A 72089-nucleotide genomic window follows, 5' to 3' on the forward strand; every position below is an offset into this window, starting at 1 on the left:
CCTACACAGTTTGTTCATAAATGTGCCTTAAATCTTTGAAACTTTGCTATGTCGGTGTCGGAATGTGTGGAGATACTTGCAGGCTGCCCGCAGCACAGCACTAGGATGTGTTGGTTGTTAATGCAAATGCCACATTTCACTGCATGCTTTGATGTACATCTGATAAATAAATCTGAATCTAAATTTTAAAAATTAACATTCAAATCTTTCACAATAAGCTCTATTTGCCACACCTTTGCATGCCTTCTGATACTTTCTTCATAACTTTCTATCCGGCCTCTCTTTGTCATTTACCTCAACTTCATGGCACTTGACAAAGATATAATGTCTCAATAAATTCAATTTTACTATTTATTCTTACCCATTTCTCTCAAGCAAAAGCTTGCACATTTTTACTTGATTTCTCTTCAACAAGGACATAAGATAAATAAAAGAAATAAAGAAGGTTCTCAGCCCGAAATGTTGACCGTTAGTTCATTTCCAAGGACATAACATTTCTTATCAAGATACATTACAATTGATTTATTTACACACTATTTTTCTGGTGGTTTGCAAAGATGCAAAGCAGGTATGAAAATGAAATAAAAGTTGTTTAGTAATACAATTCACCTGTTCGGTCACATTTACGAAGAAGGGCAAATTGATTTGTACAAAAGCAACACCGTCTGCAGTACTTTTTGTTCTTCACTTATTAGAAGTTTCATCTGACTCTTAACGAAAACTACCTTTGTGTCTGATTTGAAACCAAATTTACATGGCCACTTCAGGTAATTGGCTGGAGTCATATTTCCAAAACTTTAGATTTGCATGATTACACAGTCCAGCCAAACTGAAAAAGTGATAAATCAAATTGTTGTTAAGAAAAGAAACACTGTGGCATCCATAGCATTATAGTTCATTTCATCATAATGATTAAAATGATACAAATGCATTCATTTCACCTCTGCAAAGCCTCATAAAATTGAAACTTGCTCCACAGCAAACTGACCTGTGTTGGAGCAGTCGGCAAGGAAAAATGTGGAAGAGAGGTAAATATTTAAGACTTTTGCACCCAATCACGACAAGCTGGAATTGCAGTTAAAATGACCAAAGATAACTTTTGAGAAGTGCTAGGAACATTCACATGCTGTGTTAGAACTTTCACACAGCCATAAATGATTACTGCCAGTGACGAGAAAACAATTTAGCCATTTATTGGCAGCAGATGCATCTATGCTCGATGCATTAAGAAACTTTCTGAATCAGTAGCAGCTTGAGCTCGCCAACAAGGACTATTACTGGAGGAGCTGCTTGGATCAGGGGTGTACAAATTTTTATTTGTTTATCTAAATACTCATCTTAAAAACAACGCTATTGACAAATTGCCAAAGAGATCTATCAAGAGGAAATCTATTGGACAAGTTTAGGTACAATCCTGAAATGTCAATGATTTTGTTTGAAGCAACAATCGAAGGTTGCCCATAAGACGGTAAGACATAGGAGCAGGGTTAGGCAACTCGGCCCTTCGAGTCTGTTCTTTTTCTTCATCACAGCTTATTTATTTTCCCTCTCAACCCCATCTCTTGCCATCCCCCTGCAACCTTTGACACCCTTACTAATCAAGGACATATCAATCTCCACTTTAAATATAACCAATGGTATGGCCTCCACAACTGTCTGTTGCAATGAATGCCATAGATTCACCACACTGACTAAAGAAATGTTTCCTCATCTTTGTTCTATAGAGATGCCCTGCTACTCTGAGGCTGTGCCCTCTGGTCCTAGACTCTCCAACTATTAGAAGCATCCTCTCTCTAGCTCTCTCTCTCTAGATAAAGGCCTAGGTAGACCTAGACTTCTTTCTAGGTCTGTCAATATTTAGTAAGTTTCAATTAGATCCTTCCCCCACTCATTCTTCTAAACTCCAGTGCGTATAGGCCCAGAGCCATCAAACACTCCTCATACATTAATAATGCTTTTATTCCCAGGACCATTCTCATGAACCTCCTCTGACCCTTTTCAATGCTAGCACATTCTTTCTTCGATATGGAGCCCACAACTGCTCTCAATACTCCAAAAGCACACTGACCAATGCGTTATAAAGCCCTAGCATTACATCCTTGCTTTTTTTTATTCTAGTCCTCTCAAGATAAACATTGTTTTATCATACCTCACTTAGCATATCCTCCAGTACTTCTCCCTGGCATTATTATCTTATTCTTGGGCATTCCCTGTTCCACTCCAGTCCTAAAAAGGGAAAGTAATAGTGCATGGACTTTTTTAAAAAGGGATAGCCATTGCTCACCAGTGTCCACATAGTCTTGACAGAAGGGAGTCTTGGCCCAGTGCAGGGAGATCTAAGTAATTCAGAGACTAGAAAAGGCTTCTTAAAGGACGTGACTAAAATTAGGTAAATGACCCTAGGAAATCTCTGAGTGATTCTGATTAATGATACCTTTTCAAAACAGAAATAAGCATTAATTTTGCATTGGAATACAATGTAGCACACTGTGTTCACTCAGATACGCTGCTAACGTTTTTTGGCTTCCATCAGTCCTTCACTTGGCAATTGAATAGCACCCTCCCTGTGGTTGTTTTGCTTATTCTTGCATTGTTTTCTGACATTATGACCAATCGTTTTGCTCTTGTAAATATAGCTGACTCTGTCCTACCTCTTCTCGTGTCTCCGACTCTTACTGAATCCAAATACATTCCAGGGATTGTGAACATTCTGACTGCAGCCTGATATAAACAGGCATTGCCCACTTGAGTTTTCCCATCTCCACTGGAGCTGCTACCATTCAGAAGTGTTTACAGTCAAGAGTCGGATTTCTGGCATGTTCAACCCGTAATAGAATTATCCCTTGTGATTAAATGGTCAGACTTACTGTTAGCAATAAGCAAAGTAAATGCACTACGTTAATCAGTGTCAATCAGTTCTCCGGCATAGAGGAACACCAGGAAAATGTCTGAAATAACAGCGTACAAAACAAGTGGAAAACCTGGCTCACGATGTTTGAGTGTGAAAAATTACAGTCAGTTTATCCATTTCCCATTCATGTAATATGTGGTGTGTTAAATCATGCAAATACTACCATTAGAAGCTTTATATGTTAAAAGAGAGTAATAGTTTATTATCAACTTGAATGATGTTGGAAACTAAAATACAATTGTGATGTTAATACTGAAGGAAACCTTAAATGAGAATTGCTATAGAAAGGAGAAATATGGGAACTGATAGGAAAGAGCATTGAGACTTTCCAAAAGTCAATGTGAGTAACGGGACTTTGCAAAAGTCGATGTGCCATATAGCCTCCTTCTATATTATGTTATGGAGTTCTGCTGATAAGAAAAATTAGTAAATACAAACCTGGTATCTTTCAGTCAAGCTAACAAATTGCAGTGTGGTAAATCTCTGCAAAGCATACTGTAGGGTAGTCTGGCCCTTGATGCTGGGGGATTCAGATTCCAAGGTAAAATCCAATCAGAAAGGTAACCTGGTGTCTACACCCATTTCTGCTGGTTCACAAGCATTGTGGAAAATACATTCCCTTCTCCCTGAAGCTACGCTTACCTTAATTTATTTGCTAGGTTTCCAGAAGCTGGAAGAAACTCAGGTGATTAGATTAAACCCATAGGTTCAATTTATGGTTGCTGGGATTAGGTTTTACACACTGTGTTCCCTTCATAGACTGTAAGTTATACAACCTTTTTCCCATCTCTGTTATATCCAGAAGTGGGCAGGTTTTGTGCAACCTGAAGAAGGAATAGAATTGCCAGAACTCAGAATGAAGCAGTATCAGACAATGGAAGTGATCAGGGTAAGAATGAAGACAAAGAAAATGAAAAATGTTAACATCTCATCTAATCCCTGTTGCATTTTAGATATTAAAATTCATTCCTCTTCATTTGCCCTGTGCGGCTGGATCATGGACTTGCTGTCAGATCCCCAGCAGGTTGTAAGAGTGGGCTCCCTCACCTCCAACCTCCAACCCACTGACTCTCAATACAGGAGCCCTTCAGGGCTGCCTGCAGAGTCCCCTCCTTTACTCCTTGTATAACCATGACTTTCTACAGGGGCACATTTGAGAGCATCCTGACTGGCTGCATCACTTCCTGTTATGGGAACTGTACCTCCCTTAATCACAGGACTCTGCAGAGAGTGGTGAGGACAGCCCAGCACATCTGTAGTTGTAAACTTCCCATGATTCAGGACATTTACAAGGACAGGTGTGTAAAAAGGGCCCGTAGGATCACTGGGGACCCAAGTCATCCCAATCACAGTCTATTCCAGCTGCTACCATCTGGGAAACGGTACCGCAGCATAAAAACCAGGACCAACAGGCTCCGGGACAGTTTCTTCCACCAGGCCATCAGACTGATGAGTTCACACTGATTTGAGTGTACTCTTTATTATGTTGACTGTTCTGTTTATTATAAATTATTATAAATTACTATGATTGCACATGGCACATTTAGATGGAAACGTAACCTAAAGATCTTTACTTCTCATGTATGTGAAGGATGTAGGAAATAAATTCAATTCAATTCAACTCATTCTGGCCCCAACCTTCATGATCATACAATCTTGTTTCATTCTGAGTGTTGCAACACAAGAACAAAGGAGCAAGAGTGGGCCATCTGATTCCTCGGGCTTCTCACTACTCAATATGTTCATGGTGTCAGGTCCCCTTTTGTGTCTGTTCCCCATTGGCCTAGATTCTCCCTCCTTTCACTAATTTATCTATATTTTCTTTAAAGCCCTCAGTAACCCAGCCTCCATAAATCTCTCAGCTAACGATTTCCAGAGATTCACATCTCTTTGCACAAAGAAATACTTATGCACTTCAGTCTTAAATAACCTTTCTCTTTTCTTGCATCTGTGTCCCCTGATTTGACACTTTCCCGCTTGTGAAAATGTCTCCACATCAACCCTATCAGGCACTCTTAAGAATTTCAGTATGATCAATCCTTATTTTACAAAATGGTAAATGATACAGATATAACTTCATTTGTTATTATGGTATCTAAAGTTGTCCCCTTTTCATCCTGGAAATTAGCATTGTGAATCTCTTTTTGACTGTGTTCAACATCTGGGAAGATCACCTGATGACCTGATATGTAAGTCATGAGATCTGTCTGGGTGTCATTGTTTCTGCCATGTCATGACAGTGAATAAATACCAGAATAAAACAATATAATTATTGGAAATAATCAGCAAATTCATAATTACTGCCTATTAAGCGGAGACATTGTGAAATATGTGAATTATGTGTGAAGTCATGCAATTAAACCATGTGTTAGGACTAAAGTATTTGGGAAGCTGGATTGGTAATTATTATTTGTGCAGGTATAATTTATCTTGGGTTCATATTATTATAATATTTTATTTGCAGCTGAAACTTTGAAACTTATTTTGTATGAAGGAGCTAAGAAAGTTGAGAGGAGATTTTATAGAGATGTACAGACCTTGACTGGCTTTGACAGGACAAACTGAAAGAAGCTGTCCTCATCAGCAAGTGGTTCCTGGAACAGGAAGAACAATTTCAAGATTTTGGCCATGAGAAGCAAGATGGTCGTAGGAGAAACATTTATAAGCAGCAAACAGATACGATCTGGAATTCATTCTCAATACATTAGTGGAAACAGAATCAATCAGAGCTTTCAAGAAAGATCTGAAACAATGCAAAGGCAATGAATGGAGGAATGAGACAAAGCAGAATGTTCTGCCAGGAGCTGGCAAAAAACTTGATGGGCCAGCTGGCCTCTTTCTCTGTTGTAACAGTTCCGTAATCCTTCGAATCTATATTTATAAACATATTTTCTTTAAATTTATGTCTTTGTTCCTGACACATGCTCTATATCTCATTACTTCTATCTGAAGCTTACCCATATGGTGCCCATGTATACTTATGTACCACTGGTGTTGAGAATAGATTTAAATTTTCACTCCCAATTTGTTCCTCTGTTATTTTCCATACCTACATTATTTTATTCTGTCCCCAATAATCAATAAATCCCTGTTGTTGAGTGTATGCAGCCTTGGGGCAACAACATGTATTAATAACAATCTAACATCACCAGACAGTGTACAAGGCAGCATTCTGTAACACTAACCACTACAGCATCAGGATATCAGCTGCAAGTAACCAACTACAGTATATCCATCTATTCATGATCAGAAGGCACTAATAGCTTTATTGTTCATTATAAATTGATGCTTAAAAATTAATACACTTCCTACAAAACTTAAATTGTCAATTATTACTAAGTATTTAAATGTAAGGCTCCTTACGATAACCCGATACTTAAAATGAAGTTCTAAATGATGTACTTTCTGAACAAGACCATTTCTTTCCGTAAATTATCCACTTTCTGTTGAATTCCATTCTCTCTGCATGATTTACTCATCTCATTTGTTTGTGACTAATTGCATCTAGCATGTCCCAATTAATTTCCTTATATAAGAATTTGCAGCTTTACTTCTTCCCTGGGCAATTTGCTAATGCCATGAGAGTGCTGCTGCTCCTGATGAGGGCACCCTTTCTCCTGGGTTTATTGTGAAGGGAAGTGTCGAGTTGGTTTTCGGAATTGCCACCCTACCACACACTTACCATGTGTGATCATGCAAACACTAATGCCTTTTGTACAGAACAAAGGAAAGAATACTACTTTTGCATTGCTTAACTGATTTACTAAAAATAAAACTTGCTTCACTACCAAATTTGTCTTCACACAATAAAGGTTTATCGAGTTATTTTTGTATGAGGGACCGGACAGTGCTAAGGAGCCAGGAGTCAAGGTTTCACACTTCTCTCATATAAAGACACAGATTAACATTTCGGATCATTTCAGCGAGCTTGGAACACACTCGAAATCAACTTCAGAACTTTAAGGTGTGTTTGATTAGCACAATTGTCAATATCCCTGATCCAGCAATTATAAAAAATGAACAATTACCTGAGGGCTTAAGTTTGGAGAATTCTGTTGCATATTTTATTGTGGTCTTTAGAAAATTGTTAAGCTTTCTTTTCAAATATGAAGCCAATGTGTTCGTTCTGAAATTGTACTTAAGTGGTGATTCCATTCAGGAATTGGGTAAGCCTTTGAGTTCGTGCTGGCATTTTTGCCTTTGTGCCAGAATGTGTAGGTTCAGAGACCCTTCCATATATTTGAGGGGAGTGTTGAAAGAAGAATTGGCTCCAAATTCTGGATTGAGAGCTATGAAGGTAGAATATATTTTATGGATAGAGGCATCCATGAGTTATGGGAACCAGAAAACCTTCCTGCCAAATCAAACAGTATCCCCCGCAAACCAGAAGAAAGATGTTTTGTACATGGGAGGCATAATCATGCAGTGAACATTCAATTTTCCAAAGAAAGAACGGGAAATTAGTAAAACAAAATTTCAGGAACTACATTGTGTGGGATGCTTTATTCCCGCTACTTTTCTTTTACCTTTTAATCTATCTTTTTTTCATCTCATTGTTTCTGATTTCAGATTGCTCTGGATATTTGGTCATATGTTATACAAGGATGCATCATTCTCAAATTCTTGTAGACATATTGCGCACTTCAAAAAAGGACTTAGGTAACACCACTATATAAAAAAACAGCAATTATGCATAGTGATTTTTCAATCCATCAATCCACCCGAGCATGAAGGATTAGAAGTGGAGTTGATGTAAGTAAGGTATGGTACGTCAACTGGCAGGTTCGGGACAGAGTGAGCGGTGATGGAAAGGTTATGGTGATGTCTCTGGCAGAAACCTATGTGTGAACTTGTTTAATGAGGTGAAGTAACAAGCTCACAAGCCTGAAGGGAAAGAGCACAGATCGTGAGGCAAGGAAGTTCAGAACATCAAAGGCATTCATTCTGTTGTAGGTCTTATTCACCTTTGTAAAAGCAGAGAACTGTCATATACACAAGAGATTCTGAAGATGTTGGAAATCTAGAGTAACAGACAAACCTAGAAGGAACCCAGCAGGTTAGGCAGCATCTGTGGAAAGGAATAAAGAGTCGACGTTTCAGGACAAGACCCTTTATCAAGCTTATTTGAAATTGTACAAGGCATTGGTAAGGCCAAATTTGGAGCATTGTGTACAGTTCTGGTCACCAAATTATAGGAAAGAAGTCAACAAAATAGAGAGAGTACAGAGAAGACTTACTAGAATGTTACCTGGGTTTCATCACCTAAGTTACAGAGAAAGGTTAAAAAAGTTGAGTCTTTATTCTTTGGAGCGTAGAAGGTTGAGGGGGGACTTGATAGAGGTATTTAAAATTATGAGGGGAATAGATAGAGTTGATGTGGATAGGCTTTTTCCATTGAGAGTGGGGGAGATTCAAACAAGAGGACATGAGTTGAGAGTTAAAGGGCAAAAGTTTAGGGGTAACATGAGGGGGAACTTCTTTACTCAGAGAGTGGTAGCTGTGTGGAACAAGCTTCCAGCAGAAGTGGTTGAGGCAGGTTCGATGTTGTCATTTAAAGTTAAATTCGATAGCTATATGGACAGGAAAGGAATGGAGAGTTATGGGCTGAGTGCAGGTCGGTGGGACTAGGTGAGAGTAAGAGTTTGGCACGGCCTGGAAAGGTCGAGATGGCCTGTTTCCGTGCTGTAATTGTTATATGGTTGTATGATATGGCTCCCCAGAAACTGCAGAGTATTTTGTGCATACAATTTAAGACACGTTTAAATACCAAAGTAGCATAGGTCAATTGCGAGATTGAAGTAATGCTCAACCAATCTGAAAACCAAGGTCAAATTTGGCTGCAATCAAGCATAACCAAAACCATTCAGACTTCAACCAATGCAGAGATGATGTCACCTTGGGAAAAAATCCCAAAGTAAACAACAACAATGGGGATAAATAGAGATTATCATACGTCGATTATTTTATCCTAGTATTATTTATCACTGCACAATAAAAGATCATACTTTACCTCAAAAACCTCACTGTATGTATTATGATCACTGCATAAAACTTTTTTGGGATAACTTTCCTAGAAATTGGATGGAGCAGAAACAGCAAGAATATGTCTAATGCAAACAATAGCATATCATTCTGTTGTATTGATTCTAAGCAGTTTAAATAAACTTTTTGTTTGGAGTACAGTGCCTGTTTACACAGAAAGGAAATACAGAAGGAAAATCATCACAATGACTTAAAAAAAAGATAGTCTTTGCAATTGGATATGAATTGTATTTGATTGTATTTGACTTATATGATATCTTTGAGGTTGATTTAAGGATTTTGTAGGCTTAGGTTGATCTGAACAATGAATGTAATACCCTCAGTCCTTTATACAGAATGAATGTTCTGCAAATCTCTGTAAATATATAAAAGGTTTAATTTTCAAACTGTTTAAATATTTCAATGAAAAGTTGGTTTAATTGTTGAAGTTAACAGTCAACTGTTTCTGATGCTGGAGACAAAATTGCTGTCTGAATATTAGATGATTATCCTCAGCCTATTTAAAAGGATTAGAGATACTAAATAAATGTTGATGTTTTTTATCTGGCCAGTGGAGTGAAAGAAGCTGTCAAAATGACACAATCCTTTTTTGTAACGGTGACATTGCATATAAATATTGCAGATATATACAGTATTCTCAAACTATTTATATTGCTTTGATGTGTGCTCTGAAAAATGAATTCTTATTTGCAAAACATTTTTTCTTTTAAATCTCTTTAAAGCCTCATTAAACATACACAATTTTGACTGGTGGACATGATAAAATTCTATTCACTTCATAGAGAATGATTTGCCAAATCTCCTCCTGTCTGTTTATTTGACATAGTCCCTGTAGGGTCTGTGCTTTGAATCTAATTGAAGTCAATATTGTTATTAAAATGCAAAATGCTCCATTTCATCAGGATTATCCTCCTGGCAACTATATGTAAGCAATGCAGTAATTTAATTCATTGATTGAATTTTCACTTAAGGATCAGATTGAGATATATTCTGAATCAGAATCAGAATCAGATTTATTATTATCACCGGCATGTGACGTGAAACTTGTTAACTTAACAGCAGCAGTTCAATGTAATACATAATGTAGAAGGGAGAAAAAAATAAATAAAATAAAACAATCATAATAAATAAATAAATAAATCAGCGTACATATATCGAATAGATTAAAAATGTGCAAAAAACATAAATACTGTATATTAAAAAAAGTGAGGTAGTGTTGAAGGGTTGAATGTCCATTTAGGAATCAGATGGCAGAGGGGGAGAAGCTATTCCTGAATCGCTGAGTGTGTGCCTTCAGGCTTCTATACCTCCTACCTGATGGTAACAGTGAGAAAAGGGCATGCCCTGTGTGCTGGAGGTCTTTAATAATGGACGCTGCCTTTCTGAGACACCGCTCCCTGAAGATGTCCTTGGTACCTTGTAGGCTAGTACCCAAGATGGAGCTGACTAGATTTACAACCTTCTGCAGCTTCTTTTGGTCGCGTGCAGTAGCCCCTCCATTCCAGACAGTGATGCAACCTGTCAGAATGCTCTCCACGGTACATAGAAACATAGAAAATCTACAGCAGAATACAGGCCCTTCAGCCCACAATGCTGTGCTGAACATGTACTTACTTTTGAAAATACCTAAGGTTACCCATAGCCCTCTACTTTTCTAAGCTCCATGTATCTATCCAGGATCTGTTAAAAGACCCTATCGTATCCGCCTCCACCACCGTTGCCGACAGCCCATTCCATGCACTCATCACTCTCTGCGTAAAATCTTACCCCTGACATCTCGTCTGCACCTACTTCCAAGCACCTTAAAACTGTGCCCTCTCACATTAGCCTTTTCAGCCCTGGGAAAAAGCCTCTGACTATCCACATGATCAATGCCTCTCATCATCTTATACACCTCCATCAGGTCACCGTTCATCCTCCGCTGCTCCAAGGAGAAAAGGCTACGTTCACTCAACCTATTCTCATAAGGCATGCTCCCCAATCCAGGCAACATCCTTGTAAATCTCCTCAGCTCCCTTTCTATAGTTTCCACATCCTTCCTGTAGTGAGGCGACCAGAACTGAGCACAGTACTCCAAGTGGGGTCTGACCAGGGGCCTATATGGCTGCAACATTATCTCTCGGCTCCTAAATTCAATTCCACGATTGATGAAGGCCAAAACACCGTATGCCTTCTGAACCACAGAGTCAACCTGCGCAGCTGCTTTGAGCATCCTATGGACTCGGACCCCAAGATCCCTCTGATCCTCCACACTGTCAAGAGTCTTACCATTAATACTATATTCTGCCATCATATTTGTTTTATAGAAGTTCTTGAATGTATTTGTTGACATGCCAAATATCTTCAAACTCCTAATGAAGCATAGCTGCTGTCCTGCCTTTTTTATAACTGCATCGATACGTTGGGACCAGGTTAGATCCTCAGAGATGTTGACACCCAGGAACTTGAAACTGCTGACTGTCTCCACTTCTGATCCCTGTATGAGGATTGGTGTGTGTTTCTTCATCTTACCCTTCCTGAAGTCCACAATCAGCTCTTTTGTCTTACTGATGTTGAATGCAGGGTTGTTGCTGCGGCATTGCTCCACTAGTTGGCATATCTCACTCCTGTACGCCCTCTCATCACCACCTGAGATTCTATCAACAATGGTTGTATTGTCAGCAAATTTATAGATGGTAGAAATGTCCAGTTGGAAACCAGCAGGTGCAAATTAAAAAATACAAGATTCTTACTCACTTGGAGTTCAACTCCCCAACTATTTCCAAGACCAGTGTTTTGAGGGTGAAAGAAATAGCTACCTAATTAAATAGGCATGTAGAAACTACCAAATTTTATTCAAATAGGGACATTTTCACAAGCAATATTTAAATAATGGTCTTCCATATTAGTTTATCAGCATGATTCATTTTCAATCAGAGAAGTTATCTCTTAATACAATTGTAGCAGTTGTCTTTTGATGTTCCCATTCCCTGTGGAACTATTTTACTAAAAGTGTTTGCTAAAATGCCTTGAAACAATGCAACAAAGTGATCGCAACACCCATAAAAGTTGCTGGTGAACGCAGCAGGCCAGGCAGCATCTCTAGGAAGAGGTACAGTCGACGTTTTGGGCCAAAACCCTTCATCAGGATTAACTGAAAGAAGAGCTAGTAAGAGATTTGAAAGTGGGAGAGGAAGGGGGAGATCCAAAATGATAGGAGAAGGCAGGAGGGGGAGGGATGGAGCCAAGAGCTGGACAGTTGATTGGCAAAAGGGATATGAAAGGATCAAGGGAAAGGAGACCTAGGGAGAAAGAAAAGGGGGATGGGGGGGGGAACCTACCACTCCACCAGCCTCCGGGTCCAACATATAATTCTCCATAACTTCCGCCACCTCCAACGGGATCCCACCACTAAGCTTTGTACATCCCCACCCCCCCCATCCCTCCCCACCGATCTCCCTCCTGGCACTTATCCTTGTAAGCGGAACAAGTGCTACACCTGCCCTTACACTTCCTCCCTCACTATCATTCAGGGCCCCAGACAGTCCTTCCAGGTGAGGCGACACTTCACTTGTGAGTTGGCTGGGGTGATATACTGCATCCTGTTCTCCCAATGTGGCCTTCTATATATTGGTGAGACCCGACACAGACTGGGAAATCATCTCGCTGAACACCTATACTCTGTCCTCCAGAGAAAGCAGGATCTCCCGGTGGCCACACATTTTAATTCCATATCCCATTCCCATCCTGATATGTCTATCTACGGCCTCCTCTACTGTAGAGATGAAGCCACACTCAGGTTGGAGGAACAACACCTTATATTCCGTCTGGGTAGCCTCCAACCTGATGGCATGAACATTGACTTCTCAAACTTCCGCTAACGCCCCACCTCCCCCTCGTACCCCATCCGTTATTTGTTTATACACACACATTCTTTTTCTCTCTCTCCTTTTTCTTCCTCTGTCCCTCTCACTATACCCCTTGCCTATCCTCTGGGCTTTTCCCCTCCTCCCCCTTTTCTTTCTCCCTAGGCCTCCTGTCCCATGATCCTCTCATATCCCTTTTGCCAATCACCTGTCCAGCTCTTGGCTCCATCCCTCCCCCTCCTGTCTTCTCCTATCATTTTGGATCTCCCCCTCCCCCTCTCACTTTCAAATCTCTTACTAACTCTTCCTTCAGTTAGTCCTGACGAAGGGTCTCGGCCTGAACCGTCGACTGTATCTCTTCCTAGAGATGCTGCCTGGCCTGCTGCGTTCACCAGCAACTTTGATGTGTGTTGCTTGAAATTCCAGCATCTGCAGAATTCCTCGTGTTTGCAACAAAGTGATAAACTGTTGCACGGGTTATATATTACAACTCTGGCTAAAGATAAACTGAAGGTTGAGTCAGACTGAAAATGTTTTACGAAGCAAAGATAAATTCTAAATTTTAGTGTTCCTTTGAGAAGCTCAGAAGCGACCATCTCCTATGGAGATGCAATAAGAAAGCTATGGTCTCCGCTGCCTTAAATCACCTTTTTCCCCTTCTCAGAATCAGATTAGAAACAGACTCATTATTACTGACATGTGACGTGATTTTTATCTTTGTTTTGTGGCAACAGTACAGTGCAAAGACATTAATATCGATAAATGATAAAAAATAAATAGTGCAAAGGAAATTAATAATAAAATAGTGTTCATGGTCTGTTTAGAAGTTTAATGCTGTTCCTAAATTGTTGAGTGTAGATCTCCAGGCCCCTGAACCTCCTCCTCAGTGCTAGTAATGAGAAGAGGGCATCTCCCAGATGATGAGGGTCCTTAATGATGAATGCCACCTTTGTGAGGAACTGTTTCTTGAAGATGTCCTCAGTGGTGTGGATGGTTGTTCCTACGATAGAGCTGGCCAAGTCTATTGCCATCCGCAGCTTCTTGCAATCCTGTGCCTTGGAAGCTCCATATCAGGTTACGATGCATCCAGTCAGAAAGTTGGTCATCAGCAAACTGTAGCCCAGTGAGCGTAAAAGGACCAGTTTATGGATTCTTACCAGCAACCTTTCTGGTCTATCTCCCTGTACATTCAAAGTTCAAAGTCCAAATAAATGTTATTATTAATGTACAAATATGTCACCATTTCAACCCGGAGATTTGTTTTCCTGCGGGAATACTCAGCAAACCTAGAGAATAGTAACAGTTACATGATCAATGAAAGATCAACCAGAGTGCGGAATACAACAATCTGTGTAAATGCAAATATAAATAAATAGCAATAAATAATGAAAACATGAGCTAATGAGATAAAGAGTTCTTAAAGTGAGATCATTGGTTGTGGGACCATCTCAGTGGGTGGCAAGTGAGTGCATCTAGGCACCACACTGTTAAATCAGAGCTAAATTGAAAGGCCCTGGTCACTGATTGCAATGCACTCACTAATTTTCATCCATCTGAAACCCAATCAGAGGTAACATTGGTGTCAAGATCAATAAAAATCTCTTTATATTATCCACAGAACGAACTGCTCAGAACTAACACTAATTCCTGCGCAATTCTCATGTTTATAACTGCTGAGGAAGTTTTTTAATGGTTTCTCAATGGAAAGCAATCTATAAATTAGGTAATCTAATGTATTCTGTATACATACAGCATGTCACTTCAGAATTGATTAAGTATGCAATATGGATAGTACGATGTTTACATGCTACTGAATAATATCAGGGTAAGTGCTGGAAATAGCTCTTTATCAGAAGTTTTTTGTTATAGGAAAGATCATTAATCTACCTAAATCTATACCATGTGTTTCTTTTTGAACATTATTTCACTTGCACATGATGAACAGAAATGTGACTGACATTAGTTTTAATATGACTCAGAAATGTAAATAACATATTCCAATATCCATTCAATTAACATTTACAATGAGGTCTTTGAGATAATATACTAAATTAATATTTTCTTCCTTCTATTCAAAGGTTCAAAGCTTTAGTTATTCTCAAGCCATACACAACTCTGAAATTTGTCTTCTCCAGATAGCCGCGAAACAAAGAAAGAATATTCGGAGAGAAACATCATATCCAGACCCCCGCACAAAAAAGAATGACCTCCTGATCATCAACCCCCAAGGCTTCCCTCCCCCTGCACAACATGAAACAGGAGCACAGACCCACAGAAAACACAGAATAGGAAAAACCATTATTCTGCAAAAGTCCACAGTGCATAAATGCAATAGTCCAATCCATAAACACAGAACCACGATACCATCCTACAATATCACCAGCATTCATCGAAATAGAGGGACACCACATGAGGCAGAGAGGCCTACTGCCTCAGGATCTCCCCCGGGATCAATAAAGTATGACTATGACTATGACTATGACTACCTGCCACAGTGAGCCACACAGCGCTAATTCACTTGCAAATTCCTTCTCCGGCAGCGATCAAAAGGAAAGCTGTCGGCACTGAACTCTCCCTCACCATTCACATTCGCCTTGATATCTCAATCTTCATCAACACTTTAATCGCTGATTAATGGACGCTTTAGCTGGCAAAATGGAGTCAAACATTGACTCATGCCCCACCTCAAAGTTTCTTCGAATTGAGGCTGTCCAAGTACGTGCTGGCTTCCCAGAAGCTACTTGGAGACAGCAGAGCGCTGGGCCACTCAAACAATCTCCAAACTGTAAATCACAGGTTCTAACTGCCCCAGAAACACATGTAAGGTGAAAAACAGCCGCAAGAGAAGTAAAGAAGACATTTTCATGAGCTATCTGGAGGATGTCGACGGAGGGAGCATTGCACACTGGCGCCATCTTGACCAGATTCTGTTCGCTAGTTTCTTCTGACAACAGTGAAGTATTTAGTGATGAGTGTCATACAAGCCAGCATCTGCAGTTCTATAATTCAATTTAATTTTCATCTCGCTGATGACAGTCTCAATATAGAGGTCAGATACAAAATAGGTACATTGGCATCCATCTTCCAGTGCAGAAAATCTGATCTGATATTTGGTAAAAGAGAAAGGAAAGACTGAGCACAAGAGATGCTGGAAATCCAGAGTGGCAAACACAACATGCTGGAGGAACTCAGCAGGTTAGGTAGCACATGAAAGTGAGTGGACATTTTGGGCCGAGACCCTTCATCGCGAATGGAACCAAAGGGGGAAAAGGCTAAAAAAGGAAGGAAAAGCTGAATCTCGCAGAAATGCCCTCAAAACGTTTCAATTGTAGTGAATGGCTGGAATGTCCAGTGATAGTTACGGCTTATCTTCAGTACTACATGGATGCTAACTTCGTCTCTTCATTGACATTTGTTGGAGTTATTTTCAGCTTCTATCCCCTGCCTTAGATTTATTACACCAAACAATTCCAGAGACACTTTCAGTTAAGTTTTTTTTCTTCAAATGATACGGACACCACTTCCAATGCCATCAGTTACTGAAAATCTCTCATTGCTCTGATCTGAGGAAAAAGTTAAGAGTTAACCACATCACTGAGTTGAAGTCGCATGTGAGCCCATCCAGGTAAGGATCAGAATCAGAATCAAGTTTATCATTGCAGATATATGTCATGAAATTTGCTGTTTTTGCATCAGTAGCAGAGTGTATTACATTAAAATTGTTATAAATTACAATAAGAAATATTAAAAAACTATAAGTAGTGCAAAAAGGGAGCAAAATAGTGAGGTAAATGTTCATGGATCATTCAAAAATCTGAAGGCGGAGGGGAAGATGTTGTTCCTTAAGCACTCAGTGTGTGTCTTCAGGCTCCTGTACTTCCTCTCTGATGGTACTAGTGAGAGGAGAAGGATGGCAGATTTCCTTCTGAAGAACATCAGGGAACCAGATGTATTTTTCAACCAGTGCCAATCATATGTTACCCTTTTTCCACAACCTATGTCTTATGTCATTGATAATTAAAGGTTAAATTCGTCTTGGTATTTTTTTCATGGCAACATGAAACTTCTTCCGAACTTTTGATAGTAATTGTGCTGATAACGGCCTGAAGAGTTAATTGCTTACATTTGCATTGGGAGTATGTATCAAAATTGTTCATATTTTTTTTACTAGTAACTTATTCTCAATCAAGTTCATCACTGCTCTAACAATGTAGGGCTTCCTGATTAAGTCCTCATTTGAGGACTGAGTTTTCTGCTCTATAATAGCTGGTTGTCAGGTGGCTCGTTCCTTACTTGTTAAACTGTGAGAATTTTCCCTATATTACATTTGGTAAAGAACTATTCTATATCTTTTCAGTACTGCACTGATTAATGTGGAGGGATTGCCTTCATGCTTGGTGCTTGAGTGCTGAACAGGCAGAAATTTAGAGATTATTTCATTTAAAATTAATTAGTAATAACTTTAATATCACAATACCTCCCAAAATTAAACTATGATTAATTCCCAATTCCATAGTCATAAGCATTAATATTTGTCTTGATTTTAAGCTAGACGTCAGGAGACTTGGGTGGGTTTCAGAAGTATGTAAATATTGTAGTCCATTAATGCAGTTAAGTTTCTGACACAAAAAAAACAAATGGAGATCCAGACACGAGGAAATCTGCCGATGCTGGAATTTCAAGCAACACACATAAAAATTGCCGGTGAACGCAGCATCTATAGGAAGAGGTATAGTCGATGTTTTGGGCCGAGACCCTTCGTCAGGACTAACTGAAAGAAGAGATATTAAGAGATTTGAAAGTGGGGGGATCTATCCTGGGCTCAACATATCAATACAGTTACAAAGAAGGCACGACCGTGGCTATATTTCATTAGGAGTTTGAGGGATTTGATATGTCACCAAAGACACTCCAAATTTCTACAGATGTACTGTGGAGAGCATTCTAACTGACTGCATCACCATCTGGTATGGGGGGGGGGATGGGCTCGGCACTGGATCGGAATAAGCTGCAGAAAGTTGTGAACTCAGTCAGCTCCGTCATAGGCACTAGCCTCCATAGTATCCAGGACATCTTCAAGGAGTGATGCCTCAAACAGGTAGTATCCATCATTAAGGACCTCCAGCACCCAGGAATGCACTGTTCTCATTGTTTGCAGCAGGGTGGAGGTACAGGAGCCTGAAGACACACACTCAACGATTCAGGGACAGCTTCTTCCCCTCTGCCATCAGATTTCTGAATGGACACTGTCCATGAACACTATCTCACTATATATACTTTTTAAATGTAATTCACAATTTTTATTATTATGTATTGCAAATTTACCTTTCTACCACAAAACAACAAATTTTACCACATATTCCAGAGATATTAAACATAATTATGTAATATAAGAGTGAGAGCAGGCTCTCATTTAACTTTCTTCATAGGCCAAGACTTGCTGGAAAGCTTCACCAGCCCCAGAAGATTTGGGTACCCTATTCTCTAGGCATTTCCTCTCTCTGATATCAGATTTCCTCTGGGCTTTCTGTGAAGCGCTTAAGAAGCCTAAAATATAATCATGCTGAAGAGGGCTTTTCACGCAGAATTTTGAGTTGAGAATGGGTTAAGGTTTATGAGAACTTAGGATCTCAGCTGCTTGATGTCCGGTCAGGAATGATGAAGTAAGTGAACCAGGCATTGAATAAGAGGTCAAAAGTCCTGGCAGTTGCAGAGATAAATAGGGATGAGATTGCTGAGGGATCTGAGTGCAGGGAAGAGAAGATGAGACTGAGAAAATAAGCTAACAAAAACAGTACAGGTATGTAGCTTATTATAAGAGAAGCAGCCACAACTTTACCATGCCATGGTTCAAATCCTAAACATTAACTTTCACTCTACACAGAAAATCTGTAGAACTATTTGTTTCAAAGATAATGCAAATTATCAAAGTGAATGATAAATTATATTGGAGGAAATAGTTGGGGAAAAAATAAAAAGAAAATCAGGCTGTAAGAACATTGCCTACATTAACAGAACTGAATGGAGGAATTAGCTTTGCACAGAAAATGCTGGAAGAACTCAGATGGAAAGGAATAAAGAGTGGATGTTTCATAGAACATAAAATAGTACAGCACAGTACAGGCCCTTTGGCCCACAATGTTGTGCCGACCCTCAAACCCTGCCTCCCATATCACCCTCCACCTTAAATTCCTCCATATGCCTGTCTAGTAGTCTCTTAAATTTCACTAGTGTATCTGCCTCCACCACTGACTCAGGCAGTGCATTCCACGCACCAACCACTCTCTGAGTAAAAAACCTTCCTCTAATATCCCCCTTGAAATTCCCACCCCTTACCTTAAAGCCATGTCCTCTTGTATTGAGCAGTGGTACCCTGGGGAAGAGGCACTGGCTATCCACTCTATCTATTCCTCTTATTATCTTGTACACCTCTATCATGTCTCCTCTCATCCTCCTTCTCTCCAAAGAGTAAAACCCTAGCTCCCTTAATCTCTGATCATATTCCATACTCTAAACCAGGCAGCATCCTGGTAAGTCTCCTCTGTACCCTTTCCAATGCTTCCACATCCTTCCTATAGTGAGGCAACCAGAACTGGACACAGTACTCCAAGTGTGGCCTAACCAGAGTTTTATAGAGCTGTATCATTACCTCGCGACTCTTAAACTCTAACCCTCGACTTATGAAAGCTAACACCCCATAAACTTTCTTAACTACCCTATCCGCCTGTGAGGCAACTTTCGAGCCGAGACCCTCCCTCAGGACTGAAAAGAAAGGAGCAAAGAAGCCAGAATAAGAAGGTGGAGGGAAGGAAAGGAGTATAGGCTAGAAAGTGATAGATGAAGCATGTGAGGAGAAAGGTAGATGGGGTAGGTGGTGAAATGAGAAGTTGGGAGATGATAGGTGGAAAAGGTAAAGGGCTGAAGAAGAAGGAATCTGAAAGGACAGGAGAGAAAGGGAAGGAGGAAGGGCACCAGAGGGAAGTGTTAGGTTGATAAGGTGAAGAGAAGAGGAGAGAGGGAAGCCTAGTTTTGTATGTCAGAAATTTGCCTATTATTTGTATATGGACACATTTTCAATATCTTCCGATCGTAAATCTGGAAACAAACACTTGCAGCTGTAGCAGCCTGATTTGCATAGGTATCAATTTAAATAGAGATGAAATGTAAATGTCGACAGCTTCTGGTGCAAAGGTCTATTTCACACAGAAAGACTTTTACCTTTGCAAGAGTTGCAACTCCATTCAATTTTCCAATTCCGGATATTATGGAAACTGCTGCAGAGGTAAATAAGCCTGTTATAGAATTTAGGAAAGTGACAAAAAATGTAACTGTGATAGTAGAAGTGTGTTAAGAAGGTACTTTTTAAACATTCTTCAATATTTAAGTACACTTAGAGAACAGATCTGCTCCCTCTGAGCATTTCACTACAGTAGCCAATTCAGCTTACGTTGAGGACTTCATCTCTCTCAAAACTATGACTTTTAATTTCTATCGTATTTTACATTTCCAAATATACAATTTATGCTGAATATCTTACTCCACTTTTGTGAGGTCGCCGTTGGTTGAGGTCGACCATGAATGTTTCGGCCTAGCTCTCTATGTGATATGCAAGCCAGGGCAGTATGATATGGAGAGCAAGCTGTTGCCCATGCAGCAGGCTGCCCATCTCCATGCAGCTGTTTGGCATTAATGGTGTCGTTAAGAGTCGCCAGTCAGTGTTGAAATCAATGTAGGACTGCCTTAGGGAATCCAGCTCCAAAGCTTTTCCTCAGTGTTCATTCCCAAAGCCTTCCTGATGAGTGGGTATAGCCGCAAGGCAGCGGAGGTTTGAGATCAGAGTTCTTCTTCTCCTAGATAAGCTGACCAACCATGGCTAATGAGAACCATCTACCCGAAGCGACTGGTTTTATGATGCCTTTGCCATTCTCCTGTCAGTAGAAATGGTTGCGCCAGACTTCATAGCAAGACCACGGGTGAAGGTCAGGAGCTGGACTTGGTTGTCAGAGTCTATATGAGATCCACATCATTGGGAGCTTTTAGTAGGTAGTGGGAGTTTATCCCAACTACTCTCCCATGCCTGGCTATGATAATCTTAGGAACCCTCCACCACTGGAAGTCCAAATATTATCACGACCTTTAAGAGTTAAGTAATTTGCATCTTTTCCTCACTATTTCCCTACCTGAAATGATTTTCCTAAGACTGACTACACTTTGACTGCTGAGATAAATGAAACTATTTAAAAATGGAAAAAATACTTAATTTCCCAGAAGTTGTAGTAAATTACAGGCATGCAATAAAGTTTCAAACCATATTTATGGTATTAGCTGTATAACCCTGATTTTGAAAGTTCATTTTTTGGATAGAATGGAATAAAATAAAATTAAATCTCCCCTGTACTAAGTCTACCCTTATTTACATATTCATTTTGATGGAAATTAAACATGAACCATTGATGACATTCTGCTCCCTTTCCAATCTTTAGGATATTTTCTTTATTTCTCTTGGTGTAAAAATACTAATGTAATAGCAGTTTGCTTTCATATTTTTACATTTTAAACAAGCCATATACTATTCATTCAGTCCTCACCGGTTTTACTGCATGAAGAAGACACTTGCACAGTCTCCACCTCTAAATTGACCTTGAAGTGTAAACTTTAAATGCAATTATGCAAATACTTCCTTGTTTTCCCTCTAATTCCTTTCAACTGTGCCATGCTTTGAAATTCTCCTTGAAATTCCCGGCCTCCTACGCTTCTCATCTCCTTTAGTAAAGCTTCTCTCATTGATTGAGCGTTTGGCCAACTTGTTCTAATTTCACGTGATGTATCTCATTGGCCAATGTTGCTTAATAGGCTTCAAGTAAAGTTCATTTTCATGCATTATGAGATGAAAGATGCTTTATAAATGCTTATAAATGTTGTTGTCATTGCTCAAAGTACACTAATAGCCGCTGACAGTAAAATGAAAGTTGTTAGGGCGTATTTGGAGTTAGATCATGTAAGACCATAAGAGCATAAGATATTGCAGCAGAATTAGGCCATTTGGCCCATTGAGTCTGTTCCACCATTTCTTCATGGCTGATCTAATTTTCCTCTCAACCCCATTCTCCTGCCTTCTGCCCATATCCTTTCATGCCCTGAATAGTCAAGAATCTTTCAACCTTTGCCTTAAATATGCAAAAGGACTTGGCCTTCACAGTTGCCTGTTGCAAAGAATTCCTCAGATTCACCTCTCTCTGGCTAAAGAAGTTCCTCCATGTCTCCGTTCTAAAAGGATGCCCCTCTCTTCTGAGGCTATGTTCTCTGGCCTTAGACTCTCCCACCATAGGAAACATCCTCTCCACATCCATTCTATCAAAGCCTTTCACCATTTGCTATGCTTCAATGAGGTCACCCTTCATTCTTCTGACCTACAGTGAATACAGGCACAGAGCCATCAAATGCTTTTCATATGACAATCCATTCAATCCTAGAATCACTTCCTGAACCTCCTTTGAACGTTCTCCAGTTTCAGCACATCCTTTCTAAGATAAGGGTCCCAAACCTGCTCACAATACTCCAAGTGAGGCCTCACTAGAGCTCTCTAAATTTTCAACATTACCTTCTTGCTTTCATATTCTCATCATCTTGAAATGAACGCAGACATCACATTTGCCTTCCTCACCGCAGACTCAACCTGAAAATTAACCTTTAGGGAATCATCCACAAGACTTCCAGGTCCCTTTGCACCTCAGTTTTTTTGTATTTTCTCTTCACTTAGAAAATAATCAACCCTTTCATTTCTTCTACCAAAGTGCATGACTTTACACTTCCCAACACTGTATTCTATCTACCATTTCTTTGCCCATGCTCCTAATCTCTCTAAGTCCTTCTGTAGCCTCACTACTTCCTCAAAACTACCTGCCCATCCACATACTTTCATACCGTCTGCAAACTTTGCAAAAAGCCATTAATTCCATTACCCAAATCATTGACATATAATGTAAAAATAATTGACCCCAATGGAACACCAATAGTCACTGGCAGCCAGACATTTATTCGTACTCTTCACCTCCTGCCAATCAGCCACTGCTTTACCCAAGCTAGAATCTTTCCTGTAATACCATTGTATCATAGCTTGTTAAGCAGCTTCATGTGTGGCACCTTATCAAAGGCCTTCTGAAAATGCAAGTACACAACATCAACTAATTCTCCTTTGTCTATCCCTGTTGTTACTTTTTCAAAGAATTCCAAAAGCAGGCAAGACTTTCCCTTGAGTAAACCATGCTGACTATGGCCTATTTAATCATGTGCCTCCAAGTACCCTGAGACCTCATCCTTATTAATTGACTCCAATGTCTTCCCAACCACTGAGGTCAGACTAATTGGCCTATGGTTTCCTTTCTTTTGCCTTTCTCCCTTCTTGCAGAGTGGATATATGCAATTTTCCAGTCTTCCTGAACCATTCCAGAATCTAGTAATTCTTGAAAGATCATTACTAATGCCCTCACAATCTCTTCAGTCTCCTCTTTCACAACTCTGGGGTGTATACCATTTGGTCCAATTGATTTAGCCACCTTCAGACCTTTCAGTTTCCCAAGATCCTTCTCTCTAGTTATGGTGACTTCACACACTACATGACTCCTGGCACCAGGAACTTCCACTATGCTGCTAGTGTCTTCCACAGTGAAGACTGATGCAAAATACTTATCCAGTTCATCGGCTATTTTGTTGTCACCCATTACCCTACCTTCCAGCATCATTTTCCAGTAGTCCAATATCCACTCTCATCTCTCTTCTAAACTTTATGCATCTGAAGAAACTCTTGGCATCCTCTTTCATATTATTGGCTACCTTACTTTTGTATCCGATCTTTACATTATTAATACTTTTTTTTAGTTACTTTCTGTTGGTTTTTAAAAGCTTCCCAATCCTCTAATGTCTCAGTAATTTTTGCTCTACTATGCCCTCTTTTTACCCTCTCTTTGGTTTTTATGTTGGTTTTGACTTCTTTTGTTAGCCATGGTTGTGTTATCTTTACTTTATAAAACTCTTGCTCTTTGGGGCGTATATATCCTGTGTTTTCCGAATTACTTCCTGAAATTCCAACCATTGTTGGTCTGCCATCATCCTTGCCAGTGTTCTTTTCCGGTCAATTCTGGCCTACTTTTCTCTCATGCCTCTGTAATTCCCTTTATGCCACTGTGATAAGATACATCTGACTTTAACCTCTCCTTCTCAAATTTCGGGGTGAATTTGATCATATTAAATGCCTTAAGGGTTCTTTCACCTTAAGTTGTCTAATCAATTCTGGTTTATTGCACAGCACCCAATCCAGAATAGCTGATCCTCTATTGGGCTCAACAACACGCTACTCCAAAGAGCTTTCTCATAGGCTCACTGTTTCAGTGTTCCAGTCTGCAGCGTCTCTTATTTCAACAGCGGCGTACACTGCTATCTCAATGTTCCAATCTCCCGCAACACTACAGTCGGCAACCACTGTGAGGAATCGGGTAGTTCTACACCCCAAAGGCGCACATCTTCCAGGTCAGTCCAGGAGATATCGAAAATGCAGGGCTGCATGTAAGGAACTGTAGGTTCAGTGCAGCTGGAAATTCGTGGACTCTGACAGGACCTCATCCAACTTGAAAGGAAAGAAGAGACGTTAAAAAGGACTACCCTTGGATAGTGTAAAGAACCTGCTATTATCAACCTACCAGTGTCTGAAATGTGCTCAATACACAAAAAGAATATGAGCTTTGATGGATAGAGTCAAGTGAATAATGCCCTGTTGCTGGTCAAATATTCATCCACCACATTTCATTATTGCTCACATTTAATATCTAAATTTCACAAAATGACCATTTCCCCAGTTTAACCATGGAAACTTTCCTCAACCTAAAACGTAATAATCAATTTCCACATGAGGAGTAAATTTTAATAGCATCAGAAGAAATCTGGCAGGTGTAGATTGAAATTCACCTACAATTAGCCTACCAACACAACCAATTGACAGATGACACAATAGCCACAGCTCTACACGCCTTCCTTACACATCTGGCGAAGAAGGACGCTTATGTGAGAATGCTGTTCTTGGACTACAGTTCAGCATTCAACAACATAATTCCCTCCAGGCCCAACAAGAGGCTCAGAGACCTCGGCCTTCACCCTGCCTTGTGTAGCTGGATTCTGGACTTCCTGTCAGATCGCCAGCAGGTGGTAAGAGTGGGCTCCCTCACCTCTGCCTCTCTGACCCTCAACACAGGTGCCCCTCAGAGCTGTGTCCTAAGCCCCCTCCTTTCTCTCTATATACCCATGACTGTATTGCCACCTACAGCTCCAATCTGCTAATTAAATTTTGCAATGTTTGGCCTAATCTCAAATAATAATGAGGCAGCCTACAGAGAAGAAGTCATTACCCTTACACAGGGGTGCCAAGAAAACAACCTCTCCTTCAATGTCACAAAAACAAAGGAGCTGGTTGTGGACTACAGGAGGAATGGACTTATTGATGTCAGGGAATCTGGAGTTGAGAGGTTGAACAGCTATAAGTTCCTCGGCATACACATCACCGAGGATCTCATGTGTTCCGTACATACTGGCTGTGTGGTGGAAAAAGCACAACAGCTCTTTCACCTCAGACAGTTGAAGAAGTTAGGTATGGGCCCCCAAATCCTAAGAACTTTCTACAGGGGCACAGTTGAGAGCATCCTGGCTGGCCGCATCACTGCCTGGTATGGGAACTGTACTTCCCTCAATCGCAGGACTCTGCAGAGAGTAGTGCGGACAGCCCAGTACATCTGCAGATGTGAACTTCCTACCATACAGGATATTTACAAAGACAGGTGGGTAAAAAGGGCCTGAAGGATCATGGGGACCTGAGTCACCCCACCACAAACTGTTCCAGCTGCTACCATCTGGGAAATGGTATCGTAGCATAAAAGCCAGGGCCAACAGGCTCCAGGACAGCTTCCTCCACCAGCCCATCAGACTGATTAATTCATGCTGATACAATTGTATTTCTATGTTATATTGTCAGTCCTGTTGTACATATTATTTATTATAAATTATTATAAATAGCACATTGCACATCTAGAGGGAAACATAATGTAAAGGTTTTTACTCCTCATGTATAGGAAGGACGTCAGTAATAAAGTCAATTCAATTCAATTCAATAGGTTCCAGAAAAGTGATACCTGGTAAGTGGGGGGCCTTCAAAAGTGAAGTATTAAGAATGCAGACTTATATGTTCCAGTTAGAATAAAAGACAAGGTTAGCAGGTTTTTAGCTTGGTTTTCAAGGAATTTTGATTCCCTAGTTAAGAAGAAGCAGCAATTAGGTTCCAGTAAGGTGCTTAAGGAGCACAAGAAAAGCAAGATAACACTTAAGAGAGATAACAGGAAGCTTAAAAGGGGATATGAAGTTGCTCTGTCAGACAATGTACAAAAGAATCCCCAAGGCTTCTGTAGATATATTAAGAGCAAAAGGATAGCAAGGGACAAAATTGGTCTTCCTGAAGATCAACATGGTCATCTGTTCATGGAGCCAAAAGAGGTGGGGAATATCCTAGACATTTATTTTTACAAGGGAGACAGACACCTGTAGAACTGAGCCCAAAGAGCTATGACATTGGTACGGCTGACTTTGGAGTATTGTGTGCAGTTCTGGTCACTGGTGTAGAGGAAAGATATCAATAAGCTAGAAAGAGCGCAGAGAAAATTGACAAAGATATTGCCGGGGTTTGAGGTCCTGAGTTATAGGGAAAAGTTGCATAAGTTAGGACTTTATTCTGTGGATTGCAGGAGAATGATGCAAGATCTTATACAGATATACAAAATTATGTAGGGTAAGTACATGCAATTATTCCCCTGAGGATGCATGAGACTAGAACTAGAGGTCATAAGTTTAGGGTAAAGGGAGAAATATTTAAGGCGAACCTGAAGGGAAACTTCCTCACTCAGAGGTTGGTACAAGTGTAGAATAAGCTGCCAGCAGAAGGTGGCAATGGTGGATATAGGTTCAATTGCAAAGATCAAGAGAAATTTAGATATTTACATGGATGAGAGGAGTATGGAGGGATATGTACTGGGCATGGGTAGATGGACTGGGCAGAAAGACAGGTTGGCACAGTCTAGATGGGCTAAAGGGTCTATTTTGTGCTGTAGTGCTCTATGACTTCATGGCTCTAATTAAAAGATAGAAATTAAATCATTAGAAACATAATGTTTTTGAAGAGGTTCCTTTGCTGCCTTAGAAGGTCAATAAAATACTTGATTTCTTAGCAATCATCCACAAGCTTATTTTCACCACAGAAGATGCATTGTGAGAAACATTGACATTGCTTTGCTTTTAAAAGTCTACATGGAGGAGAAGTTTCACTTCTTTGTACATCATCGAATCCCAAAGATAGATAAACTTATTTGTAGATTGAATGCCTTTTACAGAAATTATTCCATTTTCTCTGTTCGGAATTCCTTTTAATTCATAAAACCAGAAAACCCTGGCAGTGAAAATGCAATGATTTCTGTTAAAGGCATCTGATCCATAAATTAATTTTGTTGCACTGTCAATAACAATCCTATCTATCTTTTCTGAACAGTTGTTGGCCAAATTAATATTACTAAATGCTGTCAGGAAAATTCTATCACTATTACAAAACAGAAACTTTGGAAAAAAATTACATGCCACATACCCTCCACAGATTTTCCCATTGTATTCTCTCTTTGCATGTTCTTAATATCACTTTGGTTGTCTTTAAATTTCCCCAACACACTTTAATGACTATTTGTAATGAATGCAGCTCAAGTTAGGTTTTGCGTCTTATGGGACTAGATCTTTGGCTTGGTTATATTCTGCAGACCCAGTGGCATTATATCCCAAGACATAAGATGGGTCTACTTGAAAAGCAAATGTTATTACAGTTTTTTGTACTTACTAACTATACACTAACTGGTGAATCAATGTCCAAGATTGTGGCAATGCAGTTGTTCTGGTACTGCAGTAAAAATTTATGTGCTCATAAAACACAGAACATCTACATAGTTATGTAATTGTATTTAATAAAATAAAAGCTGCATTCTTTCAGTATTTTAGAAACAAGGCCATAATACCACAGAGACAATAAAGCAAGGCTTCTTTTTTTGCATTGTTAGTGAATAACTGTGTTAACATGAATTTTACATTACTTAACTTCACATTACATAAGATCAATGCAATCATCATGTTTGTGACGTGTATGCCTCTGGCAATGTTATCACTTCATCAAAATGCGATTTGTCATACAAAATAAAATGAAAAATTAAGGTACAAACCCAGAAGACCATGGATGGCAATTAAAATGAAACCTTCAAAACTGAGATTAGAAGATTTTTAAGGGGGGGCAGGGGGAGAGTGTCAAGGAATAGTGAGGCAAAGACAGGAAAATGCGATTGAAGTGAGGGTTCGTTGTGATTTCAGTACTGTAAATGAACAATCAGGTTTAAGAAACAGGATGACACAATTCTGCTCTCAATTTCAAGCAAAGTTTTTTTTACATTATCAATGTTCAATGCCAATGATTTTTTTAAAAGCTAATGAATTCAATGACGGTTTTTACATTCGGGAAAATCCCCTAACTAAGCTTTTGTCAGCTGGCTGAAGCATTTCTTCACTGCTCTGCCTTGAGCATGCTACCATTCAGAGTATGCCGTCTTTCGGTTCATGCTACTGAACTCCACAGGGCAGAGAACCGTTCTTTTAAAAGAAGTGTGGGCATCTAGAGAGGGTGGACGATGGGGCTGCAGGGATTGACTTCCTATAGGAAGGACTGGTTGGCATAATGTGGTTCATTTAGAAATAAACAACACAATTACTGCCAAATTAGTACTAAGACATTGAAGTGTCACGGGCACAATGAAGCCTGCTTTCAAAGAGACAGCATGTTCCTATAGTGTCCAGGTGTGCATAACCAAGAACAGAGGCTAAAGTTGGAAGCAGAATGCTGTGCAGTGAAGTGAGATACAGTGTTGGTTCATAATTAGCTAATTACTATCCCTTGTTGCCAAGAAACACAAGATCTACTGCCAGTTCCTTAAGTAATGTTCTCCTCATTTTTTCCTCTTGCAAAGTTGTTTTGCTATCAGTTACTTCATTCCTCAAAACTGTTCAGTGTTAGGCAAGGGGGCTGTTCACTAGTTCCCATGTTGATCACAAACCACGCTGACTGAAGCCTCCATTCCACCAACCAGTCAGCAACGACACATTGACCAACCTATTTTGTGGCACCCACGACACTGCCCTGTGTCTTTAACAGTCAATGCTTGCCTATTGCATTTTTCCATGTCTTTTGACTTACATGGGTCATCTGACCATGAAGGCCTCCCACACCTATGCATCCATCTAACAGTTAGCTTGTTACCACAAGTTACGCTGCTGAAAATCACGGCTGTATGTTTCTGCGTCACTCTCCGTGCTGCAACAGGTTCGCATTTCCCCTGCCTTTGATTTTAATTTTGTTTTAAAGGTTTTATACAGTTATAAACCAATTCCAGTTCTAAGGACTGGCACATGTGTCACCCTTTTGTGATGAGGGACTGAAGCTACATGCACTCTGCAGCTGTTTGCATTTTTCATTCAGTCCTCAAAGGGCTTCAGCTGGGGGAGCACTTGACGTTCTCCTTTATAAAGGCTGTCTGAAAAGCCAGACTTCCCTCTGATCTTAGTATAATCTTTCATAAATTAATGCATTTTTGTTACCTTTAACCAACACTGACCTAAAGCCTACTTGTCCGACCTTGGTATTTCCCATGAGAATGGGTGAACTGTAGACTTCCAGACATAGATCAACTTTTGTTGAGACAAGGACAGTGCTAGCCACTGCTGAATTTCAATCACTAAAGGAATGTCTGCTTCACAATTTATGCCAGAACATTGTACTACCTTATTTTGCAGTCTTCTTTCTGGGGGGCTTGCGAAGGAATAAGTTGTGCGCCTGATCCGTTATTGGGTAGATTTTCTGCTTTTTCACAGATAACTCAGAGCAACTGGAGTTGTTTAACTGAGGCATTTCATGAAATTAATCACACAGTGATTCCAGTCATGGAACACAGGAAAGCCTATAGTTGATGAACTAGCTAATATTGAGGCCAGGCATTTACATTTAGTTCTAGTTTTTGAGGTCTCCCAAGGGGAAAAAAAAACTTGCACAATATAATAAAAAAGAATAGGCTATGACATAAGGTAGATGAACATGTAACACAGTTACAAATTGACAGGTATGATGTTGTAGGCATCAATGAATCATGGCTGAAAGAACATCATAGCTGGGAGCTTAATGTCTAAGGATACATATTATATCAAAAGGACAGGCAGAAAGGCAGGGGGGCAGCATTGCTCTGTTGGTAGAAAATCAAATCAAATCATTAGAGAGAGGTGACATAGGGTCAGAAGGTGTTGAATCTTTGTTGAAAGAGCTAAGGAACTGTAACTGTAAAAAGACCCTAATGGGAGTTGTATGCAGACGCCCAAACCATAGTAAGGATGTGGTTTACAAATTACCAGAGAGAGAAAATACATGCCACACGGCAATATTGCAATAGTCATGGAGGATTTCAATACGCAGGTAAATTGGGAAAATCGGGTTGGTGCTGGATTAAAGGAGGGGGAACATCCAGAGCGCCTACAAGATGATTTTTTGGAGCAGCTTGTGGTTGAGCCTACTGGGGGATCAGCTATTCTAGACTGAGTGTTGTACAATGCACCAGAATTTATTCGAGAGCTTAAAGTAAAAGAACCCTTAGGGGAAAGTGATCATAATATGATCAAATTTGCCCTGAAATTTGAGAAGAAGCTAGAATCAGATGTATTAGTATTAAAGAGGAGAAAAGGGACTTACAGAGGCATCAAAGAGGATTTGGCCAGAATTGATTGGAAAAGAACACTGGCAGGGATGATGGCAGAGCAGCAATGGCTGGAACTTCTGGAAGCAATTTGGAAGGCAAAGGATATATACATCCCAAAGAGGAAGAAGTATTCTAAAGAAAAGATGACACAACTGTGGCAAACAGGAGAAGTCAAAGCCAACATAAAAGCCAAAAAGAGGGCATATAATAAACCAAAAAGTAGTAAGTTAGAGGATTGAGAATTAAAAAAAAACACAGAAGGCAACTAAAAAGTCATTAAGAAGGTAGAGATGAAATACAAAAGTAAGCTGACCGATAATATTATAAAGGATAACAAAAGTTTTTTCAGAGACGTAAAGTGAAAAGGAGAGGAGAGAGTGGAATCACTCATCTCTTCAAGAAGGGATAGAGGCAGAAGAAAGGAAACTATATGCTAGTTTGTCTGACCTCAGTGGTTGGGAAGATGTTGGAGATGATTATTAAGGATGAGGTCTCAGGGTACTTGAAGGCACATGGTAAAATAGGCTGTAGTCAACATGATTTCCTCAAGGGAAAATCTTGCCTGACAAATCTGTTGGAATTCTTTGAAGAAATAACAAGCGGGATAGACAAAGGAGAATCGCTTGTTGTTGTGTACTTGGATTTTCAGAAGGCCTTGGACAAGGTGTCACACATGAGGCTGCTTGACAAGCTACAAGCCCATGATATTACAGGAATGATTCTAGCATGGATAAAGCAGTGGCTGACTGGCAGGAGGCAAATTCTGGGAATGAAGGGAGCCTTGTCTGGCTGGCTGCCAGGGTTCCACAGGGGTCTGTGTTGGGACCGATTCTTTTTTAAGTTTTGTCAGTTATTTGGATGATGGAATTGATGGCTTTGTTGCAAAGTTTGCAGATGATATGAAGATAGGTGTAGGAGCAGGTAAGTTTGAGGAAGTAGACAGAAGGACTTAGACAGATTAGGAAAATGGGCAATGAAATGGCAGATGGAATTCAAGGTTGGGAAGTGTATGGTCATGCACTTTGGTAGAAGAAATGAAAGTGTTGACTATTTTCTAAATGGAGAGAAAGTACAAAAATCTGAGGTGCAAAGGGACTTGAGAGAGTTGTTGCGTGAATGAAGTCACTGGAGAAAAATACTTCTGGATGCAAAGCAGCTTTTTTATTCGACAAAACAAGGTACAGCAGGCATCATATGCAGACACCTTTGTTCGAAAGGACTGCCTGGCCCAAAATGGGGCTTGATATTTTATATGCCAAACATCAAAGGATAATTCCATACTTACGATGGATGGACAATACTTTGAAACTGCATGCAATCTTCACATCTCCCCATTTGCATCCACACTACAAGATATCCAAATAAATTTTAATCAGCATTGTCTGGTCTGGGATTCACAGCTTTTAGGAACCCATTATTCAGAGCTGCACTCCAAACTAAATCCACAATACATTTTCAGATGTGAAGAGTGGTGGCCAAAGTCAATTGTACTGTAAAGCGTTGCACTAACTGCTATGCAACCGTGCCACTGCCAACCTTAACTAACTGAGATATCCTGAAATATATTATTCCCATCTGCGCAGACCATGTAATGTAGTTACAGGTCCTTCCAAGCAACTCCTCCATGCTGACCAAGGTTGCTATCTTAGCTAGTCACATTTACCCATGATTGGCAACATCCTTCTAAACTCTTTATATCCATGTGCCTGTCCAAGTGTATTCTGAATGATGTTATTGGACCTTCCTCAACCTCTTCCTCTGGCAGCTTGTTCCATTTTCTGTATCACCCTCTGTATGAGGAAGTTGCCCCTCAGGTCCCTTTTAGACCTTTCCCCTGTGATGTAAACCCATGTCCTTTTGCTTGTGATTCCCTTTTGCTGGGGGGAAGAAAAGATAGTGCAGCAGGATGTTTACTTTCAAGGCAGAATGATCCTTGCCCTTTCCTGAAACAAGTCTTTTCTCTGGAAGGCACACATGAATCAGCTTAGACAGTATGTTTCAGAAGTACAATCTACAGGCCCTCTGTTCTCCAGGAGAAGATGAAACCCATGACTTATTTATGAAACACACAACTTAGTTCTGTCCTTACTTAAGACTGATAGGTGGTCCACTGATAGGTGATTCCATTATTTATGGAAATAATTTGTTCATATCAACACAATTTATCTCTTCAATACCTTACAAATTTCACTCAAGTCACCTGCCAGGTGTCTGGTTTTCTAAAGCAAACCCTTCCAGCTCCTTTGCTCAATGAGCTAATTATATTTGCAGATGATACTACACTGATTGGCCTTATCTCAAATAATAATGAGGCAGCCTACAGAGAAGAAGTCATCACTTTGACACATTTGTGTCAAGAAAACAACCTCTTTCTCAATGTCGCCACAAAGGAGCTGGTTGTGGACTACAGGGGGAACAGAGACAGGCTAACCCCTATTGACATCAGTGGATCTGGGGTTGAGAGAGTGAACAGCTTCAAGTTCCTCGGTATACATGACACTGAGGACCTCACTTGGTCTGTACATATGGGCTGTGTGGTGAAAAAGGCATAACAGCACCTCTTTCACTTCAGACAGCGGAAGAAGTTCGGCATGTGTCCCCAGATCCTTAGCACTTCCTACAGGGGTGCAATTGAGAGCATCCTGACTGTTTGTATCACTGCCTGGTATGGGAACTGTACTTCCTTCAATCACAGGACTCTGCAGAGAGTGATGCGGACAGCCCAGCGCATCTGTGGATGTGAACTTCCCACAATTCAGGACATTTACAATGACAGGTGCATAGAAAAGGCCCAAAGGATCATTGGGAACCCCAGCCACCCCAACCACAAACTGTTCCAGCTGCTACCATCTGGGAAAAGGTCCCACAGCATTAAAGCCAGGACCAACGGGCTCTGGGACAGCGCCTTCCACCAGGCCATCAGACTGATTAATTCACACTGACACAGTTATAACTCCAAGCCGTATTGACTGTTCTGTTGCATATCTTACTGTTAAAGTTATCTGTGGCCCATCAGGCCGGTGCTTATGCCGGTTTCAGTGGTGTGAAGCGACTGAGAGTACAAGACTCTCCCCCTGGATAGAACGCTAGTCTATCGCGAGGTTAACCCCCAGCATTTGCCGGGTCCTATTTTCAGCTGGGTGGACTGGAGCAGTGTGTAGTTAAGTGCCTTGCTCAAAGACACACGACGCTGCCTTGGCCGAGACTCGAACCCATGACCTTCAGATCGTGAGCCCAACACCCTAACCACTTGGCCACATGCCACACAATATCTTACTGTACATACTATTTATTACAACTTACAATTTGCACATTGCGTATTCAGACAGGGACATAACGTAAAGAATTTTACTCCTCTTGTATGTGAAGGCTGTGAGAAACAAAGTCAATTCAATACAATTCAATTCAACTCATTTCAATGATGCAGTTTGTGGAACTACTGTCTCGCAGCTCCAGTGGGCCAGGTTAAGTTTTGAGCCCCAGTGCTGTTTGAGTGGAGCTCACATTATCTTCACTGTGACCCAGTGGGTTTCCATGGGTGCTGTGGCTTCCTACAACATTCCAAAGAGTAGCATGTTGGTAGGGTAATTAGACTGTAAATTGGGAGAGAGAGGTGAGGAGGTCAATGGCATTGGTAAGAATGCGGTGAGAAATCCAGAATGTGACTCATCTAGGTATAGTGTAAATGCGTGGCTAATGTTTGACATGGATTAGGTGGAGGAAAGGGCCTGTTTCTGTGCTGTACTTCTCCATGACTCCATGGGACTCTTGGAGACAGAAAACAACTAGAGAGTGCACGATTATTGGTCTACTATTAGGGAATGAGACAGGTGAAGTGACAGAAGTTTATGTAGGGGAACACTTTGCATCTAGTGATCACAATGCCATCAGTTTCAAATTAAATATGCAAAAAGATAGGTCTGGCCCATAGGTCGAGATTCTAAATTGGAGAACTGCTGATGGCCAATTTTGATGGTATAAGAAATGATCTGGCAAGTGTGAATTGGGATAGGCTGTTTTCTGGCAAAGGTGTACTTGTTAAGTGGGAGGCTCTCTAAAGTGTAATTTAGAGAGTACAAAGTTTGTATGTGCCTGTCAGAATAACCGGCAAAGATAACAAGTGTAGGGAATCTTGGTTTTCAGGAGATATTGAGGACCTGTTTAAGAAAAAAAAGGAGATGCATAGCAAGTATAGGCAAGTAGGAACAAATGAATTGCTTATGGAGTATAAGAAAAGCAAGAGAGCACTTAGGAAAGAAATCAGGAGAGCTGAAAGAGGGCGTAAGGCTGCCCTAGCAGACAAGTATCCTGCTGATATGTTAAGAGCAAAAGATTGCAAAAGACAAAATTGGTCCTCTGGAAAGTCAGAATGGTAATCCATGAATGGAGCCAAAAGAGATGGAGGAGATTTTTTTGCCTCTGTACTTACTTGGGAGATGGACACAGAGTCTATAGAAGTGAGGCAAAGCAGCAGCAACTTCATGGACAATATACAAAATACAGAGAAGGACGTATTTGCTGTCCTGAGGCATATCAAAGTGGATAAATCCCCAGGGCCTGACAAGGTGTTCTGTTGAACGCCATGGGAGGCAAGTGCAGAAATTACCAGGGCCCTAGCACAGATATTAAATCATCCTTAGTGCCAGGAGAGGGAGCAGAGGACTGGAGGATAGCCAATATTGTTCTGATGTTTAAGAAAGGCTCTAAACATAAATCAGCGTAGTATTGGCCAGTGTGTCTGACATCTGTAGTGGAAAAGTTATGGGAAGGTTTTCTAATGAACCAGATATACAGATAAAAGTATTTGGATAGACACGAACTGATTAAGTTTTTTGAGAAGTTACGAGAAAAGTGGCTGAATGTAAGTTAGTGGGTTCAGAGTAGCCACGAAGAAAAACCATAGAATCAATGAACAACTATGATCTAAGCAATAAATATTGAGAACATGAGATGAAAAGTCCTTGAAAGTGAATCCATTGGTTGTGGGAACAGTTCTGTGTTGGGGTGAGTGAAGTTGAGTAAAGTTATCCCCTCTGGTTCAAGAGCCTGATGGTTGAGGGGCAATAACTGTTCTTGAACCTGCTGCTGTGAGTCCTGAAGCTCCTGTACCTCCTTGCTGATGGCAGCAGTGAGAAGAGAGCATGGCCTTGATGGTGGAGGTCCTAGGTATTGGATGTTGCTTTCCTGCGACACCACTCCCTGTAAATGTGCTTAATAGATGGGGGGAGGGGATGACTTGCCCATGATGGACAGGACTGTAACCACTACTTTTTGTAGGTTTTTTCTTACAAGGGCATTGATGCTTCCATACCATACCATGATGCAACCAGTCAGTATACTCTCCACAACACATCTATTGAAGCTTGTCAAAGTTTTGGATGGTATACTATAAGTTACTCTGGATAGATCCTCTGAAATGTTAATGCCAAGGCATTCAAAGCTGCAAACCTTCACCACCTCTGCTCCCCTGATGAGCACTGGCTCATGGACCTTTGGGTTCCTTCTCCTGTAGTCAATGATCATTACCTTGCTGACATTGAATGAGGGGTTACTGTTGTGGCAGTGTTAGGGTGTATTCTGGAGTTAAGGTATATAGCAAATATTAATTTCAACAGCAACCAGTCTTCAGACTTGAACATGGATTGTAGATTGAATTTAAACTGCACCCAGAGCAACAGCGTTCTTGGAGCTGCAGACTGGGTTAAATTGCAAACAAAGAAACACCATTTGACCTGCAATGCCTGCATATGCATGAATGTGGCCTGGAGTCAGTGGGGATTAGCCTTCATTTTGGGTGTCTGGAGTGCGGGTGCGAAGATGAATGTGTTTGGAAATAATATGTAATTCAAAGGAAGCATTGTAAATATAGAATTGCCCTGCTGGTACCTTTAATCTTTAGCATATAAAAATGTCACATAATATTGGGTCAGGCCGGTCTCTTCTTCTGAGAGTATCTCAAGTATGATGCCTGCTGCTTGGTTTGCTGAATAAAGACTTCTATATCCACCAGCTTCAATGTCTCGCCGGTGACGTTGCTCACAGTCACAACAGCACCACTCAGCCAGATTTTCAATCTCCCTCCTATATGCTGATTTGATTCGACCAATGACAGTGGTGTCGTCAGCAAACTTAAATATGACATATGTGTTCATATTTGCAGTTGAGTCTTTTCAAACTTGTGCTCAATTTTTCCCAGTGGATATTTTTGCTCGATGCGGAGCGCGTCAACATTTCCGACGGTTCATTCCCTGTGTGAAAATATAACTTTGCATCAGTTTTTTAAAACTTAGTCATGGAGTATCAAGTACTGGCTATGCAGCTGTTTTGCAGTAAATAAATTGATCCAATATATCAGCACACTTAACACCAAGGTTTCCGCACTAGTAGTAAGACCGTCCTAACATATTTCGGCATTTTTGCTGAAGTTGTAGAATATTTCACACTCAATTCCAAGTTCAGTTACTGATCTTCTAGGTAGGATTAGATGACTAAATTGTTATGGGGGTCATTTTTACTTCCACTGCTTGACTGGCAAATTGGTTTAATGGATTGGTTGTTCATACAGAAACTTACTGAATTTCACTTCGAATCCCGTTGATCCACTGCACTCTTTTATTGCCCAACAGGTGACAATGGAATAATTTTATTGATGTTTCTGTTACATGTTCAATAAAGCCCAAGGTTGTGCAAAGGCTCCATATTTGGTGACACCCAGCCAGCATGATCCTCTTTCTTATCTCAACCTCTGAAACCATGTCCCTGTGTCTCGCAACTTCGGTATCACCCTGTTCCAGTTTAAGACATTCCATAAATCCACCTAATATCTCCTTATGTACCTAAAAGTCAAAACGTGTGTGATTACCCTCCTGTGAAGCAATTGTACAAAATGACAGCGAGCTTACAGCAAGGGAGAAAGCCTTTCAATACTTTGAGTCCATGGCTGTTCTTTGCAAAAATAATCCATCTTACCCCCCACCCCCACTTCCCCACAACGTCCCCATGGCCCTACTTCCTCATGTACCTATTTCTTTCCATTTTGAATGCCACAATTATCTTCTTCTTAGGAATTTCCTCAGGAGTGAAAATGACATGTTCCCAAGCGCTATGAAATGACTAATGCAGACTCTAATGAGGATGGCATAGGAGGTGCCTGACAGGGTAGGCAGTTGAGAAACTTCTAAATAAATGCAGCAATAACACTTTCTGTGCACGTGATGCTCAGTAATTCCACAGGAGGGGTTTTGAGAAGGAAGATTAGCTCAATCTTAATGATGATGCTCAATCTATGAAGATAATATTCTTCTTCAGATTTGCCCTGTCCCTTGAATTTAGCAGTTCTCATTGTGTCTCACAGGTAGATAGGGTAGTTAAGAAAGCTTATGGGGTGTTAGCTTTCATAAGTTGAGGGATAGAGTTTAAGAGTCGTGATGTAATGATGCAGCTCTACAAAACTCTGGTTAGGCCACACTTGGAGTACTGTGTCCATTTCTGGTCGCCTCACTATAGGAAGGATGTGGAAGATCGGAAAGGGTACAGAGGAGATTTACCAGGATGCTGCCTGGTTTAGAGAGTATGTATTATGATCAGAGATTAAGGGAGCTAGGGCTTTACTCTTTGGAGAGAAGGAGGGTGAGAGGAGACATGATAGAGGCGTACAAGATAATAAGAGGAATAGATAGAGTGGATAGCCAGCGCCTCTTCCCCAGGGGACCACTGCTCAATACAAGAGGACATGGCTTTAAGGTAAGGGGTGGGAAGTTCAAGGGGGATATTAGAGGAAGGTTTTTTTACTCAGAGAGTGGTTGGTGCGTGGAATGCACTGCCTGAGTCAGTGGTGGAGGCAGATACAATAGTGAAATTTAAGAGACTGCTGGACAGGTATATAGAGGAACTGAAGGTGGGGGGTTATATGGGAGGCAGGGTTTTGAGGGTTGGCACAACATTGTGGGCCGAAGGGCCTGTACTGTGCTGTACTATTCTATGTTCTCTGTAACGTCCCCATGGCCCTATTTACTCATGTACCTATTTCTTTCGATTTTGAATGCCACAATTATCTTCTTCTTAGGAATTTCCTCAGGAGTGAAGATAACATGTTCCCAAGTGCTATGAAATGACTAATGCAGACTCTAATGAGGATGGGGTAGGAGGTGCCTGACAGGGTAGGCAGTTGAGAAACTTCTAAATGAATGCAGCAATAACACTTCCTGTGCTCCTGATGCTCAGTAATTCCACAGGAGGAGTTTTGAGAAGGAAGATTAGCTCAATTTTAATGATGATGCTCAATCTATGAAGATAATATTCTTCTTCAGATTTGCCCTGTCCCTTGAATTTAGGAGTTCCCATTGTGTCCAATTCCAATCTGGCAATACTGGATTACCCCAAGGCTCCTGACTAATCAGTTTTTATATTGTGGAATGGAAGTTACCTGTGTCTGATTTGTTTTAATATGATGCTACCATTGCTTGCCAGTTTCTATGTGGGCTTGAACAAGGAGATCAGGCTCCTCTGCTCAATAACCCTTGTCCACTGCCTCTGTCCTTTCTGAGCCCTTTCAACCACTTTCCCAACTCTACCCTGGACAACACTCTGATTCCAGCAACTAATTCTGGCCCCCACATGTTGAGTATTTAACATTTCAAAAATATTTGAGTAATCTTGTATATATATTGTTTAAATAAGCATTCTTGTTCATTTAAATAATTAACTCTGGGTTGGATGTAAGAATATATTAACCGCATACATCATCGTGCTGCCCAGTTATATGTTTGTACCTCGGTTAATGTAAACTCAAAGTTAGATCCACATTTAGGACTCCTGTCTCTTTCTTTGAATTATTTGAAATGTTTTGAAGTTATAAAACATAACTTTGGCAACGAGAATGGGATTGGACACTGGTTCAGCTGTTTTAGTCATTCCACAAAATAAGTTTGAATGGCACTTCAAAGATACCAAATTGAAGCCACCAGATAATCAACTAAGAGAGAAAATATAACTTCTGTGGGAATGACATCTGTAACTATGGAACAGAACAACCAACAAGCCACATTGAGCTTGTATCTGGTAAAAGCAAAGGACCAACATAGTGAGGCATGATTGGCTGAGACTGCTACAACTTGGTTTGAAATCCATCCACAATTTGCCATATGAAAGTGAGTTAGGAAAGATACTGGATGATGCCACAGCCATGTTCAAGGACGGCATTGGAAAACTCAAGCATATCAGGAGTAAAATTGTGTTAAATGAAAATGCCGCACCCAAGTTTTGCAAAGCCTGCCCGGTTTCTAATGCCATCCTTGATAAAGTAGCCAGTGAGCTAGATTGCATGGAGACAGAAGGAATTATTTCCAAGATTGAGTTGTGTCCATGGACAATGTCAGTGGTCCCAGTAACCAAGAGAATGGGTCTGTCAGGATCTGTGATGATTTTAAGGTTACCATCAAGCCAGTACTGAAAGTAAGTCAATACCCTCTTTGCAAGCTAGTCTGGAGATAAGCAAAGTGGACTTAGCTGAGGCCTACCTACAGATGGAGATGGAAAAAGAGTCCAAAGTGTTTCTCAACATAAACACTCACAGAAAGTGTTATTGCTATAATAGGCTTATTTTTGGAGTAGCATCTGTACCTGCTCCCAAGCAGAAAGCCATAGACCAAGTGCTGCAAGGTTGTCCATGCACTCAATGTTACCTGGATGACACTACTGCCACTTCTAAGGAAGACAAGGAACTTCTCCATAACATCAAGACAGTGTTAAGAAGATTAGAAGATTATAGCTCCAAGCATGACGTGAACAAGTGTGAGTTCTTTAAACCAAGCATCACTTACTGTGGTCACACGGTCGATACACAGGGCTTACGCATGCATGCTGAGAAAATTCAAGCAGTGGTGGATACCGCAAGAACAAAGGACATGCCACAGTTGCGGTAATTTTTGGGATTTGTCAAATACTATAACAGGTTCCTGCCAAACCTAGCTACCGTGTTCCACCCGTTGAACTCATTACTGCAGGTTGAGAAGAAATGGAAATGGACAAAGCTGTGAGAGGTGGCTTTCGAGAAAATGGTGGCATCAGACACTGTACGGACACATTGTGATCCACATCGTCCCAGAAGCTTGCCTGTGATGCCTCGCCTTATGGTATAGATGCAGTTATGTCACATGTTATGAGTGTTGGAAGTGAACACCCCATAGCCTTTGCATCATGTCCCATTTCTGCTGCAGAGAAAAATTACACACAGATTGACAACAGAAGCCTTGAGTCTGGTTTGGGGTATAAAATGTTCCAACCAGTACTTGTAAAGGAGCTAGATTACCCTTGTTACTGATCATCAACCTCTAGTGTCCATTTTCAATCCACAGAAGAGTGTTCCACTAAAAGCAGCAGCAGGCATGGGCTCTATTTCTTGGAGGACCCAATTACAAGATTGAATTCAAGAGGACAACTAAACATAGAAATGCTGATGGATTGTTCTGTTAATCCTTGGAAATGGAAGTACCAGAAAAACATATTAAAAAAGACACTCCTCTTGACATATTCTCCCGAACACAGACCAAAGGTCTCCTATTACGGCAAAGATGACCCAAAGGGAAACCAGAAAAGATCCCATTCTGTCTCAGTTCTTGATGGCCACTCAAAACGTCTGGACTGTGTAATGGGAACTAGTTTCCACATTTTTGCCAGAGCTGGGACGAACTTGCCCTTGATGGAAGTTGCCTCAAGTGAGGATTGAGGGTCGTACCATCCGAGCTGAGAGCTAAAGTATTGGAAGAGCTATATGCCTGTAATCTAGGTGTGGTTAAAATGAAAATGCTGGCTCAAAGCTTTGTCTGGTGGTTTGGGATAGATCTGCAGGTCGAGCAGCTTGCCATGCACTCTACAGGTTACCGACATTTCAAAAGACGCCAAGAGCAGCACCTCCCCATCCCTGCGAATGACCTGCATTGCCATTCATTGCCACAAATTTTTTGGTCGTAGTGGATGCAGCTACAAAGTGACCACTGCAGCTTTGCAAACTGTTGCTGCGTTGAGAAGCCTTTCCAGAACACTTAGTCAGTGACAGTGGACCATGGTTTGTGGAGAAACTGTTTCAATCATTTCTAAAAATGAATGGAAAAAAATATATTACATTAGCACCACATCACCCAGCTACAAAGGGCTTGGCAGAAAGTTTTGTCCAAAGTCTAAAGAACACACTGCAAACAACGTCAGCAGAAAACACTACATTAACAGTAAACAAGAAGCTCACCAATTTCCTCCTTGTATATCATAATGCAACAAATTCCACAACCCGTTCCTGGTTCATTTCTTGCGTTCATGCTTGGATCTCCTCAAATCCAATCTCAGAAGGAGGATACATAATAAACAGTTGAGACAAATTGAAGACACCTCAAACAAGGAGGTTTGATGTTTCACTCCTGAACAAACAGTCCTGGCAAGGAACTACAGAGGTGATCAGAAGTGGGAACTCAGAAAGATTAAGGACAGAACTGGACCACTATCCTACTGAGTGGAGATTGTGTCCAATATCATCTGGAGATGACACATCAATCAGTTGAGAGCAGAGTCAATTGCTAGAGAAGAAAATTGGCTACCGCTATCAGAACCATTTCCTACACTACCAGAGTCAACTCCAACGACCACCAGGGAGGATGTCCCAGAACTTGTAATTGTTCTACAGCCACAAGTCTCACCTGCCCAGCAGAGTGATCCCCTTTCTCAGAAAAGACATTATCCCACAAGAGTAAGAAATCCTCCACAGTGATTAAATCTTTAAGCCTGAATGGGACAATTTAAAATTTATTATGCTGTGGATGCCTGCATATGGTAATGTATTATATAGTATAGTGTGTATATAGTTGAGATGCATTTTATATTGTGTTGGAGCTTATAGCTAAGCACGGAGGAGCATTGTGTATTTAAAGCATTGTGCATTTGAGCAATTAAATAATATTTGTGTAATCTTGTGTATTTATATCAATAACGCTTTCTTTTTCATTTAAATAATTAATTATGGGTTATATGTAAAAGTGTGTTAATTATACACATCATCACTCTACCACGTGATACAAATGTGCCTTGCTTAAAATAAACTCAAAGTTAGACCCGCGTTTTGGACTCCCATGTCTTCCTTGGAATTAGATTAATGTTTTGAAGTTACAAAACGTAATGCCACAGATGTCTGTAACTGCGAATTACCCACATTCCCATGGTTCTCAATCTCAAGCCATATTCCTACCAGTTCTGGTCCCACATCTATATGCATTCCAAACCTGAACACATTCCCCTGAAGCTCCAGTCTTACACATTTAAATGTCTTCATTCAGAGCTCTAGCCTCAAACCTACATGTTACCATTCCACATCCACCCCTATGTCTACATACATTATCATTTCAGATTCACCACCATACCTACACATAATCCAGATATTAGTTCCTGCTCCATACATACACACATTCAGCATGACATCCTACACCCGGTCCTCGATTCCAGTTCTAGCCACATCTCTACCCCCATTCCTGTCCCAGTTGCGGCTCCACAGTACCCACATTCCCAGCTCCAAGTGGACTTAACATCAGAATCATAATCAGGTTTATTATCACTGCAAATGCCATGGCGTGTGATTTCATGACAGCAATAAAATGCAAGACATAAAAATTACTGTAATTTAAAGAAAAATAGGGTGAAAGGGGACTAATGAGGTAGTGCTCATTGGTTCATGCACCATTCAGAAATCTGATGGCGGAGGGGAAGAAGATGTTCCTTAGATGATGAGTGTGGATCTTTAGGCTCCTATGCCTCCTCCCTGATCATAATAATGCAAAACCATCATGCCATAGATGGTGAGAGTCTCTAATGATGGATGCCAACTTCCTGAGGCACTGTTTCTTGAAGATGTCCTTGACAGAGGGGCAGGTTGTGCTCGTGGTGGAACTGACAGAGTCAATGATCCTCTGCAGCCTCATGTGATCCTGTGCTTTGGAGGCTCCATGCCAGGCTGTGACGCCTGACAAAAGCACTCGGTGTGGATACATGATTTTAATCATTTGCATTGCAAAAAATGTTTTCTCAACCACTTTTGGTTCTTTTGCCAATCACCATTAACCCATGGCATCTGGAAACGGCAGGATGAGAGTCTTCAAACTGGGTGCAGATATGATTATTCTTTTTCTCACAGCCCTGGGTTTTATTGAGTATTGAAAAGAAACATCAATGATGTGATTTCATTATTAGCAAATGGGCAATAAAGTAGTGGAGTAGATCAATGGAAATCTTTCTAAATGGAAGTCCGTCAGCTTCTGCAACAGACACCTAATCCATTACACCAATCTGCCACTCAAGGAGTGAAAGTGAAAACGACCTCCAATTGCACAAATGCAATGCTTTGGGAATCTAATCTTGTGATTAATAGACCCACAAGGGAAACCAGTACTTGGATAGTGTACCAATGACCATTCGTAGTGTTAAATTTGGTATGAGATATCCTCTAGATTTCCAAGTTTCAAAGGAGAGCAAACCACATAACAACAGTCACTCATTCGTGCAATCATTTTTATAAACCCCCTCTGTACCTTCTTTATGACATCTTTATATCTTTTCAGATGGAGCTGAACCAATATTTTATGAAGGTTCATCATATCTCTCTTATTCCTGTCCTCCATGACTATATAAAGCCCAGGATCCCATATACCTCTGGGATTAAATACGTGGGTTGCTGAGGGGTGCGGTTGCTGAGCCAGAAGGGCCTGTTCCACATGACATCAATAAATAAAAAAATAAATAAAATTTCAAGGATCAAGGTCATCTTCATTCACCACATATATTTACACATATTAGGAGTTTGCCGTGAGGTGTTGGTCAGAGTGCAATGTGCAACGGAAAGAAACTTTCAACAATTATAAAGTTAGAGCTTAAAGTTCAAAGTAAATTTTACTATCAAAGTATATATGTCACCATATACAACCCTGATATTCATTTTCCTGCTGGCATATTCAGCAAATCTATAAAATAGCAACTAAAACAGGATCAGTGAAAAATCAATTACAAAATGTACAAATGCAAATATAAATAAATAGCAATAAATAACAAGAACATGAGATTATGAGATTATGTGTCTTTAAAGTGAGATCATTGACTGTAGGAGTTTTTCAATGATGGGCAAGTGAGTGTAAATATCCCCTTTTATTCATGAGCCCATTGGCTGAGGGGTAGTAACTGTTCTTGAACCTGGTGGTGCAAGTCCTGAGGCTCTTGTGCCTTCTGCCCGATGGCAGCAGTGGAAAGAGTGCACGATCTGGGTGATGGGGGGATATAGAATACGTATGGATATAGAATATACTATAGATATAGAATAAACTGTGCATAAATTCATAACTATCAGCATGTATTTACAATGTTATCAATATTGTAAGAAGTAGTTTAAAGTGCAGTGACCATTTCCTGAAACTGCCCTACTGCTTTTAACAGTTTATGCACATATACCCAAGGCCTTTCTGTCCTAAATACCTCTTTCAGAATTCTTCCAGTTTATATTTCCTCTCATCATTTTTCCTATTGATATGTAATACTTTGCACTTTTCTGCATTGAATTTCAGCTGGCATGCATCCACCCATTATTCCAGCACGTCAATATCCTTTCCAAGTCCTCTGCTTTCTATGCTTCTATTTTCTCTGTCATCCAGGATTTGGAAGTGTGCTTTATATACACCAGCGCAAGTCATTAATACAGGTAAAGAAAAGTAGTGGTCCTCACATAAATCCCTAGGAAGTGCTACTGTACGCTTCCCATTAGGCCAAATAACAACTGTTCGATATCCGCCCTGTTTCCTGTCACTTAGCCAAGTTTCTAACAATGTTCCCTAGTGGCCCGTTCATTACATTGGTTTTAATGTTGATGACAAACCAATTTTGCAGTCCTTTGCAAAAATATCTTTGAAAATCCATCTACAGTACCCTGCATCTGTAGCTTTTCCTACCTAGAAACTCTTGCTTAACTTAATTTACAGAAACACTCTCAAAAATCGTTCATATGCCTTTAGCTAAACAATGCTGGCTTTCTCTAATGAACCTTTATATATCTACGTGACTACTCATTCTATTCTTTATAATTGTATTTCACAGTTTTCCCATCACAGAGGTTAACTTGAAAGGTCTACATTTCTCTGATTTATGCTCACATTTTTTTTGAATGAGGGTGTAAAATTTGCAATTCCTTGGTCCTCAGATACCATTCTCTGTACCCACATATATATAGAAGATTATGACGAATATCTCTGCCATTTCTTCCCCTACCTCCCTCAGCAACCTAGCATATGCCCAAAAATAGAAACAGAAATCGCTGGAAGCACACAGCAGGCTAGGCAGAATGATTTCCTTAATATTCATTTTTAATTAATTCAACATTTCAACAAATCGACTTTTCAAGTCAAGTCAAGTCAAGTCACATTTTATTGTCATTTCGACCATAACTGCTGATACAGTACACAGTAAAATTGAATCGTTTTTCAGGACTATGGTGCTACATGAAACAATACAAAAACTACACTGAACTACGTAAAACAATACAAAAACTACACTAGACTACAGACCTACCCAGGACTGCATAAAGTGGACAAAACAGTGCAGGCATTACAATAAATAATAAACAAGACAATAGGCACAGTAGAGGGCAGTAGGTTGCTGTCAGTCCAGGCTCTGGGTATTGAGGAGTCTGATGGCTTGGGGGAAGAAACTGTTACTTAGTCTCGTCGTGAGAGCCCGAATACTTTGGCGCCTTTTGCCAGATGGCAGGAGGGAGAAGAGTTTGTATGAGAGGAGCGTGGTGTCCTTCATAATGCTGTTTGCTTTATGGATGCAGTGTGTGGTGTAAATGTCTGTAATGGTGGGAAGAGAGACCCTAATGATCTTCTCAGCTGACCTCACTATCCGCTGCAGGGTCTTGCGATCTGAGATGGGTGCAATTTCTGAACCAGGCAGTGATGCAGCTGCTCAGGATGCTCTCAATACAACCTCTGTAGAATGTGATGAGGATGGTGGGGGGGGGCGGGTGATGGAATTTTCTCAACCTTCGCAGGAAGTAGAGATGCGGCTGGGCTTTCTTTGTTATGGAACTGGTGTTAAGGGACCAGGTGAGATTCTCCGCCAGGTGAACACCAAGAAATTTGGTGCTCTTAATGATCTCTATGGAGGAGTCGTTGATGTTCTGCGGAGAGTGGTCGCTCTGTGTCCTCCTGAAGTCAACAACCGTCTCTATTGTTTTGTTCGCATTCAGAGACAGGTTGTTGGCTCTGCACCAGTCCGTTAGCCACTGCACCTCCTCTCTGTATGCTGACTCACTGTTCTTGCTGATGAGACCCACCTTTGTTAAGTTTTCACAAGCATTTTCCTCGTTCTAAAGAATTTTGTGAATTGCTTATTGAATATCTCATAGGGATCTCTTTGTGGGCCTGTGATCACCTATATCTCTCCTCTCACTAGCCATTGACTCATTACAAGCCAAAGAGAATAATTATTTTTTTATATTTATCGCCAGTTCTTTCTTATTTCCTCTCTTTGCCTTTGATTTCCTTTTTAACCACCACGCTGAACGTTCTTGTTGATTAGTTAACCTGACATCTGTAATACTTTCCTTCCTTCTGCTTTACTTTACTCTCTACTTTCAGATCAGCCAGAGACTTTGGGCTTTAATGATGCTACCTCTGTCTCTTATGGGAGAATAGTTAGATTGTAACTGAAACCTTTCCACCTTAAAGAAATCCTGTTGTACAATTACAGTGATATCTGTCAACTTTTATTCAAATTTATGAGGGCTACATTTATTTATTTATTCATTTAAGGCAGGAGGAGAAGATGGCGACGCGCCTGCATGTGTGCAGCCCTCTGGTGAAAAATGATATTGTATCTGTTGAATAGGGGCCGTGGACAATTCTGATTTGATGGAGAATGGACGTGAAAGCACAGAGGAACATCTGGAGAAATTTCTGAAACGCCCGTTCGCTGCTGTCATTACTGTGTGGTCGGGAATCTTTCAGAGGGTAGGCCTCAAAATCCCCGGCCTCGCCTGCTTTTGGTGACCGAGAAGTGGGTCGAACCGTTCGGACAGAGATGGCGCTCAGTACTCGGTGTCGGAGAGCTGATCAGAGCTCGAAGCTTTCGGATGACTCAGAGTCGGATTGTAGTCGGCATGGCGGGAAGAATTTTTCTTCCTTCTCCTGACTGCGTGCGATGTGGGACATTTGAGAAACTTTGAACTTTACTGTGCTCATGGACTTCTTCATCAAGTTATGGTATTGTTGCACTGTTGTAACTATATGTTATAATTATGTGGTTTTGTCAGTTTTTTCAGTCTTAGTCTGTCCTGTGTTTTGTGATATCACACCGGAGGAAATAATGTATCATTTCTTAATGCATGCATTACTAAATGACAATAAAAGAGGACTACGTGTCTTCATAATCATAATCATATATTTATTGAGACACAGCACAGAGTAGGCACTTCAAGCCATGCCCGCCAGCAATCCCCTGATTTAATCCTAGCCTAATCATGGGACAATGTACAATGACCAGTAAACCTACCAATGCTACAGCACTGACCGGGTAGCATAGTGGTCCATTCCAGAATGTGGTTCCTAAAATCACTTTACAACTAAAATACAAGAAACAATACTCCTATAATTCTCCTCTGATTGAAATTATTCCTTCATCACTTGATTATTGATTAGAGATATACAGCACAGAAATAAACCCTTTGACCCACCAAATCCCAACCAGTTCTCAAGCACTCATTTTAATATTAATCCTACCCTAATCTATTTACTTGTCCCCATGTTCCTATCACCCCAATCTTCCAGACTCTGCCACTCCCCTACACCAGGATAATATACAGAGGCCAAGTTACCTACCAGCTCACCCATTTTGAGATGCTGAAAGGACCTGGAGCACTGGAAGGAAATCTATCATCACTGAAAGTTGTTCTTTTATTGTTGCAAGTATTTTATCATGTACACTCCAGCAACATATTCCCATGTTGAAATTATGATCCTGTGACATATTTTATACTTTATTGTCGCCAAACAACTGGTACTAGAACGTACAATCATCACAGCGATATTTGATTTTGCACTTCACACTCCTTGGATTACAAATATTGAATATTAAAAATAGTTAAAATTAGTAAATATTAAACATTTAAATTATAAATCATAAATAGAAAATAGAAAAATGGGAAGTAAGGTAGCGCAAAAAATCCAAGAGGCAGGTCCGGATATTTGGGGGGTACGGCCCAGATCCGGGTCAGGTTCCGTTCAGCAGTCTTATCACAGTTGGAAAGAAGCTGTTCCCAAATCTGGTCGTACGAGTCTTCAAGCTCCTGAGCCTTCTCTCGGAGGGAAGCGGGACGAAAAGTGTGTTGGCTGGGTGGGTCGTGTCCTTGATTATCCTGGCAGCACTGCTCCGACAGTGTGCGGTGTAAAGTGAGTCCACGGACGGAAGGTTGGTTTGTGTGATGTGCTGCGCCATGTTCACGATCTTCTGCAGCTTCTTCTACATTTTCAAAGTATCAAGTTAATGGCATCTCTACTGCTTTGCATTAAACTTAGTATTGAAATCATGTCTGATGCCCAAGCTTTCCATTGCTCTGATCTCCCTTCTTAGATTACCTCTACTTTTCCTGTACTCTTTTCAGTTTCCCATTTCCACTTTGGTCTCTCAGTCTATTTATTTTTATACCTGGTTTCCATAAGCCTGCACCTTCTCACTACTTACAGAGAAGTTGTCAAGGAAAATAATTCCTTCAAGTGAAAACTTGCTATTTATTTATTTTTCTACTCTGTGTGATGGCAAATTTTCCTCTTTCTCTCTCTCTATTTCTCTCCCTTTCTTCTCTTTCTCTCTCTCAAAATGAAGTTAATCTTAAATCACGCACACACACACACACATATAAATTCTCATATTATTCCTTACAACATTGGAGGCTATTTAGTCAATGCTAATTCGCAGTGAAATTTCATCAATCCCATTCTCTGCAGCCTTCTCTCTCTCACATGCTCATCAAGCCCTTTCTGATTCTCCCTCTGCCCATCTGCATTAGGGTGTTTTTACAATAACCAGCATGACTTAGGGCTGTGTGAGGAGCTGAATTACCCAAGGAAACTCACATGTTACTGGAAGAACATGTCAACCAGGCACATTCATCCAGCACCAAGAGGGAAGGATTGAACCAGGGTTATAGGAGCCATGAAAAAAAGGATTTCCATTGTGTACCCATACTGCTGGAATTTTAGTGCCCTTGGTTCATTCTAGACTGTGGTTCCTTAAATCATTTTACAACTAAAATACAAGGAACAGTTATATTACTCCTCATTAATCTACTCAAATGTAATAGCAATAGTTTCTTTGATCTACTTTCTTCTTTGTATAAACAATGAGAAAGCTTATACAAGGAAGCTGCATCCTATCCGAAACACCAGCAGCAGCCATACTTGATACTAAGTCTTGAACAAATTAGTTCCAGAACTGTCATAGACTATTCATTTCGTGTTCAACAGCTTGCAAAAAATCTGGCTATTTTTTGCCAAAATTTTCTTTTCTTTGCTGCCTGGAGTATTGTGTCACTTTAACAGCGGATGCTTTGGATTCCGTTTCTGAATTGTTTGTTGGCTTTAAGCACTGGCCTGTTTGGACAACTGATTTGCCTTTTATTTAATCAAACATGGCTTCCTCGGTGTTTATGACCACTCAAGAGAGAGCTGCAAATTTTAAAGGCAGAAGTTCATTCGTCAATGTTTTTCCCACCAAAGAAGCTTCACAGAAGCTAAAATGTCATCAGGATAAACATTCTGCCCATCAGCAGTAATATAGAAGGGAAGAAAATTAGAAAACTCTAATACTTCTTCTTGACTCCCCCATATCAACAGGAGCACAATTCCCAAAGAAAAAAATGAAGGAAACTTAAAGAAAATGCTTTTTTAAAGCTTAATTATTCACAGTTTTGTTGTAGAAGAGAGCTGGCTGATCTGCTGTTCTTAAGAATTTTAAAAATTTGCCAGCATTTTCTAAGCAAATTCTTCCACACCTCTATATTCAGACATCTATTACCCTGGAGAAATATGGTAATAGTAATATAATTTAAGTCATTTGATGCCACGTCAGTCCAGGCTGAATGATAGCAATACATTATTCTTTGTTCAAAATTCTTTTGATTTTATACTCTCTTTTATCCATCAGTGTTTGAATTATTACCTTTTGTTTGGTCTAGTGGAACAAACTTATGCCTTGCATTTCAGGGACACTCATTTGTTTGCTGTCAAACAGTTAAATTAATTATTTGTGATGTGCTACCTGGTTGTTACTTTGCAACAATTATTTGTTTTCTTAGGAGTCTTGAGATCAAACATAGAGGGCCGCTGGCTGTTTGTTTATCACCCGTTATCTCTTGGATGTCAGCTTTGCCTTGTTCAGAATGTTTAGCTCAGTAGAAATAGTAGTTTATCTTCACTGTCCTTCACTGGCTTCTGTTTGCAACCATCAACTCTTTCTGGTGTCACCCACGAGCCAAAGGCTCTTGCACTGTGTGTCGTTGTTTGATCCATTCACTAACTCTATTCTATTTGGCCTTTTAGCTGATATTAGATCTATAACATCAGCAAGCCCGACTGACCATTTTATTGACAACCAAGTTGACCTTTGCTCAGCTAGCTGACATGGCCCGTATTTCACTATCAGGCTGTGATGTGTGTCATAATCACACAGGCTGGTAGGTGCAACTGCCAATGTGCTTGCAAAAAAAAACAAAATATAAAACCCAAGTGAAGGTCTTTTAAAGATTACCAAAGTACTAAAACTGAACTAGCTTGAAGAAAGCATTCTACTGTATTTTGAGTGCGTTGCTGAAGAAATGTCAGTTGAAAATAGTTGATTCTAATTGTTTTACTTTTTTTTTCAGTGCTAGTAGTACAAAATCCATTCTTTTTACCTTGAATTTACTAATCGCAGTTTATAAAACCTAAGAGAGAGGAACAGAATTAAACCATTCAGCCTAACGAGTTCCCTAGATTCCTTATCTGTTCATTCTGATTGAAGCTCTAAACCTCTCAGATCTAATTTAATTTGCAGTTCACATTTTTTTTAAGCCAAAACAGTTTTAAACTAATTGGAGTAGGTTCCATATAATGCAGACTAAAGTTAAAGACAGAGCTTTAGCAGTAAGTATAATTTAGAAGACTGGAAAGATTCATTTGGCCTTTTAACATAAGCAGGGCCTCATCAACAGAACTCAAGACTCAGTTAATTTTAAATATAATTCTTGGGTGTTGCTCAAATTCTGCTGGTCTTCAGCAGTCACTTATTGTACAAAATGGACAAATGCAACGTCCAGCCTGCATCCCTAATTTTACTCATTCTGCAGCTGAACCATTTCTGACAGGTGAGACGTTGATGCAAGTAAAAAGACCTCATCCAGAGGTAGTTGTTGCTGTCAGTTTAAGTCATTTTCAAACAGCCTGGAACACTTACTCTGCAGTGAAAAATCAATTTCTTTGCCTTACTGTTCAAGCGTTTTCAGGTTTCTGTTTTTATTAATGCAATGGCCAAGATTGATTATGATGTCAGCTCTGTCTTGAAGGCAGCACTTCTTCTCTTAGCTATAAAGATTTTGAGTTCAGACTCCATTCCAGAGAACTAGTACTATTGGGAGGTGCCAACTTTCAAATGAAATGTTACACTGAAGTCCTGCCTGGGCCGCAGAATACAACATGGAAACAAGCCCTCGAGCTCACTACATCTATGGCAAACTTTCTGCCCATCTGCATTCTTCCCATTTGTCCGAATTATTTTGGATCCTTCTGTGCATTGCCATTCTAGTATTTGTCTAAGTGTCCCTTCGAACTGTAAAGGTGTATTCTGGAGTTGGGGTATGTAGCACATATGAATTTCAACAGCAGTCATTCTTCAGATTTGAATGTGGATTGCAGATTGAATTTAAAAATGCAGCTCAGAACAATGGCTTCCTGGAGCTGCAGTTTGTGGTCAAACACTCCACCTTGACCTCAAATGCCTGCAAATTCATGAATGCAGCCTATAGTCCGTGGAGATTAACATTCATTTTGGGTGTCTGGAGTGCGGATGCAAGGAGAGGGATATTTGAAAACTACATGTGATTCAAAGGAAGCACAGTAGATACATTGTAATGATAGAAATGTCCTGCTGCTACTGTTGATCTTTAGCATATAAAAATCTCATGTAATATTGGGTCAAGGGGTCTTTTCTTCCAGGGATGTCTTCATATGATGCCTGTTGCTCATTTTTGCTGAATAAAACACTTTGAAATGAACCAACTTCAGTGTCTCTCTGGGACTTTGGACTGGCTTCTGGACATGTTCATTCAGATCTATTCATTACCTAATGCTTTGAAACAGTAAAAGATGAAACTATAACAGAATGCAGAATAAATGTAACAGCTGCAGAGGAAGTGTCATGCAGGCAGACAACAAGGTGCAAGATAATATCAAGGTAGACTGTGATATCAAGAGATCATTCTATTGTACTAGGGAATCATTCAATGGGCTTATAACATTGGGAGAGAAGTTGTCCGAGCCTGGTGGTACATGCTTTCAGATCTTTGTGTCTTCTGCCCAATGGGAAAGGGGAGAAGAGCGAATACCCCAGTTAGGTTGGTCTTTGATAATGCATTACTGAGGCAGCGAGAGATACAAACAGCATTCGTGGAGATTTTCTATGATGTATTGAGCTGGGTGCACAGCTCTCTGCAGTTTCTTGCATACATGGGCAGAACGATTTCCATACCAAACTTTGCTGCATCCAGATAGAATGTTTTTTGTGGTGCATCATTAAAATAGGTAAGTGTGAATGGAGATATGCCAAATCTCTTCACTCTCCTGAAGAGGTAGAGGCAATGGTGAGCTTTCTTTGTCATGGCATTTACGTGGTTAAACCTGGACAGGCTATTGGTTTGTTCACCCCTAGGAACTTGAAGCTTTCAACCCTCTCAACGTTATCATCACTGAATCCACCAATTCCCTTCCTGAAGTCAATGACCAGCTCTTTTGTTTGCTGAGATTGCACGAAAAGTTGTTGAGGTGATCTGGAATACAGGGGTTAACGTGCGCCATGACCAGTCCCTTAAACACTTCTTGATGATGAATGTCAAAACCACCAATGACATTGACACATTTTACCTTGTTTTCCTTAGGTACCAGGGTGATAGTGGTCCATAAGCTGTCAGACCTAGGCCTCAATACCTCCTTATGAAATGCAATCCTTGATTTCCTCACTTGCAAGCCCCAGCCAGTTTGGATTGGAAAAAGCATCTCCTCCAAAATCTCCACCAACACAGGTGCACCACAAGGCAGTGTGCTTAGCCCCCTACTCTAATTGCTTCATACTTTTGACTGTGAGGACAAACATGGCTCCAATGCCATTTTAAAATTTGCTAATGACACCACTCGTTAGAGGTGGTGATAAATCAGCATATAAAAGGGGGATTGAAAATCTGTTGGAGTGGTGCCACAGCAACCTCTCACTCAATGACAGCAAGACCAAGGAGATGGCTGTTGACTTCAGGAGGAGGAAACGGAATATCCATGAGTCAGTCCTCATCAGCATATCTGAGGTGAAGAAGGTGAGCAACTTTAAATTCCTCAGTGTTACCATTTCAGAGGGCCCATCCTGAGTCCAGCACACACGTGTCATTATGAAGAAATCACAGCAGCACCTCTACTTTCTTCGTAGTTCGTGAAGATTAATCATATCATCTAAAACTTGGTCAAACTTCTGTACATGTGTGGTGGAGAGTATATTAAGTGGTTGCATCATGGCCTGGTATAAAATCACCAATGCCCTTTAAAGGAAATGCCGACAAAAATTAGCGGGTACAGCACGGTCCATCACCGGTAAAGCTCGCCCCACCATTCAGCACATCTACATGAAGCATTGTCACAGGAAAGCAGCATCGGTCATCAAGGACACCCACCACCTAGGGACATGCTTTCTTCTCACTGCTGCCATCAGGAAGAAGGTACAGGAGTGTCAGGACTCACACCACCAGATTCATAAATGGTTATTACCCCTCAACCATCAAACTCTTGATCCTGAGGGGATAACTCCACCCAACTTCACTCACCCCATCACTGAACTGTTCCCTCAACCTATGGATTCACTTTCAAGGACTCCTCATTTCATGTTCTCGATATTTTTTGCTTGTTTTTATTATTATTCTTGCTTTTTTTCTCTCTTTCTTTCTGTATTTGCACAGTTCGTTGTTTTCTGCACTTTTGTTGTTTGTCTGTCCTGTTTGTATACGGTGGCATATAGCACTTTGATAATAAATTTACTTTGAATTTTTAAAGCAGGTGGGAAACTCAGGTTAAAGCATAGAAAGGATACAAATCTCTAAAAATAATTGACCTAGCCGAGGACAACATCTGGGACAGATGCTCTCCACGGGTTCCCTCTCTGGAAGACTGATCTTAAGTTTGCAACGGTGATCGTAGGCTCAGGTGCACTGGAAGTTGTTGGAGTAGTGGTGACTTATCAGTCCCCATCCATTCAATGTACTTGCCTCAACCACTTCCTCTGCCATCTTATTTCATATACTGTCCACTCTCTGCATGAAAAATTGGTCCTCAGTTTTCTAGTAAATCTCTTTGCTCTCATGGTAAACCTGTGCCTTCTGGTTATTGATGCCCCAAATCTGAGGAAGAGACTGTGTACATTCACTCTATCTTTTCTCTTCATGTTTTTATACTCCTCTATAAGATCTCTTATGTGTAGTAATTCTGTGTCATTCCACCAATTCTGAGCAAAAAATTTCCTGTTCAAATCCCCTGTAGAGCTTCTTCCTCTCACCTATGCCTTATTACATTTGATACTTCTACTTCTGGATAGATTCTGACTACCTACCCTAGCTATGGATCTTACAGATGGCTATGGCTATGGCTCTTATAATTTTTTATCAGGTCACTCTTTAGCTTCCTTGCAGCGGATAGTGAGGTCAGCTGAGAAGATCACTGGGGTCTCTCTTCCCGCCATTACAGACATTTACAGCACACGCTGCATCCGCAAAGCTAACAGCATTATGAAGGGCCCCACGTACCCCTCATTTGAACTCTTCTCCCTCCTGCCATCTGGCTAAAGACACCAAAGTATTCAGGCTCTCACGACTAGACTATGTAACAGTTTCTTCCCCCAAGCCGTCAGACTCCTCAATACCCAGAGCCTGGACTGACACCAACCTACTGCCCTCTATTGTGCCTGTTGTCTTGTTTATTATTTATTGTAATGCCTGCATGGTTTTGTGCACTTTATGCAGTCTTGGGTAGGTCTGTAGTCTAGTGTAGTTTTGTGTTGTTTTACGTAGTTCAGTGTAGTTTTTGTATTGTTCATGTAACACCATGGTCCTGAAAAACATTGTCTCATTTTTACTGTGTTCTGTACCAGCCATTATGGTTGAAATGACAATAAAAAGTGACTTAACTTGACTTGACTTCTCTTCAGTTGTTCCCCATACTCCTCCTTCTCCCCAGTTGCTCCTCTGAGTATTGTAAGCAGGTTTGAGCCCCTTATCTTAGAAAGGATGTGCCAAAACTGGAGAACATTGAAAGGAAGTTCATGAAAATGATTCCAGGATTGAATGGCTTTTCATGTGAAAAGCATTTGATGGCCTTGGGCCTTATTTACCGGAATTCAGAACAATGAGGGGTGACCTCATTGAAACCGAACAAATGGTTAAAGCCCTTGATAGAGTGAATGTAGAGAGGATGATTCTGATGGTGGGGTACTCTAACACCACGGGACACAGCCTCCTTTCAGAATGGAGATGAGGAGGATTCTCTTTAGCCAGAGAGTGGTGAATCTAGGCCAAGTCTTTATGTATATTTAAGGCAGAGGTTGATAGATTCTTGATTGGTCAAGGCATGAAGTGATACAGGGAAAAGGCAAAAGATTAAGGCTGAGAGGAAAATTCGATCAGCCATGATGAGATGCTGGGGCAGACCCGATGGACCAAGTGGCCTAATTTTGCCCCAATATCTTATGGTCTTATGGTTTTAGACCTAACGACCCCCAATCTAGAGAACTCTCTTTCCAGGGCATGCACATTCTTCCTGTAGTGTGGAGGCTAGAACTGTACACAGTACTCAAAGAGTGATCTAGCCAGTGTTTTGTAAAGCTGCAACATGACCTTTTGAATTTAATATTCTCTGCCCTAACCTGTGAATGCAAGCATACCATATGCCTTCATCATTACCCTCTTTCCATGTTGTACCACACTATGGCTCTGCTAATTAACTCATCAGAACAGTCCTATTGTTTAATGTGGGTTAAATGTTACATAGCAAAAAAATGCAGATCTTGGAAATCAAAAATATAAAGAACAAATGCTGAAAATGCTTATAAGCTTAGGCCAAAGCTGGAAAAAGTATTTTGGGATAAGGATGTGGAGTTTTATTTGATAATGCTTCCCTGGAGTAGTTAAGGACACCTGTTAAATTTGAACTTTGATGAAATCACAAAATTTCAAAATTCCCATTGAAATATTTAACATAAACTTGAGAAGTTCATATCAGCAGTAAAGGCCAATTAATTAAGAACATTATCCCAGTCCCCAAGTCTGGATCCCTCACAAAGTGAGATAACTACCGCGGTATCAGCTTGATCTGCATCTTAGCAAAGCTATACAATCAGATGATCTTGAACAGGATTCGCACCACCATTGACCCTAAGCTAAGATTCAATCAGAATGATTTTCGGCAGAAGCGCACAACAGTAATGCAAATACTTGCTCTCTGTAGAATCATCAAGGAAGTCAAGAAGAACAACCTACCAGCCGTGCTTACTTACATCGATTTTCGCAAAGCTTTTGACTCCATTCACCGAGGTAAAATGGTGAAGATCCTGAAAGCTTACAGAGAGCCAGACCGTCTACTGAGAGCAATAGAGTCCAGCTTTTCCAAAACCATGACGAAAGTTGTATCACCAGACGGAGAAACAGCAATGTTCGAGCTCCTAGCTGGTGTGCTGCAAGGAGACACTCTGGCACCCTACATCTTTATAATCGTCCTTGATTACGCTCTGCGTCAAAGATCACAACAAGCTTGGTTTTACCATAAAACCAGGGCGAACCAAAAGGGTCAGACCAGTTGCGCTCACAGATCTCGATTTTGCAGATGACATAGTCCTGCTCTCTGACCAGATGGAGGAAGCACACCAGCTACTGACAAAAGTGGAAATTGAGTGCAATAAAGTTGGACTTCACCTGAACGTTAAAAAGACGGAGTACATGGTGTTTAGCTGCGACGAAGGGACTCTCAAGACCGTAGAGAATGACATCATTAAGAAAGTCTTTGACTACAAGTACCTCGGGTCAAGAATGATGAGTTCGGAGAAGGACATAAAGATACAGAAGGCGCTGGCGTGGAGGGCTATGAATGGCATGAAGGAAATCTGGAAGTCGAACCTGACCAGAGGGCTTAAAAAGAGGATTTTCATAGCAGTCATAGAGTCCATTCTCACATACAGATGCAAGACGTGGACACTTACCAAGACGATGCGAGAGTCTCTAGATGGTTGCTGTACACGAATGCTCCGGATTGCTCTTGACGTGAGTTGTCAACAGCACATGACGAACGTCAAGCTCTATAACAACCTACTGATGCTCACCACTAAAATCGAGGTGAGAAGACTGCAACTAGCAGGGCACTGTCTACGCTACCCCGAGCTACCTGCCAGCCTAGTCATCATATGGGAGCCCAAACACGGGAGGATGAACCCTGGGCGCCTTCCCAAGACTACGGTCAACACGCTGCTAGAAGACAGCGGCGCGGCTAATGTAGATGAACTGAACACACTGATGAGGGAGAGGGAGAAGTGGAGAGTCTGTCATCGTGCCCGACGCCGGCCTCCTAGGTCTGAGTCGACGTAGTAGTAGTAGTAATTAAGAGCAACCATAAATTCAGATCAAATCTGAATTTACATTGCATCTTGTATGTAGTGTATGGAACTTTATTGCTGATTAGTTCCATGTTTTATTCACTTGAAGTTTCTTGCTTCTTAATACTTGCACTCAAACATCTAAGGAATTGATACAAATTTTATAAAACATTCTGCAAGAAATTAAAAGTCTGTGTTCACTATGAATTTGTTTAAACAAATGCAAGGATTCAGGGCGGGAATTATGTGAATTTGAGATTTGAATACTCACCTGGTTTTCGTGAGTTGCGTGCCTGGGATGGACTTTTTCCCAGTGTATGGAACATCTTTCTCAATGAGAATGGCATTCTTTGCTATTGGCGGCCCAACTGATTCTCATTTGGGGAATGCAAATTCATGGAAATCATTGCTTGGCTATAGTAAGTTCTTAATTCAAAAATGGCTCATAACCTGCACGTCAATGTGTCTGATGTCAACCTGCATGTCAGTTTTGGCTGACTTCCAAAATTTGACAACATACTTAGGGAGCAAGGTGTAGCCTAGAAATTAGTGTTAAGATTATTCCGGTTTAAGCATCCATTAATTTTAAGCTGGGAAGGAAGGGTCATACTTGTGGTTTGATCATTTTTTTAAAATTCCTCATCCCCAAGTGTTCTCTGGTGGTGAGACACCTCTTCAACCAGGGTTGAAGCATATAGCCTCTTGAGTGTTAAAAACAAGAGGACAGATGATTAAGATCAGAGGCAAGAGACTTAAAGGGGATATAAGGGGAAGTTTCATAGAGTCATAGAGCACCACTTTGACCTGCACCTTGACCATAGCCTACCATACCCCTCCCATCTATAAACCTATAGAAACTTATCTTAAATGTTGAAACTGAACCGGCTTCCACCACTTCCACTGGCAGCTTGTTCCACACTCTCATCGCCCTCTGAATGAGCACACTTAAAGACAAGATTAGTAAGTACTTGGATAGGAGGGCTATGGGCCAAAGACAGGCAGCTGGGGCTTGCTCATTGGGTAGCACAGTCGGCATGGGAAAGTTGGGCTGAAGGGCCTGTTTCTAATGCTGTGTGACTCTATGACTCTATGACCCCAGCCACTGTAGTCTTTGTAACCTATTTGTGTAAATTTGGATGCAATCTGAATTAATGTTTGTTGTCCATTAATTGACGTTCATAACTTCTATAAAACTTTTAGAATCTTCCTGCATTTTGATCCAACAATGCTATTTCCAGATGATGCTGAAGAAAGAAAACTGCAGGAGAAGGAGTTATACTCTGAGAGCTGTTCATGAACATGGCAGAGGTCATAACTTTGGAAGATACTGTTGAAGTAACATTGCTGAGTTACTGATATATGTTTGCAGAAGACACATATTGAATCTGTTTTATGTGGGTGAATGGGGTGCCAGCCAAGCAAACTCCCTTGCCCCAGCTTGTGTTTAGTTTCTTGAGATTTATTGGAGCTATTGCTCCTTAGGCAATTTAAAAAATGTTCCAGCATTCTTCTGACTTGTGGCATGTGGATGACAGAAAATATTTGAAGAATCAAGGTTGAAAAATGCAATAACTTAAAAGAATCTGAGGGCTTTATTTTGACTGACTGAGATGAAATGAGAATCAGCTTTAGTGTCTAAGATTCTCCAAGACAGTTAATTCTCCATGGGAGACTGAAAGGACCAACTCTCCAACAAAATGTATGCGTATGTGCGTGTGTGTTTATGTCTAGCTGCATTGATAGATTGGGTGAGTAGGTGGATGATATACAGCCCCCCCCCCAACTATTCTGCCCTCATGTCTGGAATATGGAGAACCCATGGATTAGCAGAAACTCAGGCAGACAGGCTGTTGAATTTCCGAATGACTTCTGAGTCTATTTTCACATGTGAAAAGGAGAATATTTTCTTTTCATTAGCACAAGGATTCCCAAACCATCCTCCATATTGTGTGGAGTGTAGAATAATTCAGCAGCTGCCAGCTGGCCTCCCAGTTGTCCGCTGCAGAACTCCACCACATATACTGAGCTTGTCATGCGTTTGAGACTAGCACCTTGACTTCTGTCTGGATGTTATGCACCATCACTACTGCACTGATTTATTTTTCCCGCTGTCCGTCGCTGTCTCTCTTCAATTTTTTTTTACTTCAAGTTTTTTACTTCTTTAGGGCACACTTCCAACTGTAGCATTCCTGTTGCAGGCAGCTGCCTTCACATATGCACACAGCTCTAATGGTCACCCTAAGTTTTTGGAAAGGAAAGGGATTTCCTGCAAAGGAAAGAAATGCAGGTGGAATTGAACCTCAAATGCATAGTACATCCAGATATCTCAGGAGTCATATTATCTGATTCACGCTCAATGACTGGAATATATTTTCACTCACTGACCATCAACAGGGAATGTTGTCACCTTCTGTACAATTCTAGGCAATATCAGGTGAAGGTACCGCTCTGAGGTTAGTTGCGGAAGTTGTATAGTATTATAGTTATGATAATTTTGAAACGAATTTGTGGTATTTTCTTGAACAATGAGGCATCTATTCAACAACGTAGCAAATGAGTCATCAAAGTCTTATTTGCCAAAAAGTAACCCAATATCAATTTTTATATTGAGCAAAGAGGATCAATGTTACATCTGTGGATTTGTCAAAGTGCGTGATTTCACAGTGAGAACCCATATCAACATCAAAATAGCAATCAATACCATGGCATATTAGGATTGATGTGGTGGACAGCACAACTGGTGGACAGGGTACTAACCTGCTGGATAAATGAAGTGGGAGTCTGCCAAAATAGAGGGGTGGTGTCAATGTGATGGATACTTGGAAGAGAGATTGCCTGCAAAGATGTAGGGAACAATGGTGATATACTGCAATCTGACAACATTAAGTAACCGGTGTGGTACACATTTGGAGGGAATAAACCTTTCCTTACAACATTCATCCTCCAATATGCTCACGATGGGAAGGTAACATCATAATGTGTCTTACAGAAAGAATTCGGTTTGGTCTTGATGAAACACAGAGGACAGAAAATTGGAATTAGATCATTCTTAACCATAATTCAAAGATTTTATTTCTGCTAAGCTACATTTACTGATCCTTGAAGTTATAATAAAAGAACAAAAGATCATTGGCATGCCTTGTAACTATAGCTCTCAGAGCTGAACTGGTGTGAGCACTTCAAATATGTTTTTTTAATTGCAGAGGTTCAGGAGAACCATATGGTTAGAGACATTGATTGATGGAAATCTATTGAATATTGAAAGGCATTGATAGAGTGGACGTGGAGAAGATGTTTCTTTTCGTGGAGGAGTCTAAGACCAGAGGGCACAGCTTCAGAATAGAAGGGCATCCCTTTAGAACGGAGATGACAAGGAATTTATTTAGCCAGAGGATGGTGAATCTGTGGAATTTATTGTCACAGACAGCCTCAGGATACAAGGACATCTCTTTAGAGCAGGATGAGGAGAAGGCCCTTTAGCCAAAGTGTGGTCTGTGAAATCTGTGGCATACATTGCCACAGACAGCTGTGGAGGTCAAATCATTGTCTATATTTGAGGCAGAGGTTGATAAGTTCTTGATTGGTAAGGCTGTCAAAGGTTGCAGGGAGAAGGCAGGTGAATGGAGTTGAGAAGGATAATAAATCAACCATGATGGAATGGCAGAGCAGACTCGATGAGCTGAATGGCCTAATTCTGCTCCGACGTCTTATGGTCTTAAAACTTGCTTAGTTGATGTTAAACTATCAGGCCTGTTCTCTGTTCTGCTCCTATGTCTGATAAGGGATGCAGTCCATCAGGTCCAGGTTTCTTAATTACCTTCAGACCTTTTGGCTTCCCAAGCACATTTTCCTTAGTAGTAACAACTACACTCATCATACAGTACCAGATATGAACAGACCCTGATAGTTTCTAATTTCTGGTATTGTACAGTATATTGCTAGTATCTTCCTCAGTGAAGACTGACACAAAGGGCAAAGTTCTTGAAGACTGGTAAGTAGCTAATGTTGTTCCACTATTCAAGAAGGGAAACAGGGATATTCCTGGAAACTATACACCAGTGAAGCTCCTGTCAGTGGTAGGGAAGTTACTGGAGAGAATTCTTCGGGATAGGATTTATGAGCTTAATTAGGAAGAACCTGCATGGCCTTGTGCAGGACAAGTTCATGTCTTATAACTTGGTTGAGTTTTTTGATGAGGAAACGACGGTGATCGATGAAGGTAAAGTTGTGGATGTCGTCTACATGGATTTTAGTAAGGCGTTTGACAAGGTCCCTCATAGGAGGCTCATCGAGAAGATTAATATGCATGGGAATGATGGAGACTTGGCTGTTTTGTTTCAGAGCTGGCCTGCCCATTGAAGATAGAGTGTAGTGGTCAAAGGAACTTATTCTAGCTGGAGGTCTATGTATGCAGGGCTCTGTACAGGGACCCCTGCTGTTTGTGATGCAAATGATTTGGACGAAAATGTTGATGGGTGGGTTAGTAAGTTTGCAGATGATACAAAGATTGGTGGTATTGTGGATGGCATAGACTGGCAAGGAATACAAGAGTACATAGATCAGTTACAGGTATGGGCAGAGAAATGGCATATGGAGTTTAACTTAGCCACATGTGAAGTGTTGCACTGTGGTACAGTAGATCAAATACAAAGAGACAGTACATTGTTAAGGACAAGATCCTTAACAGTGTTGATGAGCAGAAGGATCATGGGGTCCAAGTTCATATATCCCTGAAAGTGGCTACACAGCTTGATAGGTTGGTTCAAGAAGGCATATGGCATGCTTCCTTTATTAGCTGAGACATTGAGTTCAAAAGTCAGGAAGCTATTTTGCAGCTTTATAAAACTTTAGGTAGGCCGCATCTGAGTTGTCCCTTATAGGAAAAATGTTGAGGCTTTGGAGAGGTTGCTGAAGAGGTTTACCAGAATGGATTGGAGGATATGTGCTATATTGAGAGGTTGGAAAAACTTGGGTTGTTTTCTCTGGAGCAGCAGAGACGGAGGGGAAATCTGATGAAGTTTTATAAGATTATGAGAGGCACAGGTAGAATAGAAGACAACGTTTTTTTCCAAGGGTTGGAATGTCTAATACCAGAGGGCATGCATTTAAGGTGAGAAGGGGTAATTTCAAAGGAGATGCAAGAGGACGATTTTTTACAGCATAAGTGGTGCTTGATAGCAATGCGCTACTGGGGCGGTGGTAGAGGCAGAAACATTAGAGACTTTGAAGAGATGTTTAGATAGGCATATGAAAGTGAGGACAATGGAAGGATATGGGATTGTGTAAGGAGAAGAGATTAGTTTAGATTAGTCATTTGATTACTAATTTCACTGTTTCTTCACGACATTGTGGGCCAAAGGGCTTGTTCCTGTACTGTTCTATGTTCCATAAAATACTAATTGTTTGTCTACCATTCTTTTTCCCCTCTGACTAGCCCTCCAACATCATTTTCCAGCAGTCTGATATCACTTGCCTCTCTTTTATTCTTTATACATCTGAAAAAAATGTGTGTCCTCTTTTATAAAATTAGCTAGCTTACTTTCTCTCCTGATAGTTTTTGTTAGTTTTCTGTTTGATTTTAAAAGCTTCCTAGTTCTAACTTCCCACTAATTTTTGCTACCTTATTTGCACTCTGATTTGCTTTTATGCCATCTTTGCCTTCCCTTGCCAGCCTCATTTGTGTCATCCTCCTTTTAGAATACTCCTTGTTCTTTGAGATGTATCTATCCTGCGCCTTCCAAATTGCGCCCAGAAACTCTAGCCATTGCTGTTCTGCCAACATCCTTGCTGGTGCCCCCCTTCCAATTAACTTTGGACAGCTCCTCTCTCATGCCTCTGTAATTTCCTTTACTCCACAGTAACACCGATACATCTGTCTTCAGCTTCTCCCTCTCAAAATACAGGGTCAATTCTATCATTTTATAATCACTGGCACCTCAGGGTTCCTTTACCCTAAGCTCCCTAATCAAATCTGGTTCATTATATAACGCCCAATCCAGAATTGTCTTTTTTCCCCAGTGGGCGCTACTACAAGCCTCTCTTAAAAAAAACTTCTTTTGGGCATTTTACAGATTCCATTTCTTGGGATCCAGCTCCAACCTGATTTTTCCAGTCTACCTGCATATTGCATTCCCCCATGACTTTCATAACATTGCTGTTATTACATGGCTTTTCTACCTTTGTTGCAATTTATATCCCACATCCTGGCTACTGTTCGGGATCCTGTCAATAACTCCCATTAGAGTTTTTTTACCCTTGCAGTTTCTAACATCTATCCAAAAGAATTCTACATCTTTTGATCATATGTCACCTATTTCTAAGGATTTGATTTCAATTTTTACCATCAGAGCCACCCATCCCACTTTGCCTACCTTGCTGTCCATTCCATACAATGTGTGTCTTTGGATGTTAAGCTCCCAACTATGATCTTAATTCAGCCACTACCCTGTGATGCCCACAACATCATGCCTGCCAATCTCTAACTGTGCTAAAAAATCATCTACCTTATTCTGTATACTGCATGCATTCAAATATCACCTTCTATCCTGTATTCATCACTCTTTTTGATTTTGCCCCCATGTTACACTTCCCACTGACTGCAGCTTTGCCCTATCATCTGCTTGTCCTTCCTCATAGTCTCACTGCACACTGCATCTACTTGTATATCAACAGTCCTATCTTCATCCCCATTACTCTGGTTCTCACCCCAGGCCAAATTAGTTTGAAACCTTCCCAACAGATCTAGCAAACCTGCCCGCAAGTATATTGGTCTCCCTTGAGTTCAGGTGAAAGCCATCCTTCCTGTACAGGTCATACCTTTCCCGGAAGAGATCCCAGTAATCCAGAAATATGAAACCCTGTCCCTGTTCCAATACCTCAGCTAGGCATTCATCTGCCAAATTATCCTATTCTTACCCCCAATGGCACGTGGCACAGGCAGCAATCAGAGATTACTACACTTAATGCCCTGCTTTTCAGCTTTCTACCTAATTCCCTATAATCTCTCTTCAGGGCCTCCTTAATTTTGCTACCTATATTGTTGGTACCAATACATAGTCATAGTCATAGTCATAGTAATACTTTATTGATCCTGGGGGAAATTGGTTTTTGTTACAATTGCACCATAAATAATAAATAGTAATAGAATCATAAATAGTTAAATAGTAATATGTAAATTATGCCAGTAAATTATGAAATAAGTCCAGGACCAGCCTATTGGCTCAGGTTGTCTGACCCTCCAAGGGAGGAGTTGTAAAGTTTGATAGCCACAGGCAAGAATAACTTCCTATGACACTCTGTGTTGCATCTCTGTGGAATGAGTCTCTGGCTGAATGTACTCCTGTGCCCACGCAGTACATTATGTAGTGGATGGGAGACATTGACCAAGATGGCATGCAACTTAGACAGCATCCTCTTTTCAGACACCACCGTGAGAGAGTCCAGTTCCATCCCCACAGCATCACTGGATTTCTGAATGAGTTTGTTGAGTCTGTTGGTGTCTGCTACCCTCAGCCTGCTGCCCCAGCATACAATACGTATCAAGACCTCCCGCTGTTCACCGGAATGCTGTGGACCAGATCAGAGACATCCTGACCCTGACACCTGGAAGGCAATATACCAAGCAGGTGTCTCTTTCACGTCCATAGAATCTCCTCTCTGCTCTCCTAACTATGAAATAACCCATCATCACTGCACTTATCTCTCACTCCCCTTCAGAGGCAGAGAGCCGGACTAAGTGCCAAACCCATTTGCTGGGGCTTCGCCCTATTAGGTCATTTACCCACCCATCCAACAGTATCTAATGCAGTTTACTTGTTACTGAGGGGAATGATCATAGGGGTACTCTGCACTCTCTGCCTGTTCCATTTCTCTTTTCTGGCAGTTGTCCAGCTACCTGCTTTCTGCAACTTAGGGGGTAACCAACTCCAGTAGCTCCCATCTATCACCTCCACATTCTCCTGTATGAGACAAAGATCATCCAGCTGCAGGTTCATTTCCTTAGCATGGATTCTAAGGATCTGCAGCTTGATGCACTGCAGCATCAGGGATACTGGAGGTGCCAGAGTTCCTATATCTCATACGAAGGACCTATCACTAACCCTGAATAATTCTCAATGCACTAGCTATGTACAGAAAGAGGGAAAAAAAAGCTTACTAGAAACTTAGAGCCTCACACATCAAAGTTGCTGGTGAACGCAGCAGGCCAGGCAGCATCTCTAGGACGAGGTACAGTCGACGTTTCAGGCCGAGACCCTTCATCAGGCCTAACTGAAGGAAGAGTTAGTAAGAGATTTGAAAGTGGGAGGGGGAGGGGGAGATCCAAAATGATAGGAGAAGACAGGAGGGGGAGGGATGGAGCCAAGAGCTGGACAGGTGATTGGCAAAGGGGATATGAGAGCATCATGGGACAGGAGGTTCGGGGAGAAAGACAAGGTGGGGGGGGGAACCCAGAGGATGAGCAAGGGGTATAGTGAGAGAGACAGAGAGAGAAAAAGGAGAGTGAGAGAAAGAATGTATGTATAAAAATAAATAACGAACGGGGTACGAGGGGGAGGTGGGGCATTAGCGGAAGTTAGAGAAGTCGATGTTCATGCCATCAGGTTGGAGGCTACCCAGACGGAATATAAGGTGTTGTTCCTCCAACCTGAGTGTGGCTTCATCTTTACAGTAGAGGAGTAGAGGAGCCTCAGCTTGTTTTCGCCGAAGCCCGTTGAACCAAAACCCCAACAAAGCCCAACTACTGTAACACTTGCCCACTCCAACAATTGCCTCTCCACTGACACCTCACTTCTTTTTATTGACTTTTGCTAACTTACCCAACTTATCTAACTTACCCAAGCGATCTCCCACTTCTGAGACAAGTCCCCACAAGCTCTGCTCACTTTCTAAAACTGGTGCATAAAGTCTACGAGTGTCTCTAACACTTTCTGAGACCTCCTGCTCTGCAGAGAAGTCCTGTTTTGATTTTAAAAACTGACCTTATGGTCCTATGAGAGTGGAAAAGCTCAGCTCATGAAAAGATGGACAATCGGGCAATAATTGCTTTATAGATATTTAACTATGGAAAGAATATTTTTTTAAAAACAACTGATTTTGAGAGGATATTTTGCCTTTAGATAAAGCTTGAACACTTATTACGATTTAAAGGACAGAAAGGTACTTTCTGTAATGTGCTTGATTCTTGGCACCAGGTTTATGTTCCAGTATTAAGTTTAGACCACTGATATGGCTTTAAAGCCAGGACTACCTTGCATTGCTAGTAAGTCTTGAGAAATTAGCATAACATTTGTGTGATCATTTTTGTAAATGGTTATTTCTATTTCATTTGTGTCAGCTGTGAATAAATCTGTGCATTCCATGCATGGTAGCAAACACATTTTTCTTCAGTCTGTTAGCCATTCCTGATATCTCATTGTATAAGGTTTTGTACACAATCTGAAAAAGTCAACATTTGTTGACGCATTTAGCTCTGACACGTGTTAACAGAGAAAAGTGTAAATAGTCTTGATACCATCTGCCTGACATTCCCTGTTTCAGCAAAAAAACAGAGCAAATTCCTTCCTTGCTAAATAATTAACAAATTTGCCATTCTAATCACAGAAGCAGTCAGCTCCAGAAAACACAGATACTGAGAACAGGAAATCTATTACAGCAGCCAGTAAAACTAAACATTTGTAATCAGTATCCTTTAATGTTTCTGCAGTTTAACAAACTAGCTAACCAGCACAAATTCCTAAAAACTGTGTTAACCTGGTAGTGGATTTGTGAGGCTTTAAAGTAAAGTTGTAAAAATGGTTCATTGGACTTGTGTGGAGGTAAAAGACGTACCGAAGAGCAATGTTGGCAAGTAGCAGAGTAATATTGTTAGACATGAAAAGACAATATATCAGTTATTCAAATAACATTGCACGAAAGAGAGATGGAGAGATAATGCACTGCAAGGGAAGTATTAAGAGTCTCAGTTTAAATATGTTATGTGTGATACATGCTTCTTAACTGGTTATGTGGTGACATATATGTACTCTGATAATAAAATCTACTTTGAACTTTGTACTTTGATCACATTTCTGAAACTATTTCTTTTTAGGCAGTACAGCAGGAATGTGAATGTCTTGCTTTTACATTAGTTCTCAATTTTATGAGTTTTCTGTTGATCTACTGCCTCATGGAGTTGCTTGGAGGGGGAAGAGGCAGATTGCTTATGGGTTGGTGCACGCCTACCACCATTAACACTGTATGTCTGGATGAGGTAATAAATCACTTCTTGAATATTCCTTCTCCATTTTGAGTTATAATGGGGAGGTTTTTAAGTTGTTACACTTTTTTTCCAGCAAACTTTAAGTAGTATATCCTTAACCCATTCCTTATGTAATTTTTTTCCATGACAAAGTTTAGAATGGAATCTTTATTTTCAGCCATCTTTTTCTGCATTCAGCACATGCAAATGGTGTGGCCAGACAATTGGACTGAACCCAGGATCTGAATAATGGGGCTGTTAGTTCAGTTGAGGATACTGATAATCATCTCTATTCAATCAACTATTACTTCAATATTAACATTTCAGTCTCATATCTCCCTCCCACCATTTGTAGTCTGGAACAGTAATGTAACCCCTCCAAAACTAATGCACCGACTTTCTATGTTCTTTTAGTTCCCAGACTCTTAAATTCAGAGAGCTGATCTCTAGAAACCCCTTCCCACATCTTTCCATCTCCCTAATCTCTACCAGGAACTTCCTTAAAATGCACCCAACCAACCCAGATCTGAATATTTCTTTTGTCACCTCAGACCTCATTGTTGTCCCTTCACCTCTGTAAAGCATGTTTGGCCACTTGTCTATATTGTGTTTTGTTTTTTCTTGTCAAAAGCTAAAATACACAAGCTCCTATTTTGCCGGTCTGTGCACGTAGCATGCAAAACAAATCTTTACTGTAAGTGAGAATAATAAACAAATTAAAAGTCTTTGAACCATGGCCACTCTGACATGCCATTGGTATTTAAGCTGATTCAAAGTTCAAAGTTAATTTATTATCAATGTCCATACTGCATATACCACCCTGAGAATCATTTTCTTATGGGTAATCATACTAAATACAAAAATCACAATAGAAATAATGATAGGCCACACCCAATAGAACGGACAACAACCATTGTGAAAAAAACAACAAACTGCAAACGCAAGGAGAAAGAGAAAAAAAGAAATAATAATAATACATAGGCCATAAATATCGAGAACATGAAGCATCTCTGAGCTGAGTCCATAGGTTGTGAGAACAATTCAGTGAAAGGGCGAGTGAAGTTGAATGAAGTTATCCCCTCTGGCTGAGGAGTAATAACTATTCCTGAAGCTGATGATGTAGGTCCTGAGGTATTTGTACCTTTTTTCCTGATGGTAGCAGCAAGAAGAGAGCATGCTTGTGTGGTGGGGTTCCTTGATGATGAATCCTGCTTTCCTGCAACAGTGCTCCATATAGATGTGCTCAATACTGGGGAGGGCTCTACCTGTGATGGACTGGGCAATATCCACTACCTTTTGTCCGCTTTCTCTTACAAGAGCATTGGTGTTTCCATAGCAGGCTGTGATGCAACCAGTCAATATACCGTCCATCACACATCTATAGAAGTTTGTCGAAGTTTTCGATGACATGCCAAATCTTTGCAAACTTCCAAGAAAGTAGAGGTGCTGCTGTGCTTTCTTCCTAATGGCACTTGCTGCTGGACCCAGGACAGATCCTCTGAAATGATAACACTGAGGAATTTAAAGTTGCTGACCCTCTCCACCTCTGATCCCCTGATGAGGACTGGCTCATAGACCTCTGGTTTCCTCCTCTTGAAGTCAATAATCAGTTCCTTTGGTCTTTGTGACATTGAGTGATTTAACTGAGAAATGGTTAGTACTTCTCCTGCAATTAGGAAACCTCCGAGTTATTTTTTAAGCTCACCGACCTCTCTTTTATTATATGAATAGCGGAATGGAAACTGTTCTAGCAACACCGAATCTGGAAGAAATAACAGCGACAATTTTCCCCAGAATTTCAACACGTTTTACTCAGACATACTTTTTCATCAAGGTAAATGAAGGGGAGAAATATTGGGTCCTAAATCTTCAAGCATATTATATTTACATCAACATTTAGTATCAATATGAAATAAATCATCATTGAATTTCAATATAAGCTTTGCTACATTAAAATCAATCTTCCATTCACCCATACAGAAAGTAGACCTTGAGGATACGCTAGGAGCAGGCTGAATGTTGTTGATTTTTGTATTCGCGGCATGAACAACCATGGAAACCATTCCATCTTCGGAAAAGGGCAGCCATTTCCACAGGCTAGTTCCAACTGGAGAAGGAGAATGACATCCTCTCCTCATCTGCAGAAGCATCAAGAGAAAGGTCACTACATGTGAAACTTTATTGCAGTGCTAGTTGTTACAACAGCAGTCAGTGGTCAAGGGAAGAAAATTTCTTACTGCGATCTTATCTTCAGTCCTGGCATCAATCTCCCCTCCTCTTCTTTCTGTTGGCAATAATTTATCATTTCGCATAATAAACCTGAACATCAAAAAACAGTTACACATAATTTAGTATCAGTGTCAGAGAAGTACAGCTACTTTCTTGCATTTGAAGAATCATTCTCATGATTTCATAGGATTCAAAATCATTTTTCAGCAATTAAAAACATTTGAAATAAAGTTGCTCTTGTGTGCTGACATTTATCTATACAATTACTATACTATCCTGATAATCTGGGATTTTGTTTCCCTGAATGGGAAAGCACAGGGGAGATTTCCAGATTTTGCTCAAAATGATCCTTCTTACAGACACTGTTCCCCACTTTAAAACTTGTGGAAATTTTAGTTACTGTTCAACATTTGTCGGCAAAACCGGATTTTAAAAAAATCTTCATTATACATCTGCAACACGCTTTCTAGAACCTGCAGCATTCTCCACAAGATCTCTTCTTTTTCTTCCATCTTTTCATGTGTCTGAAGAGCTAATGTACACATATGGCCCACCTTTTACATTAGTGATGCATGTCTTGCACTTCTTTCGGTGATTTTTCTTTGCATGTGTATGGTCCTTGCCTGGCAAAGGTTTCTCATGCAGTTGCAAGATGTATCAACGTGTGTGAGACCTGTTTCAGAGCAAGTCAAGGGGGAGCAGCTTGAATAGATATCAAGACCTCTTTCTGGTTCTTTGAGGGAATGGGACCCATTCTCAGGGTTTCAGGACTGGCCGTTCAGGGTTCGGCCTGAGATTCCAGCTCAAATTCAGAAGCCTAAGATCTCAGGGCTCTGGAGGCAGGCAGTTCGGGGATTGTGTCACAACAGGAGACCCATGTGTCACCAGGGGCATCAGGATATCTGCTGTGGGCCCGAAGACCCGGGATCTTTGCGATCTTCGGGCACAGAGCTCAAAAAAAGTGACAGAATGGACTATTTAACATCATAAACCGGTGAGTTGTTTGTTATGTCTCCCAGCTTGCTGAGAAA

Source organism: Mobula birostris, chromosome 31, assembly GCF_030028105.1.
Source record: "Mobula birostris isolate sMobBir1 chromosome 31, sMobBir1.hap1, whole genome shotgun sequence".
In the NCBI taxonomy this organism is placed as follows: domain Eukaryota; kingdom Metazoa; phylum Chordata; class Chondrichthyes; order Myliobatiformes; family Myliobatidae; genus Mobula; species Mobula birostris.